The 72,089-nt window shown below is 30.7% G+C and overlaps 1 protein-coding gene and 1 pseudogene across 1 annotated transcript; both read left to right on the plus strand.

Moving 5' to 3' along the window:
- Positions 1 to 22,207: 22,207 nt before the first annotated feature.
- On the plus strand, positions 22,208 to 38,619 carry LOC113367216 (histone acetyltransferase KAT2B-like). Its single transcript, XM_026608846.1, has 4 exons — positions 22,208 to 22,219; positions 22,323 to 22,400; positions 22,473 to 22,710; positions 38,364 to 38,619. Exons 1-4 carry the CDS (start codon positions 22,208 to 22,210, stop codon positions 38,555 to 38,557), a joined length of 522 nt encoding a protein of 173 aa, XP_026464631.1. The 3' UTR covers positions 38,558 to 38,619.
- A 19,039-nt stretch (positions 38,620 to 57,658) lies between these two features.
- Positions 57,659 to 58,451, plus strand: LOC113367217 (annotated as a pseudogene).
- Positions 58,452 to 72,089: the final 13,638 nt, after the last annotated feature.

Consider the following 72,089-nt stretch of genomic DNA (forward strand, 5'->3'; position numbering starts at 1 on the left):
TTTTCAATATATTGATTGTTTCTTTTCCGAACAGTAAATCCAATAATAAAAACAATTTGTTTTTGAAGATGTTTAATACGCCTTTTTGGAACTAGGTACGTTCCATCATCAGGTTATTTCTGTCAAAACATGTTTTTTTAAATATTGATTAACATTAATTAATGATGGTCAATACAGATTAATTAGAAAAAAAAATTATAAAGGAATGGATTATGTACCGGGGTAAGAGTAATAAGAATTAACTAAAAAAGGTTTTTATATAAAATTGAGAAGCAAAATTATTTACCTGTAATAATTTATATATCCATATCACTAATATTTTTTTTGTTAAAAACACTCGATTTTTTTGAGGATATTTGTAGATGTTACGACTACACAAGACTTAAACACACTGATATGGAGTTCTGTGTCGGCCAGATGTAAAGGACAACGTACGGAATTCCTGGCAAAAATGATTTTTTATGGTTCTTGTATTGGTAATATACGAAAAAAGAGGAAATATTGCTTTAGTAAATGTTGAGAATATATGTATATTATATACATGCACATGCATATGCACACCTACATACTCATACATACATATGCACATATCTATATATTAATGTATCTACAATTATATACATGAACATATATGCAAGTGCATGTATATAGTGTACACACAAAAACATACATATAAGCACATATATGGATGTGCATATATTATAACACATAACAGGATTAATTGTTTTTAATCAGGTTTAAAAAATTTAGATATGAGTCATGAATGATATTGTGATCTGATCTTTTATTAACACTATTTGACGAATTCAAAAAGATTAAACTGCTTTCAGAAAAAAGTCTTTTAAAAGTACAATCCTCTCTATATAAAATATTGGGTTCAAAGGTGAAATTATGTGAGTTTTCGATGGAATGCTGGACAAGAGTGCTTGGAAATTTTGGCTTTTATGATGTGACGCTTAATTCATGTTGTCTCTTCTCTCTATGAATGTATTGTGATGTTTGGCCAATGTATTGTTTTTGACAATTTTGCAAGGGATGGAATAAACTATGTTAGTATTGAATTTAGGAGGGGTGGTGGATTTAATTTTTGAAAACATTTCTTAAAAGAATATAGAGCTGTTCCTGACATAAAAATATTTTCTTCTTTGAGTAATTTGGCAAAATAATCAAATAAGCCTTCAATCTAAGGCATGCTGTGAAAAGTTGGTTTAATATTGTTGTCTTGGAATAACTTGGAGATGGATTGATAATTGTTACTTTTATGATAGGAAAGTCTTTTATTGGTAATGGAATTGATGAGGGTGAGGGGATATCCGTTTTCTAATAAAGTTTTAGTTACTAATGTTGTGTTTTGGGTATGAAAAGAAGAGTGAGACAACATGATTGCGTGGTCTATCAAAGAAATGATTGTATTGACTTTATAATTTTTGGGGTTTAAACGGAGTTCGTCGGGTTTGCTAGTATATATATATATATATATATATATATAATATTAGGGTGGTCCTTAAAATGGTCATTTTCGAATTTTCTTGCTCCCAGGGGCTCAAATGGTTCCAAATTGATAAAAAACAATTCTCTGAAAGTTTTAGCTCTTAATATTAACGTTTAGATAGAGCGCAATTCAATCAAAGTTTTGTATGGAAATAGCATGGAAAAATTTTCAAAACTTTTAAAAATGTTTTTTAAATGTAATTTAGCGAACAAATAAATGAATAAAACTCATTCATTTGTCGCTAAGTTATACCTAAAACATTTTTTTTTAATTTTCAAAATTTTTTCCATGCTCTCTCCATACAAACTTTGATTGAATTGCGCTCTATCTAAACATAATATTAAGAGCTAAAACTTTCAGAGAATTGTTTTTTATCAATTTGGAACCATTTGAGCCCTGGGAGCAAGGAATTCGAAAATGACCATTTTAAGGACCACCCTAATATATATATATATATATATATATATATTATATATATATATATACAGGGTGGCTGATATGTAATGCAACAAAGTAAAGCGCTATACCTTTGTCATGTTCATTTTAAATTTCATTGTTCAAAAGCAAAAATGTCGGAAATAACGTCAAATTTTAGAATCAGTTTAGATTTGTTCTAATTGGCCACCTTTGGCACAAATTATGGCCTTCAAACTGCAGAAAAACCATAACACGCTGCACGAAAGTCGCCCTGGGGTATTTTGGCCCATTCCCGGCGAGGAGCCTTCTTGGGATGATCGACACTGTGGTATTTTTTAGTGCGGACCTTACTCTTCAAAATGTCCAAGACACAAAAGTCCAGCAAATTTAGATCCAGAGATTTTGGTGGCTATTGTGCGATGGAAATGAAGCAAAAAACCTCTTTTTTAAGCCATTTTTGGTAGACGCGTGCTGAGTTTGATGGTGCTGAGTCCTGTTGGAACGTCCATGGTCTGCGGCCGAAATTTTTGTCTACCCAAGACTTTAATACTGCCTTTAAGATATTGTCCCGATAATTTTGGCAATTAATTTGATCCCACGGTCGATGAATAAGAGCGGAATGTCACCATCGACCGTTACGATGCGGTTCACATTACCGTCGGCGGCGCTTGAGTTCTGGTGGCCAATCAAAGGTGTAAATTTTTAGCTGACCTTTTTGGCAAGTAAACCTTATCATTTTGTTTGTTCACAAACTTCTCGATTTGGAATCACTTCCCATCTGAGAAAACCAAATTCGGTAACTAGCCACTTTCGTGCAAGCGAAGCAACCCCTTGGCTCCTCCCCGTTTAACTTTTTTTTGTGCATTTATAAGCTCTTGCACTTTTTGGAACTTCAATGGCTTTAGTTCAAGCTCATTTTTCAGTATGTGTTGCATCCGTTTTTGCGATATGTTCAGCTCACGGGCTATGTTTTTTACCACTGCGACACGAATTTCGATCGATTTTTGCCTATACTTTTTGGGTCATTTCTGGGGTTGTAAGTGTTTTTTTTCGTCCACTTTTTGGACGCGGTGCAACACTGAGTGTATCACGGTTACTAGATATGGTACGAGAAACAAAATATTTGTTCGCATTTAAATGCTGGAGGGCTCTAAAGATAGCCACTTAAGGTTTTTCAGCCAAGTATGAAGCAATCGCACTATGACGCTTGACTTCCATCACGAATAACTTTTTTTCTGAATGCAATAGATCAAAATGCTTCTGTACGCTTGTAAACAATTAAATGAACAATCACTGGAATAAATCTGTCATCTGTCTGATGAGCGGTTTAAAAATGATCCCGGTCTGAAATTGGTTGCAATACATATCAGCCACCCTGTATATATATATATATATATATATATATATATATATATATATATACTAGATGACTCTACAGACGTTGTCCTGCACCCACATCTACATTTCTTTTAATATCCTATACTAATATTAACCGCTCAGTTAAAAATAATAAATATTGTTTTTCGAATTACTATTTACACCAATATATGAGTGATGTTAAATGTAGAATTGCTTGAAATAAAATGATGGTTCTCTATTCATACAGTTAACTCTTTAATTATCTCTTTAATAAATATTAAAATATGTTCAATACAATTGTATATTAAAAATTATACACTGCAATTTATAGAACAGATGTGGGTATATAAATGAATGATTTTTTGTTTATTCACGACTAAAAGATTGATTTTCCAAATTTATCACACAAAAAATCATCGTCTGCCTTTATGTTCATAGCATAAGATACACGTATTGAAAATTGAAGTTTTTTAAAAGGTATAACAAATTCAGAAAGACTTTTTATGTAGCATTCGCAGTAAAGGTACAATATCACCTTGGATTTTTCTACCTAAAATAATTGCTTCAATAATGTTGCATATAATTTTTATAATTTCGTACCATATTTTAACTGGCTTTTAGTAACTTTAATATCTCAATTACATTTTTTTCACTAATAATTCAATATTCATCATTACTTAAGTTCATATTTGAAGTGAATTAATTTGTCAAATCTTGTTTACATGTGCTCTATTCAACCTACGATCAACAAATTAGTGCAGAAAATGGAGAGGAAAAAAACGTGTGCCCTGCGAATTTTTTTACTGTGCTCCAATTTGTTTGATATTCTGGAAATACGCTAATCTTAATCTTAAGTTCAGAAGTGAAAACAATTTGCACTCCTTCACCACCCCCCACATTAATTAGATTATAACTCTTTTAATTCTGATTTTATCAGAACTTGTAATATACTATTTTAAAGGTAATTAAATGAAATACAACTTTCTCTATCATAAATGTTACCGTAACTTCTCTTATTTTGAAACGGCGAAGTGTTAAAGGGCTCGAGAGACACTCTGGTTGGACAGCCGCGCACTCTTTAAACAATCATAACTCTATCAATATTTGTGTAACAGAAAAATAATAAAAAGCAATAATTAGTCAGAAAAAGACCTTGAATTTTATACGTATTTTTTATTCTTTCAGAGATATAATAATGAGAAATTGGTTGTTTTTTTTAATGGATTTTTTCCCATGGAATCATGAGTTTTCTGAAAATCGTTTGTACTAAAGTTGTGGTATTTTCTAGAATTCATCAAGATCTCTTAAACGAAGTTAATGGAATAGAATTATTTTTAATTTTGGTGGAAATGGCACTCATAAACTATTTGATTTAAATGAAAAAAAAGCATTGTATGCGTCTTTTATTTGCATGATAGCTCACTAGGGAAATTTATGTCAGCGACTATGGGTCTAAAAGGAATGTCTTGTTTATGAATTTTAGGGATGTAATTTTTTTTACAGAAGATTATAGGGATGTAATTTTTTTTACAGAGGATGCAAGGTCTTTCAAAATTCGTTAATTGGCCACTAGATTGTTAATTAGTTTGTGAAGAGAACGGTCAATGCGTTCAGTCGGATCGGAAATAATTGTAATATAAGAATTAGGATCAGATACTAGATTTGAAACTTTTTTCAGATATGTGTGTCTATCTACAATAACTGTGGCGTTACCTTTATCGGCTCTCGTTACTAGCAAATCAGGATTATTTTTTTAGAAAGGCTTTGCATTCTCTAATATCTATCAGGATGTCATTGTACTCTATATTTTTCTTGGAATTAAAAGATTTGATAAAGCAAATGAAGTTTCTGCAAAAGTTAGCCCTTGCTTTCATTTTTGAGTCTGCGTTTTTAATGTTATAGTGGCCTGATTCTAAACGACTGAGAATTTTGATAAAGTTAATGTTGTAGCAAGTATTGGTAAAAGCAAACTCAAGGTACTACATGAAAACCAATTTTAATCCATGGTATGAGTATGTGCACATTGATAAGATATATATTTTTTGACATCACAAATGGTAAAACACACTAATAACCATGATAATTTAACAAGTTGTCGAAACTACTCTGTATTTACTCTTCGGAGTTTAAGATAGAAATGTCATTAAGTTATCATGGTTATTAGTGTGTTTTACCATTTGTGATGTCAAAAAATATATATCTTATCAATGTGCACATATTCATACCATGGATTAATAATGGTTTCATATGCTATATTAGGATACAAAATTTTAATTTGATTACCACTGAATGATGACTAAGATGCTAGCCGAAACGTATGGATTTTAAATAAATAAACTTTTAAAAAAACTCTCATACTATTTTTATCGATGTTACGCCCGAATATTAAACTCAAATTAAATATATATATCAATATCAAATTCAAGACTATTCATATATATATATATATATATATATATATATATAACAAATGTATTCTGAGTCGCTAATTGGTAGTAATTTGGAAATATGAACAAACAACACTCTTTTTTGCACTAATTTAGTAAATAATAATTTTCACAAACGTTTCGAGACTAGGTTTGTCTCATCATCAGTGTGTTATAATTTAAAATTTAAAATATGGTAACCTAAATTAGCATTATGTGTTATCCGTTACAAGTCGTTCGATATACTGTCTTCTGCCACACCAACGATCGTCGGTGTCCGAATTCTCTAACTACTTGAAAACCACTTGAAATTGAATAGTCACGCAATATCAGATAGGAAAGGAAGCATTAGCGTTCAGTTGAAAAATAGATGTCGTTAGGAAAAAAAATATACACATACCCATATGTACACTCATACACTACATATACATGTATATATACACATAAAATCATGCTAAAATTAATCGGTTTTTAATTAGATTTAAAAAATTTAAATACGAGTCATGAATGATATTATGATATGATCTTTTATTAACGGTACAACTTGCCAAATTCAAGAAGATTAAACTATTTTCTGAAAAAAGTCTTTTAAAAGAGCAATTCTCTCTATATAAAATATTGGGCTAAAAAAACAAAGGAATGAGAATTTTCAACGGAATGTTGGACTAAGGTGCTTTGGAAACTTCGATTTTGATCGTGAATAACACTCAATTGATGTTGTCTTATTCTCTTATGAATATAGATGTATTAGATGTATTAGATGTATTAGATATACAAATTTACAATTAAATAACAAAACAACCAAATATAAAATACAAGTAAAGGAGTGCTAAACTAATTCAATTTTGTGTCTTGATTTTATGAAACTTGATATTACATCTTCGTTTAAAGCATCTTTAAAAGTTGAGGTCTTGTTTATCCATTAATTTGCAGTAATTAATAAAAAGTTTAGAAGCTTTTCTGAAAAAAAAAGAGCAGTATCAGAGACGAAGAAAAATATTTCACAGCTAAGTAATACTCAGTTACAGCCAAAAATTACTGTATTTGTAAGATATCACATATAATTAGTAACAATAGATATTTATAATATGAAGGGGATGGTACCACTGTATTTTTTGAAGTCAAAATTAATATATTCAGAAATGTCATAAAAATTGTTGGCTTTTAGTAAATTAATCAAAACGTTGTGGAATTTATGATTGCTTAGTTGACGTATTTGTAAAGGTAATAAATTGAACAGTTGAATACCAAAACCATCAATTGAATTAAAAGTACTATTAAGCTTAAAAGTCGATCCTTTGATAGTTCTATTTCTTGTGACATAGTGGGAATCAGACATGGAATCAGATAAATTAAAGTACTGGAGATTATTTTTTATAAAAAGAAGTGTAATAAGTAGGAATATGTTAGGAACGGTAAGAATGTTATACTTCTGAAAAATATTTCTACAACTTGTCATCGAGTTAATAGAGAACGTGATTCTTAACGCTCTTTTCTGAAGTTTGAAAACATGTTTTAAGGATGTTGAAAAACCCCAAAATTGAATGCCGTAGACCAAATGCGAGTAGAAGTTGGAGTAATAGATAGAAAGAAGACAATTTAAACTAATTTTAGATTTAAGCACTCTTAACATGAAACAAGTTCTGGAAAGTTTAGGTATTAATAACGAATAAATATGATCATCCCAATTTAAATTTTTTTGAAATTGAATTCCTAGGAATTTGGAAACGGCAGAAAAATTGAAGAGGACATCGTTAATAATTAGGGAATTGATTTCGTTATTAATCCTATTGACTGTTCAAACCGACATTATTCTAGTTTTATCGTTATTAAGTAAAAGGTTATTATAGTTGAACCAATTAGAAACTGCAATCATTGATTGATTCAGTTTAAAACTGACTTCCTCAAAAGATTTTCCTTTAATAATTAAACTTGTATCGTCGGCAAAAAGAATAAATTTGCAAAGATCGGTACAATTTGGCAATAAATTAAGAATAATAAGGGACCAAGAATAGAGCCCTGTGGGACTCCGAGTTTTATATTTAACTTATTAGATATTACTGTGGTGTCTTGATCATCAAGATAAACTGATTGTGTTCTGCCAGATAGATAAGATGTGAATAGTTGAAGTGGTAAACCACGCACACCATATTTTTCTAATTTATTAATAAGGAGTTCATGGGAAATACTATCGAAAGCCTTAGAAAGATCACAAAATACTGTCACGCAATAAGAACCTTCTTCAAAAGAGTTTATAATATTATGAACCAATGTGTATAATGAATGAAAAGTTGAGCGGTTTTGACGAAAACCGTGCTGATTTTTAAAAAGAATGTTATTTGCAGACAGGAAGTTATTAAGTCTGGTATACAATATTTTTTCAAAAACTTTATTAAAAGTGTTTAACAAAGAAATGGGCCTATAATTATTAATAATATCAGTGGGACCTTTTTTATGAAGAGGTCTAATTTTTGAATGCTTGAAATGATTAGGATATGAACCTTCACTGATAGCATTGTTGAAACATAATAAAAGTTTATCAATAAAAAATGGAAAAAATGATTTAAGAATATCCGATGGAATTCCATCAGGACCAGAAGAGTAGGTATTTTTGAGAGATAAGATAACGTTAGAGAGTTCTGTGTTAGAAATAGGGTAAAGATATAATGATTTGGAATTTACGGCGATTTTTGAAAAAAAAGCGTTGGAAATAACTGGGTCGACTACAATGTTTGATGTCATATTGAATGCTTCATTAACAAAAAAATTACTCAAAGAGTTTGCAATTTTTTGTTTATTTCGAATTTTGACGTTATTTATAGTTAGAAAATCTATTTCAGAGGAACACAATTTTAAATTTACTTCAGATTTAATGAGAGACCACATTGCTTTTTGTTTGTTGCTAGATTTCGTAATAATATTGTCATTATACATAATATTAGCAATTTTACATAAGTTATTAAATATTTCTCTATATTTCAAAAAGTAAATCATGAAATTTAAGTCGTTATTGTTTTTGGATATTCTTTCTAATTGCAGTAACTTATTATAAGAGATATTTAACCCTTTGGTGGACCAAGTGCGCAGATCTTTGCTTAAAGAACTCTTAGATTTTTATATTAGAAATACGAGATTAAATTTAGACAAAAAAGAAGTAATAAATACCTCAAACGTAATATTTTGATGCAATGCTAATAATGATTCTTGCTCTAAAAGAGTTCTAAATTTTAATTTATTTGTATCGGTAAATTTGCGTTTGTATTTAAAGATAGCTTTTGATGATTCTATATTGTTTGGGATATTAAGAATAATGCCGTAATGGTCAGAGAGTCTAGTGTTTATAACGAAAGATTCAACGTTAGATAAATTTGTGAAAAAATTGTCAATACAAGATGCGGAAGAGTTTGTAATTCTAGTTGGTTTTTTAATCATGGGACATATCAAAGGATTTCATACTTTGTAGAAAATTTTCACATGGCTTAGAAGCTTTATCGAAATGTATATTAAAATCTCCACACACGGTAATTGAGTCATATTTATTAAAAAGGTTTTCTATTAAATCATAAAGAAGACTTGTAATATTATTCACATTTTGATCGGGCACTCAATAGACGCAAACAACGCAATAAACCCGTTTAGACATAATTGCTTCAATTGCACAAAATTCAAATACCTTTTCTATTTGTGAAATACCGGTAATAATATTTTTACATTTAATTTTGTTTGAGGAAAATATGCAAACACCCCCGTGTTTAAAGTTGCTACGAGAGAAAGAAGAACATAAGGAATAATTTTTAATTTTAATTAAATTTAATTCAGTATCTGTTAGCCAATGCTCTGCTAAACATACTAAATATGGTTTGTACTTATTCAGAGCTAATTCGATTTTATTTATTTTATTTGGTAAGTTCTGAATATTTTGAAAAAATACGAGAGTTTTAGACTCTGGGCTGAAAGGAACTAGATTTACTAGAAATTGAAATCAGCGGAGAAAAAACTTCCCTTACAAGGTACCGACAAAGTTTCAACTTTGTCTTAAGCAAAAAATGAAGACCATGACGAGTGTAGTCAAGTCTATTAACATATCTGTTGATATCAAAGACATGGACGTTACTATATTTACCATTATCGTAATCGCGGAAGATGCAACGATTAATGCTGAGAATTCTGGGGTTTAGGTAATGATAGTCATAACGATAAGGGATTGTGACAAAACAAAGATTTGTTCTACTACAAGAACGACGAGCATCTTGAATAGCATAATCGGAACTTGAGTCGTTCGTCCCAGCCATAATGACCACATGATCCCGTTTACCAAAATCAACAACGGCATCTGCAATTCCAGAAACAACATTGGATATCTTTGCTCCCGGCATTACCTTGCCAAAAACACTAACGTTGAGGCCCATCAAATCAACTAAGTACTCGGACCATGTTCTGTCATGACTATCAGTTAAAAGTAAAACCTTTGATTTAGAAGTAACTATAGAAGCAGTAGTTGAGTCTTTGCGAGAAATAACATCAACTTTAGGAGAAATTACTGTGATGTGATGTGATTACTGTGATTATTGTGATGTTTGTCCAATGTATTGTTTATCACAAATTTTGCAAATAATAGAATAAACTAAGTTAGTACTAAATTTTGGAAGGGTGGTGGACTTAATTTTTGAAAACATTTCTTTAAGGGAACATAAAGATGTTCCTGATATAAAAATATTTTGATCTTTGAATAATTAGGCAAAATAATCAAAAAAGCCTTCAAGGTATGGCATACTATGATATATGGGTTTGATATTGTTGTCATTAGACAACTTAGTGATAGACTGACAATTATTAGATATATGATAGGCAACTCTTTTATTGGTAATGAAGTTGATAAGGTTGAGGGGATATTCATTTTCTAAAAGAGTTTTCGTTACTAATGTTAAGTTCTGACCAAGAAAAGACGAATTAGACCAAATGATCGCCCTTAATAATTAATGCAATTGAAAAACGCTGGCCCTCTATTTGTAACTAGACAGACTTTTCTATAAACACCTTCAAACACATTATTAATACTGTTCTGAATTGTTCTTTTTTTAATTGTTTCAATAGCTTTTATTTACAAATTAAAGGTACTGTTATGGGATGCCCATTATCCTCTGGCATTATAGATCTAGTATGACAAACTCTTGAAATTTCTGTTTTCTCCACATTAAACTTCCAAAATATATCTTTATGTTAGATATTTTGATGATACCTTTTTTATAATAGGAAAAGAACAAACAGATGTTATTCTCGATACCTTCAACAGTTACAATAAGACACTGTTGATACAAGTTGATTTGTATTTCAGTTTACACATGAAATACAAATCAACAACAAACTGAACTTTTTAGACATCACAGTACAAAAAATCAACAACGCTATTTGCACGAATTGGTACAGAAAACCTACCTGGTTTGGAAGGTACCTCCACTACGCGTCATACTGCCATAAAAATAACAAAGTTAATACAATTATTTCTTTAATAGTTCAGTTCACTATTTCTTTAATAGTCCCAGGGGTTTATTCCTTGGGACCTCCCCTGAGCGATTTTTCAACATCAACCCTTATTTTTGGGTCAACGCACGGTACATCAGAATTCATTTCAGAGGTATGGTTTCTTCAGCAAAGTATCTTATTTTGATCCCTAGTATCCGAAAATTAGTGCTAACTAGTGCCTAAGTGGCGTTTAAATCGACTCGCCTTAATATAAATATATATATCTTCTATATATATAAAAATAAGTCGGGTTTTCCTTCCTGACGAAATAACTCCAGAACGCACGAACTGATATTGACAATTTAGCATTTGTTGGTAAGGTCTCGGGCTCCGCAAGGTTTATAGCTAAGAAAATTAGTGGTGCATGGCATCGTGCCCTAATGCAAATGTCTGGAACTTCACGCACCATAATTAAAAATATGAGTAATAAAAATAATCAACAATTGATTTAAATAATTTCAAATAGATTATCTTCTATATATATATATATATATATATATATATATATATATATATATATCTTATATATAAAAATAGAGCTCTCTTTCAAATGTCCGAATAAAACTCGGAAACGGCTGAATCGATTTGGCCAGTCTTAGTCTTGAAAAATTCGTGCCAATCCAGAGAATGTCCAAAAGGTGAGAAATTATTTCAAATCCGCGTAGAAACTTTACATTTATAATTTGAAAATTTTTGTAGAAGCGTAATTTAAATAGAACAATGGACGGTGGCAATTTCGTGAAATGTCAAACGCTTTTGACAGATGATGTTAAATTACGTTTAATAGGATGTTTTACGCGAATATTATTTATTTGTGATAAATTTGTAGTAAGTAGTTTTGTTTGTAGTTTTATTTATATACAAAAACGTTAGTAAACGGGCCCCAAGTGTTACTAGAGTCTCAAAATATAAACTTTTTATGCTCTGAAAGATCTTATTTGTATAATTATATGCTCATTGGTATTTATAAAACATTTTCTAGGTTATATTATTTTTTATTTATGTTATTTAAATTCAGAACCTAAATTTGGTATCGATCAAATGGACCTTTTGTCGAATAACATTTTTCCAGTTATAATTTCCCAGAATTTATCGCAGAATAGATAGTAATATATGAAGGTCCGGGGTTAAAAAGGCCAACCACCGATTTGTCAAAAATCAGTAAAGTTAAGCATTGTTTAACAACAATATTTGAAAGTAGAGGAGAAAAGATGTATAGCCAGCTACCAGCTTGATTTGAAAACGGTAATCTTTGAAATGGGGGAGATAAACGGTAATCTTTGAGAATCCATAATAAAAGTCTTTTCTTCCTTTGGTAGTTTTTAAGCATTAGTTAAAAATGTAATTATTTTGTAAAATACCTTTAAAACTATAATAAGGCTTTAAATCTTTTTGCCACCTGCCAGTTTCAAGTTACCCCGCCTACAGGGTAAAAAGTTCTAGATAACAAATTTTTGAAAGACGGCAAAAAAGCACATTTCTACAATGATGAAGCAGAAGGCAGTTTATTGAACTCAGATAATTGTTCGTTTGATATGTGTTATTTGCTGTGATATAATTATTATGGTTTTCACAATATAGTTTACATTTGCTCAAAGTCAAATTGGACCTTTGTGCCTCGCCCTGCTCTACATATATACTTTATATTAAATTTACTTTTTTTCACCGAAAATTTACTTTTTTTTACCTGCTTTTTGAAACTTTTCAAAAAGCAGGTAAAAAAAGAAATACTTTTTTGAATTTTAAATATTTATTTTCTATCTCTCCTCGCAAAAATTTGAAAATTTTGTGTAAACTCAGTAGTATTATTTACAATTATACACAAAATCCAGAATCCAAAAACAATATGAAAAATTTGAAACGTAATCAATTAGTCGAAAGACCAAAAAAGACTTGGATGGTTTATACTATTTCCTATAGAAAGTGTATAAATCTTCCAGTTTGATTGTATTGACAAAATATAGATAAACCAATGGGGTTTATTGTTTTTATAATACTCCATTGTATATAGCATTCAAACAACACATCCTTATACACTTAAAGTATTAATATTTTTGATTCTCTAGAAATCGTCTAGAATATACCTTATTTAGCAAAACAACGTTTGCCGGGTCAGCTAGTATATATATATTTATTAGGTCTGTTCAAAAAGTACCCGGAATTTTCGTTTTTTCAAAAAAATATTTATTTATTCGTCTACAATGTGGTCCCCTGGTCCCCCCTGGCGGTCCCCCCCAGATATAATACACTTATGCCAGCGTTTTTTCCAATTTTCGAAGCACCCTTGATATTCACTTTTTGATATGTCCTTGAGCACTCTCAGCGATTTTCCTCAATCGAGGAAAACCGCCGTCCTTTCATGGGTCTCTTCAACTTTGGGAATAGGAAAAAGTCACACGGAGCCATATCTGGTGAATTTTTGCACTTTGCAACACTTTATTTCATTTTTTACGCAAAATTTAATACAAATTCTTTGACTTTTCAATTCTTCCATTGTAAAAATCGCCGAGCTCAGAAAAACACGTCGAAACCTTAGCGACTACCACAGACAAAGTAAACAGTGAATATAGCTGAAAATTTCATCATACTTTAGGGGCATGTATACCAACACAATAAAAAAAAAATTTTGACAATCAGACACTCCAGACCCGCGAAATTTAATTATTAGTAATTCCGGGTACTTTTTGAACACACCTCGTATATATATATATATATATATATATATATATATATATATATATATATACACGTAACACATTTTCCAAACTGACATCATGTTCGTTTGGAATAAGCTAAAATATATAATTTATTATAATAAAATATATCATTTATTTTAATTTTACAATTTTTTTTAATTTTCATAACTCGACGTTTTATAATTTTTTTATTTCATATTTATTTTTTTTTGTGCAATTTTGTGTGTTTTTGTGTTATTTTTCAAAGTTTATTTGTATGCACTGAAGATGGGTCAAATCAAGACCCGAAACGTATGTTCTCTAAATAAAAACATTTTTCATTAAAACTGTTTTTTAATTATTGGATGGATGCCCAAGAAACAATTTTATTATATTATTTCACCATCTGAAGAAAAACCTCTCGCTTTATATATATATATATATATATATATATATATATCTTCTATATATATAAAAATAAGTCGGGTTTTCCTTCCTGACGAAATAACTCCAGACCGCACGAACCGATTTCGACAATTTTGCATTCGTTGGAAAGGTCTCAAGCTCCGCAAGGTTTATAGTTGGTTAAGTCAACGAACAATTCTTGCCGCAAAGTATAATAATGTACACGCACTGAATTTCACCATTCAATCAAAAATTGCTGGCATTTTTGTTTGACTTCAAACGATTGCAATTTCCAGTTCGCCTTGAGTTCGCAATAACAAGTCGCAAGGCCAATCGCTTAGTGTTTGCGGGATAAATTTCAAATAGATTATTTAGAAAATCATTGTTTTCACATAGGCAGTTATACGTTGCCTGTTCACGAGTTGGAAAACCATCCGCTTTGTTTGTGTTAACGTCAGACCAAAAAATAAAAAATGTGGTTTACCAAAGATCACTTCCATGAAACGGATTATTTGGGGATTCACTTTCATTTACTTAGAGAAGTTCAACTAAAAAACACTTCATTTTTGTAATCGAAATAAATTCATTACTGTTGTGCAATAAAATCAAATTTTTCCTTTTCAAATATAAAACAAACAAACAAATTCTTCATCTTTCTCACGAAACCATCTAGTGGAGAAACGGAGTTCGTCGGGTTTGCTAGTATATATATATATATATATATATATATATATATATATATATATACTGTAGAGTTTTGAACAAGAATCCAAAGAGTAATAAAAAAACAAAAAAAAAGTTTTTTAAATAAACTATTTTTTTATTTATTTATTTATTTACTGTCGACGTTTCGGAACTGGGTACGTTCCATCTTCAGGACATCTGTCAAGAGACATGATCTTGATGAGATTTAAGCAAACAATATGTTTAAGAAAAGAAAATGTTCTTTTTTAAATTAATAAATTAGTTTAAAAAATAATGTACAGAAATATGATAATATAATCAAAATGAAAATGATGAAAATAAATGAGTGGATTATATAACAGGATATTAAAAATGATAAAAAAAAATTTTGAAAGTTATGGAAAATTTTTAAGAAAAGGTTAATGACAAAATTGAATTAATTAGCTGTATGTTTGAATATCCGTAAGCACTTTTTCACTAAACAAGTTTTTAACAAAAATTAAACTTATGAGTTTTTTTTCAGCTGAATAGGTAAATTTTGTAAATCAAAATTACTATAAGTTTTGTCTTTTTTTAAAATTATTATTTTAAAAAGAAAAGATATTGTTTACAAAATAAACTGCTTGAACTGCGATTCACCTTATATTGGTCAAACATGTCGAAATTTAGAAAAAAGATTAAGACAACATGAATTACATAGTAAAAATACAACAAACAACAAAAAAGTACACTGGTAGACCACGCTATCTCTAAAAACGATGGTTTCGATTTCAATAATCCGCACATATTATATTATGAAAAAGATTTATTTAAAAGAAGCATTGCAGAATCGATGTTAATAGCTCACACAAATAATACAGTAAATTTACGGACAGATACCAATATTCTTTATTAATATAGTTAGTCTATATAAAAATGTTTTTGACAGAAGAAACATAATGATTGAACGTATCTAGTTCCGAAACGTCGTAATTGAATATCTACAAAAAATAAATTGTTTTTTATTTATTGGATTTATTGTTCGGAAAAGAAACATATATCAATATATATATATATATATATATATATATATATATATATAATTTGGAAATATGAACAAACAACACTCTTTTTTGCATTAATTTGGTTAAATAATAATTTTCACAAACGTTTCGCGACTAGGTTTGTCTCATCATCAGTGTGTTATAATTTAAAATTTAAAACATGGAAATCTAAATTAGCATTTTGTGTTAACCATTACAAGTCGCTCGATACACTCGAGTTAACAAATGTTAAAAAATGTTCAAAAAAATTGTATATTAAAAATTATACACTGCAAATTTATTTCCAATAGCTCAATTTATTTTAATGCCAAGGGTTATACAATTTTTCAGTCATACCTGTAGATGTGGATGTATAACTAGATGATTTTTTGTTTATTCACAACTAAAACATTGATTTTACAAATTTATCACATAAAAAATTATCGTCTGCCTTTGTGATTTATGGTCATAGCATAAGACACACGTGTTGAAAATTGAAGTCTTTTAAAAGGTATAACAAATTCGGAAAGAATTAATATATAGCATTCGCGATAGAGGTACAATATCACCATGGATTTTTCTACCCAAAATAATTGCTTCAATAATGTTGCCTATAATTTTTATAATTACGTACCATATTTTAACTGGCTTTTAGTAATTTACGATCTAAATTAATTTTTTTTCACTAATAATTCAATATACATTATTACTTAAGTTTATACTTGAAGTGAATTATTTTATCAAATCTTGATACTAAGTATCGATACTTTGACGTCGATACTGAGTATTTTTGGAATCGATACTTGGGGCCGATTCTTTTGGCGGTATCGATACTTTGTGCCGATTCTACTCAAAAAGTATCGGCTATATTTTTTGACCCCATCAAAAGTTCGACCGCATTTTATTAACACCACTCATTTTCGTTTGTCGCGGCGGCACCGCTCTTCATAGATAACAAACGAAAAAAGCGATAAGTCGAGTGCGATAATGTTTTTGTTAAAGAAAATGTTTATGAATGCTCAAAGTTCGAAAGCACAATATGATTAACGATAAATACATAAAAGAATTAGAGTTTAAGATTACGTATGTCGATAACATAATTTCTGTTACCCCCGAGAACATATGTTTATCAACGATAAGTTTTGTATGTTGTATGCAAACATCTTGTTCTCTGCGAAATTATCACGGAACCAACTTTGGTTCTATAATTTATTAAGACATTCGATTTCCGATTCTGATTTTTAAAGCCGATACTTGTTTTTCTAAAATAAATACTACTTTATAATTGCTAAGTATTTCTATTAAAAGTATTATATTTCTGTTTCTCATTTCTAAAGCCATTTTCGTCACAAAACTATACTATTTTATAATTAATGAGTATTTTTCTTTTTGATGTAAATTAGCCGATACTAAATTCATAAATGAATACTTTCGCCACAAAACTATGCTATTTTTCATTTTATGAGTATTTTTCTTTTTGATGTAAATTTGCCGACACTAAATTCATAAATGAATACTTTTGTCGTAAAACTATACTATTTTATAATTAATGAATATTTTTCTTTTTGATGTAAATTAGCCGATACTAAATTCATAAATGAATACTATCGTCACAAAACGATGCTATTTCATATTTAATGAGTATATTTCTCTTTGATGTAAATTTGCCGATACTATATTCATAAATGAATACTTTCGCCACAAAACTATACTGTTTTATAATTAATGAGTATTCTTCTTTTTGATATAAATTAGCCGATACTAAATTCATAAATGAATTCTTTCGTCACAAAACTATGCTATTTTTCATTTTATGAGTATTTTTCTTTTTGATGTAAATTTTCCGACACTAAATTCATAAATGAATACTTTCGTCACAAAACTATACTATTTCATAATTAATGAGTATATTTCTTTTGATGTAAATTTGCCGATACTAAATTCATAAATGAATACTTTCGTCACAAAACGATACTATTTCATATTTAATGAGTATATTTCTTTTTGATGTAAATTTGCCGATACTAAATTCATAAATGAATACTTTCGCTATAAAACTATACTATTTTATAATTAATGAGTATTTTTCTTTTTGATGTAAATTAGCCGATACTAAATTCATAAATGAATACTTTCGTCATAAATCTATGCTATTTTTCATTTTATGAGTATTTTTCTTTTTGATGTAAATTTTCCGACACTAAATTCATAAATGAATACTTTCGTCACAAAACGATACTATTTCATAATTAATGAGTATATTTCTTTTTGATGTAAATTTGCCGATACTAAATTCATAAATGAATACTTTCGTCACAAAACGATACTATTTTATAATTATTGAGTAATTTTCTTTTTATGTGAATCGAATTTGAAATTAGTATCAAAAAATTATTGTTTTAAACTTCTCAAAATATTTAAAATGATGCTAATTTAACAGCAATAAATACAGGCGATAGAATTTATCATAATATTGTAATTCGATCTGTAGAGGTTTTTCTTGCACGTATGTTTGATTTTGATGAAAAGTACTCAATATTCGATACTTTTGCCACGACACTTTTTTGGTATCGATATTTTGCCTCGATTCTTTTTTCAGTACTCGGTATCGATACTTTGCCTCGATACTTCTAACACTATTCACATGTGCTTTATTCAACTTACGATCAACAAAATTATTGCAGTAAATGGAGAGGAAAAAAGCGTGTGTCGGAAATAGGCTAATCTTTATCTTAAGTTCAGAAGTGAAAAAAATTTGCACTTCGTCACCACCCACCGAATTAATTGAATTATAACTCTTTTAATTCTGATTTTATCAGTACTTGCAATACACTATTTTAAAGGTAATTAAATGAGCTACAACTTTCTCTATCATAAATTTTACCGTAACTTCTCTTATTTTGAAATGGCAACGGATTGAAGGATCGAATGACACTCTGGTTGGACATTATCAATATTTGTGTAACAGAAAAATAATAAAAAGCAATAATTGGTCAGTAAAAGACCTTGAATTTTCATTTATATATCTTTAAACGTATCTTTTATTTTTTTAAATAGTTTTTTTTTATGAAATCATGAGTTTTTTGGAAATCGTTTGCACTAAAGTTATGGTATTTTCTAGAATCCGTCAAGATCTCTTAAACCAAGTTGATTCTAGAGGGAATACGATTATTTTTAATTTTGGTGGAAATGGCACTCAAAAACTATTTGCTTCAAATGAAAAAAATATTGTAATTACTTCTTTTATCGATATCCGACGTTAATTTGAAAGACATACAATTGCACCACTGAAAAGGGATGTCATCCCCCCGGGAAGTGGCAAATGATTCTAAATTATTTTTACTTTTAAACTTGAGAGTAAGATGAACATAATTCCAAAAGTTCATGCAAATTGGAGCACATTAAATATATTCAGACTCAAAATGCTCAATTGTCTTGAATAATTATTTCGTATCCAATGCCAAACATATGAATTTTTGACACAATGAAACTTCTAAATAATTGTATGAATAAGTAAATTATTTTTGTATCGTGATTTAGTAAAATAAGGCAAAACACGACTGCATTTAAAAGTTAAAAAATAATAATCAGTCAAAGTGAATTATAGGTTAAGTTTGATGTGCGGTCACTGACAGACGCATGCGCAGGCTGCATCACCTATCAGATGTTGACTGTAAATCTTATATTATTTTAATTTTTTGGCACGTCTCAGCTGCTTTTTGGCAATAATAATGTAGTCATTACATTTTTCTTATTCATAATCATAAATATGTTATATTTTAATATTGTCTTTGTTTTCATTTGTTTTAATGTCAAACCATGCCTTAAATATTTTCAAGGGCAAACAATTATAAGCGGTTTTTTGTAATTTTTTCCATTTATTTCTGCAATCTAACTATATTTTTATGAATCTAAAAATTATAGAAAATTTCCCGAACAAACTTCAGGAAGATTCATGAAAATCCGAATTATAGTTTAGGAGGATTAACCATTCATACATAGTTACAGAAAAAATATATATATATATATATATATATATATATATATATATATATTGTCTAATATCGGGCATGATATCAATAAAAAACATAAATTTCTTTTAAAAATTTATGTGACTACCATACGTTCCGGCGTCATTCAGTGGAAACTAAAAATAAAATTTCAAAACTAAAATGATTGAATTGGGAAAAATTATAAAGTGTGTAAAGTTCTTATAATTAGTTAATCTTATTATTAGTGTTAAAACAGAAAATTCAATTATCTATGGTAGCAGGATATGGTAATGCACTACACTATGTAATATAAATATTATACTTGTAATTAAATAAAAAAATCACAAATAGATAGTGTGTAATATATGGGTTGTTGTCATCGATCGGAAATCGAAATTAAAAAATTTTACATTTCTTCAGGTTTTGAAAGTTTTTGAACATTTTGGCATACTTCAAAATAATAGATATGTTAGTGTGTGTGTATGTATGTATGGATACAAATTTTGTCCACGTTTTCAGGCGCACGGATCAACCAATTTGAATGGTTCAAAAAACATTCGATTCTATTCATAGGGAGATGTGCTGATTAGTTTTTGCCGTTTCAGAGATACGGGGCAAAGAGTGCATAAAATAGAAATCAAGAGAACGAGCATCCGATTTGAATGATCTAAAAACATTCAATTCGTAATGACGGGGAGAAGTGGTGATTAGATTTTAGCAAAGGCAGGTCCAGCAGTTTCGGTAATACCGAGCTAAAAATAGCAGTTTTTGAGAGGACTAAGCATCTGATTTGAATGATTAAAAAAACTTCCTGCTTGTTTTAAAAAGTAATTGCTTTTGGAAAAAAAACAATTTTTTTGTTGTATATCGGAAATAATTTCGATTTTAATTCTAATTCTGGCTAAAGTTCTAAAGCTCACTTATACTCTTTAAATGAATAATTTTAACTTTGCAATTCAGTTTATATAACTCTTATAAATATTAGACAATGTTAAGTATTTATAATAATCTATATGAAAACATTTAATATTTCTCGAACATATTTTGTTACGGTACGGGAAGTTCCAGCAACTTGCCTTAAGGTTCGATGCCATACACAAATAGTTTTGTGTTATTTTTGTGAATATTTTTACTAAGATTCTACACATGTATAGAACTAATTGCAAATCCTTTGGCACATTTTTATTGTTTTGTGAAAAGTTTGTAAATACTATGTCAATAAAACAGATTTGAGTAGCCCAGGCTGCCCAGCATGTTTAGTTCATTGCGTTTATTTATTGTTTTAACGTTAAAACTAGTTAAAAATGATTCTTCGATAATTTTTCTTTTAAGAATGTGTTCTTCGAATTGTAGTACAGTAATTTTTAAATAATTTGCATAGAGCTGAATATTGATATGGGCATTAAATAAGCCATTAAATAAGTGTCAAAGACCGATTCGACTTCCAAAACTTGTTCTAAAAGTACAAGATTCTGGTTTTCTCCATATTCCACTGAAACTATAAAGTTTTGTAAAAAAAATGTTTTTAGAATTATTTTTTCGTTAGAACCGTCGATCGTGAGATATTGTAATCATTGTTCGTGAGATTGATATTGAAAAGTTGAAAAATTCATACACTTTATAATATACACCCTTTATACGTCATCGAACGTGTAATTTATATAAATATTTATCAGTTGGTTTCTGTTTAGCAAAAATTTAATGAGTCTTTGAAGTATCAAGCTATAGTGCCTCTAATAACCTTCTTTTCCTTGAGCAACACCTACCAGCAAGTTTGTACATTTATATTGAATAATGTGCTGAACATTATTACATTATTGTATTAAGCACATAAACTAATATCTGTTTCTGTATGGAACGGTTTGATCCAAAATGTGGAATAAATCTCAATTGCATTTTCTGTAGAGAATTTTATAGTTTACAGATATTTCAAACAAGTTTGTCTGACATTAAATATAGTTTTAAAGGAAAATAAGGTAAAGAAGAATTTTGATCCTGTGACCTTGAGTAAAAATAATCGCGGAGGTAAAGCCGATGAGGACTTTTAACATTGTATTTTTATTGGCTGTACTTATTTTTAATAGTTCAAAAAAAATATATTCTCGTGTAAAATCTCCCTTATATTAAAGACGTGCGCTTATAGTATATATATATATAAAGTATTCTAAAAACATTAGACACTTTGCTGAAATTTGGGCTGCAGTAAATAAAAATGCGTATAGTGGTAATAATTTATTATTAATTAGCATTAATAATTGCCAGGTTTATGATTTATATCAGTAGGTGTATACATAAATGTACTAAGACATAATTGCCATATTTTTCAGATTGTAAAGGAACTAGTTGCTGATAGACAAAAGGATGTTCTAAAAATCTTACCTGGATTGACATGTTTCATAGAAGGCGTAAGAGTTTTAATGTTTCAAGTAATTATGGATTTTTTCATGTTCATTTTATTTAGTACTTTGACATTTTAGGTAAAAGGCATTTCTGTGGAGTCTATACCTGGTTTAAATGAAACTGGTTGGAGGCCACTTATGAGAACCCCTAGAACAGGGCGAATTCAAGAAGAAAATACCGATCCCGATAAATTGGCAGTGGCATTGAAGCAGGTTCTTGTTGCTGTTAAAAAACAGGACTGGGCGTGGCCTTTCTTAGAGCCAGTTGATATTCAATTAGCATCAGATTATTATGATAAAATTAAATATCCAATGGGTGAGATTAATTTTTTATTCATTTAATATAATTATATTATAATAAACATTTTATTATAAAATTTGACGGCAATGATTTATTATCTAAATATTTCACAGATAATCAATTAACTGGTTTAATTAATAATAATAAAATTATTATAACTTTTTGATTTGTAAAATTTAATTCTTTATTATTACATTACTTACCAGGATATAACCATTATCGAAAAGTATCCGCTGTATCTCACGGTAAATCCAAGAGTTATAGCGTTTTTTCCAAAAATTTTCTATCCTAACATGATATTGGAAACAAATACAGTTTGTTAAATGTAATTAAAATGCTTGACATATGTACTTGTTATATAAGTTATATGTACCAAAACTTGTGACTTTTAGAAAAAGTATGAAAGTGAATAAAATAAAACTGCTTTATTCCGTAGATTACACTTGTAAGATTATAACAGATCAAAATTTTTAACAGTAGAATTTCATTTATATAAATAATCATTTTTTATCATAATTCCTTGATAAATGTACATAAATAGATTACAAAAAGTTTGATTATTTGAATAATTATACTTTAACTTAAATTATTAATTACATTTATTCATTTGTATGATATTTTTTTCGAAGTTGAAAACTTTCAAAACAAACAAAAAATAAAAGCTATTATTAGTAAAAGTCATTATCATATACTAATAGTTTTTTTATCAAAAAATAAATATAAATATAAATAATAACAAAAAATATAAAACATTAAAAAGGTTAATTTCAAGTTTAAAATTATCAATGGTATTATAACTTAAATATTCGAAATTATCAATCAACAGATAAAGTACCCTCATGAATTTCTTTTAAGTCTTCTCTGTGGTTGCGGGTATATATTTATGTGGAGTCCTTGCTCTTTGAAAAACTAACAGAAAAACGGTTTAAATTCATACGTAGCTCTAATATTTACTGATGTTGATATTGATTGTGATTTTCATAACTTATCATAATAGTAGAAAGCTACGGTATTATATACGGTAGGAGAAAGTTTTTTTTTATTTTTTTTAGTTACTATATGTGTTACAACCGCTAAATAATTAACATCTAGTAACAGTAATGAACAATTATATAAATTTAATAAAAAGAGCACAAAATAAAGGATAGAATTTTCAATAAAATGATATCCGTAGTATGTTGATTTAATATAAAATAAAAGCAAATAATAATAATTATAAAATTAATGAGTAAAATAAGTAAAATTTTTGAATAATAAAAATAATACTAGAAAAACAATAAAGTAGAATAAAAACAATAAGTGAAAGATAATAACAAATATAACAAAATAACAATATCAGAAATAATAAGATAATAATAATAATAATAATATAATAATAATAATAATATAATAATAATAATAATAATAACATAATAGGTGCATCGGTAACATTTCATTCGAGACACTTTAAATGTTATTAATTTAATAACCAATTATATATCTAATCTATTATATTAATAATGTTTTATTAATATACAGGTAATCCCCGTATAATGCTCATTAAAAGTACCGCGTTATTTTGAGCTACCGTGTGATATCGGGTTTACTCGTATTTCTATAAGATTTTATATCACAGAAATATTTATCATAGATAAAAACAAAGAAACAAATGATTTTCTTATTTCTGCAATGTGCTAGCAGTAGTAATAAAAGTTAAGATATAAAAATAACCTAGAAAACGAACGCCAAAGAAGAATCTTATAAGTGTATTTTTATGAAATGTTATAATAACATATGCGAGAAATTAGATTTTATAGTTATATAGATTTATAGTTTTAGATAATATAGATTTTATAGTTTTCTAGCCTGACTACAGCAAATCCTTGGCATTTTAACACTTTTTAGAGCCATTTTATATGAAAAGAGCAACATAACATAGCGTTGCTATAACATTGGTCTATTTTATGGCAGAATTGGCCCATTAATCATATATATATATATATATATATATATATATATAATATAATTACTAGCTGACCCGGCAAACGTTTTGCTAAGTAAGGTATTTTATAAACAATTTCTAGAGAATCAAAAAAAAAAAAACTTTGTGTAAGGATGTGTTGTTTGAATGCTATAATATACTAATATATTATACAATGAGGTATTATAGAAACAATAAACCCCATTAGTTTGTCTATATTTTATTAATACAACCAAACTGAAAGTTTTATACACTTTCTATAGAAAACATGGCATAATCCATTCCAAGTTTTTTTTTGGTCTTTCGACTTATATAGTCATTACAAATTCCATTTAATCGATTATTGATTGCGTTTCAAATTTTTCAAAATTTTTTTTTGGATTCTGGAAAATTTAATAAAAAGTATATATGTAGAACAGGGCAAGGCACAAAGGTCCAATTTGACTTTAAGCAAATATAAATTTTATTATGAAAATCAAACCAATTATATCACAACAAATGACACATTTCAAACGAACAATTATCTGACTACGTTCAGTAAAACTACCAGCTACTTCATAATTTTGTTTTTTTTGCTGTCTTTCAAAAAATTTTTATCTAGATTTTTACCCTATAAGGGGGTAACTTGGAATGGCCAGATGGCAAACAGGTCTAATGTCATATTTTAATTTCAAAGGTATTTTACAAATTAATTACATTTTTAACTAATTGCTAAAAAACTACCAACGGAAGAAAATACTTTTATTATGGATTTTTAAAGATTACCATTTATCTCCCAATACCAAAGTCATAAGAATCAAGGTTATAGCTGGTTATACATCTTTTTCCCTTTACTTTCAAAAAGTGTTGTTAAACAATGCTTAGATTTACTGGTTTTTGACACTTCGGTCGTGGATCTTTATATATTACTATCCATTCTTCGATAAATTCGGGACATTATAACTGGCAATAAGTTATTCGACAAAATGTACCTTTGACCGATTCAAAATTTAGGTTCCGAATTTAAATAACAAAAATAAATAAATAATATAATCTAGAAAATGTTTTATAAATACCAATGAGTATATAATTATACAAATGAGTTCTTTCAGAGCATCGTGGTTTGAGAAAAATATGATTTGTCAACCATACTGAGTTTTATAGTTTGCTTCACTGTTTATACGAATGGGCAATGGGACTATCATAATATTATAATTGTTAATTATTTATTTAAAATAAATAATTTTATTATTGATACCCTACAAATATCAAATTGTCATCCATACGTGATTACATAGCTGTCATTTGCGTTTTGATATTCCAAGTTGAACGGGAAAAAAAGTATCCTATGTCCTTCTCCTGGCTCTGAACTACCAACTTTTACCAACTTTACCAAAGCCAATTTTCAGTTAAATCGGTTCAGCCTTCTTGAGTTATAAGTGAAGTAATTAATACGACTTATATATATATGTACAGTCGGTCAAGTAAGAGCGTGGCCGGGTTAATTTATAAAAATAATTATTTTATGTAACTTTAATGTTTATATATGCATTGTATACGTTAAAAGCAAGGATGCAATTTTGGTCAATATGTGTCCAGTCACCACCGGAGTCGACAATTGCCTGGCATCTCCGACGCCTGCTTTTTACTAATTTAACGGATTATTTTAGTCTAACGGCTCGTATTTTAATTTAACGGCTCGATGAGGGCAGTACGTGCTCATATAGAACTTTCATCAGTGAAAATGACATTTTCAAAATCTCTAACAATATTTTCATGTGCTCAAGCGGAAAAGAAGCACATGTTTTTCAGTCGTCAGAGGCTTCCCCGTTGTGTTGCGCCATTTCAGATCATGAATACGAAGAAAGGTTCAGATAGTTTTGTAGATATTTTTGTAGATATTTCTAAACATTTTGCCATTAATTTTGCTCGTCCTTGCTGCAGTGTTAAAGCAGGATTCCGCAAATACCCATTCACTGTTTTTTTTCTTTTTTTTTATTTGAACCACGTTCTGATAAATCATCGACTTTTTTAGCAACTTTATATAGGTGTATCGAATTCTGTACAAATGCCTTCAACTTTCTCGTATGTTTAGCAGCAGCTGATTGCTACATTTGGGTACCTTTTAGGTGCATGCAAAAGGGCAAAGCCTCGTAGCGCGACCCGTAACTTAGCACTCATGGCGTTTAACGTAATTTTTTCTCAAAAGATTAACTGCAACTAAACCTTTTTTGACAATGCATCAAGGACAATGCATCACTTTATCGGCTCACGAAAGAACTAGACCGAAATCTTTCATTAACTGTCGTTAAAGTCGGCCACGCTCTTACTTGACCGACTGTATATATATATATATATATATATATATATATATATATATATATATATATGTATATATTATATATAAAAATAAGTTGGGTTTTTCTTTCTGGCGATATAACTCCAGAATGCACAAACCGAATTCGACGATTTTGCATTCGTTGGAAAGGTCTGGGGCTCCGTAAGGTTTATAGCTGGGTTATAATATATGAAAACGAAGAACTAATACTCTATCACTATATTTAACATAAGGTAGCCAAGTAATTTCAGCCTTTTATTGTCCAATCAAAGCACATTTGCTGATAATATATATGCCAATTTGTTGTAAGCACCTGAAACATTTTATAAGATATGTATAAAGAAATTATGAATTAACAACAATTAATATATAACTATTTACATGTTTATTACAAATTTTGAGGCTATGTTAAGAAACTATATTTCAAAATTTTTTTTTTATTAATTTGTTGATGATTATACTTATTGCTGATATATGGAATATAAACACCTCAAATACTCTATTTAAATACGTATAAACAAATATACATAAATACCTAAGTATATAAATAATTACATTCCCATTTTCAAGAAATAAATTTCCCCATCGTCCATCTAGCATCGCTTGCTATTATTAACTTCCCGTAGGGCAAGTTATAGTAATCGCAAAAAAATCGAAAATGAAAATTTTTATATATCTTTATATTTCAGAGGTTTCTGAACATTTTGGCATACCTTAGAAAAAATGGATGTATGTGTGTGTGTGTGCCGAAAATGCTAACTCAGTTTTTAAGCGAACGGAGTGTCCGATTTGAATAATTAAAAAAACATTTTACTTGTATTGACAAGATGAAGAATTGGTCAAATTTTCATGAAGGCAGGTCTAACGGTTTCGGAGATCTAATAAAAAAAGTAAAAAAAATGCCATTTGGGGGTCAAAAATGATCATTAGACATATGCACATCAAATTATCAGATATTTTATAGAGATTTTAACAATAAGTATGTTTACGCGTTAGACGGCGACGCGGCGCTTACGCGCTTTGATATTTTGTCTTTATGCAGTTAAAGCAGTACGATTGCTTTGAAAAAAAGTTTAGATCTTCCAAAATATGTCAAAATAAAGAAAAAAAATTTTTTTAAAAAAAAAAGAAATTAAAAAAAAAATTTTTTTTTTTAATACAATTTTTTTTTAAAAAAAAGTAATTTTTTGTCCAATTTATAGTTTCTCAAACATCTTCTTTTTTCGAAGTAAAATTTTTTCAAAAATGTTAATCGTTTTTAAAAAAAAAATATTTTTGGTACGGGAAGTTCCAGCAATTTGCCTTAAGGCACGATGCCTTAATTGCCTTAAGACAGAATTCCACTTACAGCTAGTTAAGAATTAATATATTTGCCACTTCGTATTAATTTTTCGTCGTGATTAAAAAAATTATATTATTCACGTAATAATTTTCAAATAGTGGTGATTAAAAAATGCATGTTAATTCATAATAATAATAAATGCATATTTGTATCAAAACAGAAACACCGAATGACAGTTGACAATCGAATGTAAATGTCATGGATGAAATCATTGATAGTATCATAGATTGAATAAACTACATGGACAGTTTATAAACAATTAATTTTGAATTAGAATGAAAAACGGGATAAAAAGTATTTCATATGTTTCTCCTGGCTCTAAACTACCTCCCTGCCAATTTTCATCTAAATCGGTTCAGCCGTTCGTGAGTTATAAGTGTTACCATATAAAGCGATCCTCTTTTATATATATATAGATTTTATTTAAGTTATATTTAATTTATAAAACTAATACACCAACTTTCTCTTAGAATGCTTGACACAGTACTAAATGTGTGAAAATATACAAAAATATTTAAAAGCTAATCTTAAGTGTCGAGGATGAAGGGACAAGGGTGGATATTATTATAATGTAAACAAAAGAAGTACGCGTATGCAAAATATTTGTGTCGAATTTACGCTACTGTTGGTCCGAACTATCAACATTGATTCTGCCATGCTCCGTTTAAATAAATCTTTTTCGTGGAATAAGATTTGGGGATTATCGAAATCAAGCTCATGGTTGTTGATATTAGCATGATCCACAAGCTTATTTTACATTTTTTGTCATCTATTTTTCCGCATTGTAATTCATGATGTCTGAGTCTTTTATTTAAGTTCTGACAAGTCTGGCCAATATAAGAACAATTACGATCCAAACTTATACAGAGTATATTATAGGACATGTCAAAAGAAAGAATTACACAAACAAAAAAAGAGTGCGCGTAAGGTTCACACGCGATTGAAATAAAACTTATTTGCTACTGTACAAGATGGCATTTAAGCAAAAATAAATACATCATATAACAATTTTGAATAATGTTTATTAGTAATATGGTAACAATCGTGATGCATATATATTTATTATACACATTTATATAATGATAAATTATAAATTATATATTTATAATAGCATTAAAAATTTGTATACAATTTAAAAACAATAATGTAATTAAAGTCATACTCCAAATATGACATGATCCGTTTGTCATTGTAATTACCATTTAGAAATGAACTTTTATTAGAGAAATGAAGTAATATCTGATTAATAACTTCTATAATATTTGTTCACACAGTGGATTACGTTAAACAACGCCTAAACAAATATTGTTTTTGCAACTTCACTCGTCATGTAATAGTTGTGTTTGAAGAACTTCATGTAATTAAAATTAACATACATTCGTTGACTGATGGTATGTTTTTACTTTTCGCTGGCGATATAATCTCATTCTTTGAACTGCTGTAATATCTGTTTTGGCTAAAAAATATTTTCCATAATATAGAATAACATAGAAATTAGTTCAATGACCTTATATTTTATACACGGTACAAATGCTGCATTTGTTTTATTATTTTTATTATAATTATTTACGGGGGACAGTGTAAAATATTCTTCTGATACAGGCATTAAGGTAAATGTACACTATTCCGGGATCGTACATTATTCATTTTGATCGCAAAATGAGAAAACGGCCGGTAAATAATAATTTTATACATTAGCACATCAATTATAGTTTGAATCCTAACAAAATAGCAGGATTTTCGAATTTAATTTAATCAGTTTTTAAAGCCGTAAAAAGCTTTTGAATGCATCGGTCGTGACCCGATCGCCATTTCGTACTGGCTTGTTAGCTAGTTGGGTTAATGTGACGGTTCCATTGCTTAAGGGGTTACACCACTGTAGATTTTTCTAAAATGGAAAAAAAAATTAGGCTTGAAATATACTGTGAACATGCGGGTGTACTGGCTCTGGTTTGTTCAATGTTTCACAAATTTGATTTGAACAATATTTGCAGACTAAAAAAAAACAATAGGCTTTCGAATAACGCTAATAAGTAATTAAACAAGCTTTTTAGCTAATAATAAATAATAATAATAATAAAAATAATAATAAACAATTATTTGACATCAATTGTTCTACATTAAGTGGTCTAAGCCAATGTGAGTAGAATCACGTAATTTGTTTTTCGATATCTTGTATGGTTACGCCAACAAGTGAGTTTGAAAAAGCGGCCACTTTGGCATATTTTCAATGATATATCGGCTATAAGGTGAGATACAAAGTTGGAGTTTGGTATTTCGGATATTTTCAAAGTGGCGTATAAATTATTTAAATACAAGGATGTAGCCGATTATGTATGGCAATGCGCAGACGCCCTTGTGCGTCGTGACTATTATGTACTCTTCTGGCAGACCTTTGCACCCGTCAGAATGGGCTGGCTGTTTACATATACTTTCTGAACAGTTAAAAGAATACATTTACAAAATTTGAGCCTTGTGGGAGCAGGTTATGAACAATTTTTTTTACATTTTCAAAAATTGAAGGGATGATGACGCAATCGCGGAATGACTGCCAGACTTTCTTAATAAACCGATAATAAAATATCATTAAAAAAGTTACTAGCTTTGAGAAAACAGGTTCGTCAAATAGTTCACTGGCACTTAGACTATTAGGGTTGACTATATTGCGGCTGATATTGCTGGGGATAATTTTAACGATGGTCTAAGCAATATTTTATATATAATAATAGTTTTGGAGATTAATATTGGCATCTAAACATGTTATATTTGTCTTAAAGTCGATTATAAACGGCTTAAGCATGCCGAACGGTCTTTGACGGATGCGCCAAAAATAGGACGCTCTAATATAAAATCATCAAAGGAAGAAAATAAGTAAAAAATTATAAAATTAAAAAGGCATATGTATGTTGCTAAGATATCAGAATAATAATAAAAAAATTAATCTGACATTTTTTTCATTTTTTCTTATCTATAATTTATTTCTAAACTTTAAAGGCGTTTTTCTCGAAACACGATTTTACAACGCGGCACGCAAAATAACTACAATAATTTGAATTTTTTACAGTGTATTTAAAATTATATTTCAAGTGTCCATTATAACGGATTTTCTATATGTTAATTTATTCATTAATTATTAACAAATCACTATTCGTTTTTTTAGTTGAAATTCAACTATTTTGAATAATGTGCTCGCCAACCAAACAAAAACCGATATTTTTTAAATCCGCTATGATGGACACTTTAAAATGTTATTTTAAATATAGTATTAAAAACTAAAATGAAAAAAATTGAAATGGTTGCAGTTATTTTGCATGCCGCAGAGTGTCTCCAATTTGACGTGGCTCGCCGAAATGAATGTGGACGCCGTGGTACCTTCGTTTTTAATTTTTTTTACCATTATATTTAATTTTGTTACTTCAGAGTACAATAAATAACTATTTTTAATATCATGATTTTATTACTTTTTCTTTTGCCCGAAAAAATTGCAAAAACATTAGTTTTTTTTGGCTAATATATTGGTGTAACCCCTTAAGTTTTTCAGCTTTTCGGCAAGCTTAATCGATTCAAATTTGTGAAATTATTGATCAGTATTAATAAGAGATTGGTTCTATAGTTAAGGAGCACAACAAGTGTAAACGCATAAAAAAGGTGATTTTTGGGAATTTATATTAAAAAAACTACTCTATCAATCATTTCAAAATTTTAGGAATATATTTATACATGTTTTAAGAATACATAGTAACATTTTTGAAGAAAAAAATTAATTAGTTTTTAAGTTATCGTCGATCTCCAACGGCGCGACAAAAAAAGGCACTTCACTGCTGCAGTGATCAAAAAAAGCACTCCACAGCTTCTACGTGGATGAAATTTAAAAAAAAAATTGTTAAACTAGATAATATTGTCTGTAAAATGAACTACGATAAAGAAAAAAAAAATTGACAAAATGACGGCGTTTTTTGAAAAAAAGTCGAATTTTACCCAAAATTTTGGTCGTTTTTGGACTGTCAAAAATCGATTTGCGATTCCATCAAAAAATCGATAGTTCATTTTACGGAGAACTATATATAGAACATGTAAAAAAAATTTGATAGTGATCGGATTATTTGTTTGTGAGTAATCGCTGCAGCAAATTCGGAAAATGCTGTTTCGAGAAAAACGCGTTTAAAGATTAAATGATCGTTATACTATATACTATATATATATACTCTTTAAATGGCTGTGACTCAAAAACTATTTGAGATATCGATTATCGAAAATTTTGGTATATTATTTTTAAAGGTATAAGCTATCGAAATATGGAAAAATTAAAAATTCGATTTTTTGAAAATTTCACACTAGTTGTGCCCCTTAAATCGAGCATATATTTGTCAAGAAATTGTCCATTTCATGACTCCCGTAATTAGGTTCACACAACCGAGCCAGTGAACGTAATTCGAAAAGTAGACTTGAAATATTTTTGTCTTTTATTTTTAATAGTGCTTAAATTTAGCGGTGCTTCTGATGTTAATAATGACTACAGAATACTGTAACGTAATTACGGTATATGTTTTTTGTAATATTTAACCCTTATAATTTGTTTTGAAATGATTACTCTTTTGTAAGAAAATACACGATTTTTTTTCACTTATTTGCAATATTCCAATATACCTAGAATATCGTGGTAATGAGAGAATCATTTGTTTCAACCTTTTTATATATGATCAATTATTTCTGTTCTGTTATATAAATTGAATAAAACAACAGGTAAACCCCGTATAGCGCACGGATTCACTAGGCAGCTGGTATGAATGTATGTATGTATGTATGCAGAGATCTAGGATTATTCCTATAAACACGGTAATTTTGATTCGAATAAGGTAGTGATCTTTTGGAATATAACCATTATGCAACCTGCATTAAAACGGAGCTTACATCATAAGTTATTAAATTAATATGAATTGCAATTACTCGAAAATATGTTGCCGATGCTACTCTTGAGTGCAGTAGCTTACTAATAGTATAGGACAGTTTATTAAAAACTATAAAAATTAACTGTTTTTTTAAAGCTTCTAAAACATACAAAATACGTAATCAAACCTGATTTGAAGCTTGTTGGCATTGTTAATTTGAAATACTATAAAGATTATTGACATTTGTTGATAGAATTGTAACTTTTATTTCAAGTTTAAATATTTTATTTGGAGTTTATATTTTATATTTATTTAAAGTTTATATTTTTGTTTAATCGCCGTTAAAAATGATTTCTTCATAGCTTCATATTTTTTATTTGATTTATTTATTTACCGAAACTTTCAGTATTGATTGTTACTATAATACAATCTTTTATTTTTGTTCTGAAAGTTTTTTAACTTCTTATATTTTAATGATTTTTTATAAAACTAAATTAAATAAATTAAATAAAAAAGGGCTCAGTTATTGATGTCTTCGATGATGGTAAATTGACCATCTTTCTTCTACTAAGACTAAGAGAGGCAGAGTTCCTGAAATGACGCACACTCTCTATTGGTTTTCTACTCGTGATAGGAACAGCTTCACTTTTTTGTTGAGCTAATTGGAGGTTCATTATTTTCGTGCAGCGATTAATTTTTAACTTCCCGAAGGAGAAGTTTATGTTTTCTCGACGAAAAAATCCGAATGGCTAATTTTATGTTTTCTCGACGTTTCAAGCCATTCTGAATCGAATGAGACCAAATTTGGAAAAAGTATGTGTGTGTGTGTGTGTGTGTGTGTGTGTGTGTGAACAGATTTTTTGCCGTAAATCGACGTTTTCTCCAAAACGGCTGGAGCGATTTCAAAAATTTAACAGCCATTTGATGTATCTCGATGAGGACTATCGTCTTTGAGTTTTGTGCGGCGATCGGCCGGGCCGTTTCTTTGTAAATTGCAGAAAAGTGAAAATTTTTTCGCCCACGTTTTAACCCGGAATTCTGAATCGATTCTGAAAATTCAAAAACCATTCGATAGATATTGGTTGGGAATCGTGCTGATTAGTTTTTCGTAAAGATTGGCCGGGCCGTTTTCTTATAATAACGTTTTTAAAAAAAAAAATTCGACGATTTTTATGATTTTTTTTTTGACGGTAGATACCATAGTTTTCTAGGTCATACTAAAATATTACGGCCCTACGACAACTCGTTTAGCTTTAAAAATTCGTCAAAGTTTGCAAACATTGGTGTAGTTTTTTTGACATTTGTCAAAATTAGACTTTTGATCGACGTTTTCTCAAAAGCGCCTGAACCGATTTCAGAAATTTAATTGCCATTTGATGTATTTCGGGGAAGACTATCGTTTGTCAGTTTTGTGCGACGATCAGCCAAGCCGTTTCTTTGTAATTTGAAAAAAAGTGTTAAACTTTTCGTCCACGTTTAAGCTCATCCTACCGAACCAATTTTAAAAAATCAAAAAGTGTTCGAAAGATATTAATTGGGAATGATACTGATCAGTTTTAGGTGAAAATCTACCGAGCCGTTTTCTTGTAATTAACCGTTGAAAAAAAAAAAAATTTAAGCCGATTTTTATGGATTTTTTTACCATGGTCTTATAGAACTTACTGAAATATTACGGCCTTAAGACAAATAGTTTGATTTTAAAAATTCATCAAAGTTTGAGAAAATGAGTAGCTCTTTTGACATTTGTTAAAATTAAAATTAGACTATTTACTTGGTATAATGATAGAGTACTTGGTCTTGAACATAATAAATCATTAAAGTCCTGAAAACTGGTTCAATTATAAAAATTATTGATTTTTTACGGCCTTAAGACAAATAGTTTGATTTTAAAAATTCATCAAAGTTTGAGAAAATGAGTACTCTTTTGACATTTGTTAAATTAAAATTAGACTATTTACTTGGTATAATGAGAGAGTACTTGGTCTTGAACAAATAAATCATTAAAGTCCTGAAAACTGGTTCAATTATAAAATTATGATTTTTGAAAATTTGCTTTTAGAAATACTCCGAGTTCGTTCGTTTTCAATTATGTGTAATAAATCCACTCGGAATACTTTTAATGACTCATAAATTAATTTATTTTTTATTAATTAAGTCTATTATTTAAATATATCGGGAAGTTCATGTAACTTGCCTCAAGGCTAAATACCAAACCAACTAGTTTTAAAAGTTATGTCAAATAGACTTACGATCTCATCAATTTGTTTGGAGACAACTACTACGGCTACATCGTTTGCATATGCTACTAGGCCGTCATACATAATATTCCACGGCAAAGGCTCTAGAACAGAGCCCTGCGACACACCTCCTGTTATATTATATTATTCTGTACCATCGCGTGAATCGTACATTAGAATTCTGTTCGTAAAGTAGCTTGCGACTATATTGCAGAGGCATACTGGCACATTCTTGTCACGGAGTGCATACATAATGCAATCCCAGTTTGCAGAATTGAAAGCATTTTTGATATCCAATGTAGCTACGAGACAGTACTTTTTTTTGGTAAATTATTCTTTCAAAAATTTTTCCCGCCGTATCCAGCACGCATTCGGACGGCAAGATGATGGTTCATCTGGTGTTTTTTTTCCTTTGAGAAGAAGCACTAGTCCTTGTTGTTTCCATTTTCCAAAAACCCCTTCTCTTAGACATGTATTATAGGCTTAAGAAACATTGTCGGAGATGTCATAATTGATGTTTTTAAGACGATATTAGGAATTCCATCTAATCCCGGTGCCTTACTATTTCCAACCCGATGACGAGCTTCCATCAGGTCTTGCAGTGTTATAGGTGGAATATTATTCAGGTCTACATGTGTTACTTGGTAGTTTAAATTAGGTTATCGTGGGAACAAAGTAGTTACTTTGTTCTATTTTGCTTTTGAGGCGAGAAATTACAGTCCTATAAGGCCTTTCCTATGGGTTTTCCTCGACTTCATCCAGAATCTCTTTCGAGCACCTAACTTTACTATTTTTGATAGCTTTATTTAGTAGCCGACGTGCCAGTTTGTATTCAACTACCAGTTGTGCAGAATTTGTGAGGCTAGAACCTGAGAGATCCTTCTTTTCTTATGGCACTTTTACGAAGAGACCTGATTTCTTTCATTCCACCAGTGCACAGATTGCCTTTGATTTGATGCTATTATGGTTTGGTTATTCTTCCATCAGCTCTTTAGTATGTTCATCAGCGTATTCTAAAATAATAGGTTTGCAATAAATCAAAAGATTTATCACACAATGGCTTTAGATATCTTCACATGTCTTCTAATGTTTCTATTTATAGATATTTGCCAGATGATTACATTGCCATTACTAGCAGTATAGATTTCTAATACCTCCCAATTGCAATTTTCTCTGATGAGGCTATTGCTAACAAAAGTAAGTGTGTGTGTGTGTGCGGATAAAAATCGTCGACGATTTCCGGAACACCCATCAACCGATTTGAATAATTCAAAATATATTCGATTCGGTATTGAAGGCAGGCCTAGCCGTTCCAAAGATCCGGGCAAAAAGTGCCAAAAACAGTAACTCAGTTTTTAATAGAACGGAGCGTCCTATTTTAATAATTCAAAAAACATTTTACTAGTATTAACAAAATGAAGAACTGATTAAATTTTAGGGAATCTCAATAAAAATAAGTCAAAAAATGCCATTTGGTGGTCAAAAATGTTCACTGGACATATGTACATTAAATTATCAGATATTTTATAGAGATTTTAATCATTTTTTTTATTTCACTTTATTTTAGCAATTAGAAATGCAAAAATAATTTCTATAAGCTAACTAAACTATACATTCAAATAAGTATGATATTATATAAGATAATCCAGTGATATATCTTACTTAAGTTTACATAAAATCGAATGGTCATATCCTTTTCAGTCTTCTATTGTAATGCGGTATTAAGATGTCTGCAACTATTGGGTTTGGGTGGGTCTCTAATTTATTTCTATTGATTAAGGCACGCTCTTGTATTGTTTGCTGGACTGTTAACCTTTTCAGATCATTGTGTATTGTAAAGTTTGTCACGTACCACAGTGCGTTTAGAATGATTTTTAGAATTTTATATTGCATTCTTTCTATTATTGCAATACTTGATTTTGAAGCAGTGCCTCATTAGTCTACGCTATACATTTAATTTCAATCATGTGTACACATTTTGTGTAATTTTTTTGGGTTTCGTACCATGATTTTTAATTTTAAAATTCGGGTATATGGTTCAAACAAATGTCCTCGACATTTTCGATGGTATGGAATAATCGACTTGAATAATTTAAAAAACATTCGATTCGTATTGATAAGGTGACGTGCTGATTAGTTTTTAGGTATAGACAGGTCTAGCCGTTTTGAAGATATAAGGCAAAAAGAGAAAAAAATGGTAATTCAGTTTTTGAGAGAACGAAGCGTTCGATGTGAATAATTCAAAAAACATTTTATTTGTATTGACTAAACGAAGAATTGTTCAAATTTTTGGAAAGGCAGGTTCAGTGGTTATGGAGTTCCAATAAAAAAAAATTAAAAATTCCATTTGGCGGTCAAAAATGATCATTAGACATATGCACATCAATTTATCATATGTTTTATAGAGATTTTAATAATGTATTCGCATTTTGTGTCATTTTTTTGGGTTTCGTACCAAAATTTTTAATTTTAAAAATCACGAATATGGTTCAAACAAGTGTCCTCGACATTTTCGACAGTATGAAATAACCGATTTGTATGATTGAAAAATCATTCGGTTCGTACTCGAACGAGGCATTTTTGCAAAAGGCAATTTTGCCGTTTCGGAAAAATGGAGCGCGAATGGAGGGTGTAACAATGGTCATTGGCATAGTTGCATTGCATCCGTGACGGATTATTATGAGTGGGATGAATCAGATTTAAAGAAAAGATAAATATTTCAAAAGTTTTAAATAAAGTCTTACTTATATTAGTACAATTGGCATTTTTTGAATCTATAATGCGTTCAAATATATGCATCTATAAATATATTATATACTTATATAAACATGTTTATTTATATTATCTTTATGTACTATGTATTTGTTCATATATTTTGGTTATGTTTATTTTTGTGTATTAAGCTATATTCCTATTATTGCAGATTTGCAAACTATCACTACCCGAATGTCCAATGGTTATTATGTAACTAGGAGACTCTTCATAGCGGATATGTCACGTATAGTTTCCAATTGTAAGCAATACAATTTACCTGAAACTGAGTATTATAAATGTGCTGTTTTGTTTGAAAAATATTTTCAAGCACGTATGAGAGAAAGCGGATTATGGGATAAATAATTATAATAATCGCGTTTTTTGATCATGAAACCTAAATATAATATTATTTATTATATATAATATAAGGAAGATACATTAATGAATCTAATACATTTTATTTTTTGTTTGTCCACCTGAATAAAAATATGTGTACTTTGCTAATTAGTAGTCAATAATTACTTACGAGTTTTTTGTATTTTTGATTTAATACATTTTTAAAGCTTAGGTTTTTAATTTTTATGCACTATTAAACATGGAAAATTGAGATTTTGAACCACAATATACAAGTGCCATAGAATTATAATTCTTCTGTAATTAGCTTGACTGTGTTTTATCTGACTGACAATGTTAATGCTTGTAAAATATATTTTACATTTTTTTATTGTGAGTAGAGGAATCTGCCTGAAAGAACTTACCTATATTCATTTTATTTATAAACTTCATAGTTTTAAGTTTAGAATAATAAGATGACATTATTTGATTTATTTACAATTTATTTGATTTTAAGTAACTGGTTTTTGTTACTCTAACTATATTGTACATCATGAATCTTTTTCATTGATCGAGTATTATACTATTTATCTATTTTAATTTATTGTTATTGCTATAAGTCATTTTAACCCATTCACTTCGCCAATTTAATGTCAGTAGCTAATTTTATGTGGCTGGACCTGAAATTTTATAACTGCACTAGATATAATGTTTTTTTTATAACAACTTAAAGCAAACAACAGCGATGGAGAAGATTGTCTTTGATTTCCTATTTAGCATGTATTATGAGTGGAGAGGGTCCGTTTTGTAACCGCAAAAAATCGAGAACTGATTGTATATATCTTTTAGTATCAAAAGATTGTGTACATTTTGACATACTTTGAAAAATAATCGATTCTCATTGATAGGTAGACGTTTGGGTTAGTTTTTGGGATAGTCAGATCCAGCGGTTTCGAAGATACGGGACAAAAAGTTAAAAAAATGGGTATTCAGTTTTTGTGAGAACAAAACATGCATTTACAATGATTCAAAAAACATTTTACTAATATTGACTGAATGAATAAATGATTACATTTATGCGGAACCAGCTTCAGCGGAGTATGGCACTTTAAGGCAAATTGTTGGTGCTACCCGTACCGCAATATTATAAATACTGTAACATTCATCATTCATATTTTGTAGATAAAATATAAAGGATTATAAATTTGACGACGATGTTTATACATCTTTACAAGAAAAGTACATGAACAAAAATTAATTTAGCGGAGTTAGAATGAACAGCCTTATATAATATTTTTGAAAGTTATATTTTGAATTGCAAAGTTAAAATTATTTATCTCAAGAATATAAGCGATCTTTATAATTTTAGCTCAAATTAAAAATTAAAAACCAAATTATTCTCGATATTTGATTTTTTTTTTTGAAAATAAACCCCAAACCCAAAATATAACTTAATAAGTATTATACATGTTGATTTGTGTGTTTTGTTGTAATGCCAAAATATATAAATTTTACAATAGTGCACATCTGAATACCATGGTGTAATAGTGTTTAATTAATTAAGGATACCAAATTGTGTTTTAGATTAGTTTATTATTACTATTATTATTATTTTTTAAACTATCAAAAGTTATTTAAATAGTTTAATCATTGTAATTGACAGAATATTACACTGAATTTCACTGAAGGCTAGGATGTTAGCCGAAACTTATGGATTTTAAATAAATTTCTAAAAACTTTCATACTATTTTTATTGATGCAACGCCATCTTCAACCTCAAATAAAATATATTATATCAAAATTCAAGACTATGCAAATATATATATATATATATATATATATATATATATCTTGAGGATTTTTTGTTCGACGTTGAAACATATTGAAATGAATAAAACAGCCAATGCGTCGAATGTAAAGAATTTATTTTATTTTTTATACGTTTCGAGACTAGATGTGTCTCATCATTCAGCTAAAAGAAATTTACATTATAAAGAAAAAGTTTTAAAAAATGAACTTATATTGGAAAAATTAATTGAAAACAACAATTATACACACTATATTAGCACAATTTACAACACCACAATCACATATTACTACTGTAGGAAAGCAAAAATAATTTAAGAAAAGACCAAAAAAGGTAAAAGTAAAATTGTATGAAACACATATTTTGTTTTTAACCGATAGCATAGCAACACGGTTTGACTTATTTGCGTCGGCGACGAGTAGTACGCTATGCTGCCAGAACGCGAGCATGGAAAAGTGGGGATATCAGGGGCGTAGTAGAGAGTCAGATTTACAGAAATTGATTATATTTTGATAACTTTCTGAGAGTAAGCAAGAAGAACTGCGTTTGTTCACACAATTTGAATTTAAATAGATAAAACATGATTCAGAAAATCTTCTAAGGTCTACATTTTTTTCTTTATATAAAATTATAGGATGGTCAGTATTAAAAGAGTGTTTGAAATTAATAATGTGCTCAGAAAACATTGTTAAAATTGTCTAGGGTTTTTTGAATTATAAATATGTTGATTCGTTCTTTTGCTAATGTATTGAGAACTTTCACCGATGTAACAACTGTCACAATCTAAACAATTTATTTTATAAACGGCATCGCTGATTCTGTCAGAGGGAGATTTTGATTTTAAAGCAGAAAACAAGGCACTGAGTGTGTTATAAAAAGTAAAAACTAAAAGAAAACCTTCAACCGAAAAAAGTTTTTTTAAAAAATAAGAAAAGCTCCCTAAATAAGGTAAACAAATAATGCCTTTATATTTGCTAAATAAAGAAGAAGAATTTGAATCAGCGGTAAAATATTTTTGAACAACGGATGTGACATTATTATTATCAATATTGGTAACATTTAAATATTTTAACCTATTTTTAATTATATAATTGATTAAATGTAAAGGATAAGAGTTATTTGTGAGAATAGAGCGGACTAAATCCAAGTTTTTATTCCAGAAAGTTTTATTGCTTAAAAGAATAGCTCTATCAATGAGAGAAATGATGATGGAAATTTTTACAGAACGAGAATGAAACGATAAGTAATTAATGTATCTACCAGAAGAAGTGGGTTTCTGAAACCAATCAGTTAAAATATAATTGTTTTGGTTTCTAATAAGTTTAATGTCTAAAAAACTAATGGAATTGTCATCTTCAAACTCACAAGTAAACTTTAAATGATTGTTAAAAGAATTAAAGGCATCAAGAGTGGAGGAGATGGAATTATTTTCTAAACACAAGAGAACGTCATCAACATATCTAAAGTAAAAGAAAGGTTGTACAGGAAGTTTGGGTAGAACAAAATTTTCAAGTAGGTGTAAAGTTAAATCTGCCAAAAGGGGACTAATGCTAGAACCCATAGGCATACCAAAAATCTGAGCAAAAAATTTATTGTCAAAACAAAAATATGTATTATTAAATATGAAATTTAAAATGTATTTAAACCAAAATAAATTGATAGTTGTATGTGGTTTGATGTCATTCCAACGATCCGAAATGGCATCCAACGCAAGATCCCATGGAACGTTAGTAAACAACGAAACGACATCAAAGCTAACCAAAGAAAAGTCAGACGGTATACTTAAGTTGTTGAGAAATTTTGCCTAAATGAAAGAGTTAGAGACATTAGATTTTGATAAAATGGTGACCTTAGAGAGAATAGTACTTAAATATTTAGTTAAATTACTTAATGGTGAGTTTATGTCAGCAACTATAGGTCTTAACGGTAAATCTGCTTTATGGATTTTTGGAAGGCAATATAATTTAGGAAAGTCTGGATGAAAAACCTTAAGGGAAGAACCTAAAGATTTGGATATTTGTTTTTTTTTTGGATTAAATTTGTGATAAGTTTATGAGTTTTTCTGTTTATGTAATCGGTAGGGTCATTAGTTAAAGGTTTGTATGTAAGTGTGTCATTTAAAAGTGCTTCGGTTTTTGAGAGATAATCAGACTTATTCATAATCACAGTAAGGTTTCCCTTATCAGCTCTGGTAACTATAATGTCAGGATTTTCTCTCAAGAACTTTTTGCATAATTTTAAATCTCTGGCAATTTCTAACTGTAAAGGATTGGAATGGGTATTTAATTTTTTTTAAATAAAAGATAAAAAATTATTGCAACAAGTTAATCTTAATTTTGATTCCTTTTCTGGATCTTTTAATTTACAAATACCCAACTCTAGATTGCTAAGGATCTTTATGAAATTGAACTGTTTTTTGGAAGGGGGGAGAGAGAATTTTGGACCGAGGGCAAAAATATATTTTAAATGTTGGGGAATGGTTTTATTAGAAACGTTCTTAAGCCATTTGTCTATCAAATCGTCTTTAATTAGAGGGACAGAACGTTTATTATGTGAAATTAAAAGTTTTTCAAATTTATTTTTGTGGGACTGTTTGAGTATATATATATATATATATATATATATATATATATATATATATATACATAGCTGGGCCCGTTAATCAAATAGTTAACTTCGCAAATCGTTAATCCGCTACAAAAAAAGTTAGCTTCGTTAAACGTTAAAGCGTTACATTTCGGAAGAATTAACGCAAGTTAACGTTTATCGTTAATCCGTTAATATATGTAAAATTACATTTTTATATCATTGCGTTAGTGAACTTAAAAAACTTATTGGTTTAGGTTCTGGAAGTTAACAGGTTATGAATAAAACAAAATACTTGTATAATTCAAATGTGTAATTCAACCCCTCGCGCGTTTTATGCACACTTTCGTGTGTATAAGGAAAATAGCGCGACGCGCTTTATGCACACACCGTGATAATAACGCTATTGGTCAACTTTCCGTTTTTATGATTGCATATTGTTTTTACAAGAATTTTTAACTTCCCAAAGGAGGATTTTATGTTTTCATCAAAAAAAATGATTTTATGTTTTCTCGACGTTTCAAGCCATTCTGAATCGAATGAGGCCAAATTTGGAAAAAGTATGTGTGTGTGCGTGTATGTGAACAGATTTTTTGCCGTAAATCGACGTTCTCTCAAAACCTGTTCGACCGATTTCAAAAATTTAAAAGCCAATCGATGTATATCGATGAGGATTATCGTTTGTCGGTTTTGTGCGACGATCTGCCGAGCCGTTTCTTTGTAAACAGCAGAAAAGTGAAAAATTTTTCGTCCACGTTTTAGCCCGCAATTCTGAATCGATTCTGAAAATTCAAAAACCGTTCGAAAGATATTGGTTGGGAATCGTGCTGATTAGTTTTTGGTAAAGATCGGCCGGGCCGTTTTCTTGTAATGAAGTTTAAAAAAAAAATCCGACGATTTTTATGATTTTGTTTTGACGGTAGATATCATAGTCTTCTAGATCATACTAAAATATTACCGCCCTACGACAATTCGTTTAGCTTTAAATATTCGTCAAAGTTTGCAAAAATTGGTATCGTTTTTTTGGCATTTGTCAAAATTAGACCTTTCATCGACGTTTGCTCAAAAATGCCTGAACCGTTTTTAGAAATTTAAAAGCCATTCGATGTATCTCAATGAGCATTATATTTTGTCAGTTTTGTAAGACGATCTGCCGAGCCGTTTCTTTGTAATTTAAAAAAGAGTGTTAAAATTTTTGTCCACATTTATTCTCATTCTACCGAATCGATTTTAAGAAATAAAAAACTGTTTGCAAGATATTAGTTGGGAATAATACTGATTAGTTTTAGGCGAAAATCTACCGAGCCGTTTCCTTGTAATTAACTGTTGAAAAAAAAATTTAAGCCGATTGTTATAAAACTTTCTTTGACGATGTATATCATGGTCTTATAGAACTTACTAAAATATTACGGCCTTACTACAAGTAGTTTAATTTTAAAAAATCATCAAAGTTTGAGAAAATGAGTAGTTTTGTTGACGTTTGTTAAAATTAAAATTAGATGATTTACTTTGTATAACGATAGATTATTTGGTCTTAATGAACGTACTAAACCATTAACGTCCTACGAAAACTGGTTTAATTATAAAAATTATTGATTAGTGAAAATTTGCTTTTAGAAAATACTCCGAGTTAACTTGTTCGTTCGTTTTCAATTATGTGTAATAAATCCTCTCGGAATACTTCTAATCACTCATAAATTAATTTGTTTATTAAGTCGATTATTTACACATATCGGAAAGTTCATGTAACTTGCCTCAAGGCTAAATACCAATACCAACTAATTTTCTAAATAAAGAGAAAGAGTTTTTTTTGCGAAAAATAGGAAACGCGTCGGGCATAAGGTGCATATTCCCCTTCATGAACATTAACATGTTGAAGTTCTCGTCTGAAAGCGAGGCTCGTTTTGATGTCAAAATGTCTTTACCGGTGGAAAACAAACGTTCAACTGCAGCGCTTGAGGGTACAGCAGTATTGTATTTAATAAATAGATTTATGAATATCTGTTCCCCGAGGAATGCACCATCGTTGAACGAGTCTTTTGATTTTATATCCAGCCACATTCTAACGAGACTTTGCGCTATATTCTCTAAAGAGTTGGAGTTCTTTGGTTTTTCTATAGACTGAGTGACAGAATTGAAAAAGTCTTCCTCCTCGTCATCATCGTTGTTACTCGCATTGCTCCCTCCGCCACTTAAACTATCTCTGTCCTTCGAATTTTCCGCTGCTTCTTGCCGTAAGGCATCTTCTACCTTTTTTTCCATGCATTTTCTTACTGCATCCACTCTACTGCTGTCATACGGTTCCAGCCATATCAACCGGAACTTTGGGTGAAATGCCGCGGCATTCAGGAGTGGACCAAATTTTGCGGTGCCGTGCGGTAAATAGTAGGCATTGGATTAACGATTAACGGACTTCTGGCATTTTAACGGGTTAACGTGTATATATATATATATATGGGCTTATCATATCCGAAGCCGGATCGGTTAGAATTTGACTCCGCTTCAGGGAGCAGTTATAGCCGCTTAATAACTCCACGACTCCTACAAATTTGAAACCGAAATACTCGGCACAAATGTGTTCTATAGTGCGTTGTTTATGTATCTAAGGATTTGTCAAATCCCATTAATTGCTTGAAATTCTTTTATAAACAGTTCAAACATATTTGAATATTTGAATTTGAATTTGAATTTATTATTGATATCACTGATAAATTTTGCACTCTAAAGTATTGTTATTAATTTTGCACTCTAAAGTATTGTATTTTCTGGATAATGCATTAATTTGACTCGTACACCTTCCGCGACTACTTTCTTCCCAAAGCAAAAAATCCAAAAACAGTAAATGTCTGCATGAGTTAACAGTATATATATATATATATATATATATATATATATATATAAATAAATATAATAAAAGATTTAATAAATTTTTAACACTTCTAATTTAGAATATATTTTTGCTCTTGGTTCCAAATTTTTCTTTTCTCCTGTGTTTCTACCAATACCACGTTTTCCCTCTTTAAATTTTGTATCCATGATGCATTCTCTTCTTTAGCAGCTTAATAACCTAAATACCAATTTTCATCTTTCTTTCATTCCATGCAAAGCTGGTCATTGAATTACTCCTTCTCAACACCCTCTTTCTTATTGTACTGCTCGTCATGGTACTCATGCTCCACGCACTCTTGTTAAACTCGCACTTCGTCATCTCGCTCTTCTTCAACTCGCTCTTTGTCAGCTCGCTCTTCGACAACACGCTCTTTGTCAACACTCTCCTCGTTACTTCAATAAAAGTTTCTGCTTCCGCACTTTTCTCAACTACCTTTTAGACTGATACATTCTCCATTAATGGATTTTCTTTCAATGCGCACTCCTCAGACGTATCCTCAGCTGATTCACTCACCACTGATGCATCCTCCTCTGATTCATTCATGACATCGTTTACCTCAAGTTTCAAATGTTCTTTACGTTTCTTTTTCTTCTTCCGTTTTTCTTCACAATTTTGCGCTAACCCAGTGATTCCCAACCTTTTCATTAATTCATCATAAGTAAAATTTCGGAATAAGCCAAAAAAACGGAAATTTCAAACTAATTTTATAACTATGTCTTCGAAATTTATTGCGATACTTAAGCTTGAAGGCTGTACAAAGATTTTATATTAGGTTTTAACTTACTGAGCTTTTACTAATCTCAAGTCTCCACACGTTGTGTTATTTTAAGTCTATTTCTTTTTTATCAAAATTATAGCAAATATTTGTTCATATGGTCGGGTTGGCAACTAAGTAAGTGCGCATTTTTGTTAGAAATTTTTAGTTATCAAATTGGCAACGAAGTAAGTGCGCATTTTTGTTATAAAATCAAAGATAATTTTTGCGTGGAATTAAATAACTTTTTTTTGTAATGTATTGACCATTTTGATCAATGACCCAGAATTATTCTCCCACGTTTATAAAACTTCTAGTTTTTACTAGCAAAAACTGAATTAGGGACAATTTGTCATCATCATTTTTTTAAATCAAGGGTTTTAATCAAATGGTTCATGATCAGGACTATTTGGTGGATGTGGAGAAACATTCGAACCAACCAAGCCCTTATAATTTTAATTAGTTGTCCACATCTTAACTAGACAATCAGAGCAGCACTACTCACGGTGACAAAAATCATCAGAATGACATTTTCCAAACCAATTTTGACATTTATTAAGGCTTCGACACTATAAATAGCACCTATTTTTTGGGATGATCATTTTTCCTTTTGCAGAAATACAAATGCAAAATATGATAAAAATGTTTGTTCTGATTTTCCATCTTTCAACTGGAAGGCTAAACGAAAACTACGCAACCGGTCAAAAAAGTATTTTCTACCAATTAACAGCTAAATTTCATACTATACAGCTAAACGAAAACTACGCAACCTGTCAAAAAAGTATTTTCTACCAATTAACAGCTGAATTTCATACTATACGATAAAAAACATGTAGAATACCTGAGCAAACCTAAAGGTTTATTTGAAGCAATCTAAGAATAAAAACTGCACTATTTGAGGATACAATAAATAAATAAAATCAGTTTGTTTTAAATTAATTCCATCTTTAGCTATAGTTACTAACAGTTCACGTCGTATTTTTTGTTTACGTTTATTCGTCAGCTACCGAGCAGGTAAGGCCTCCCGGTAAATGTTGTCAAGTATTCAAATTAATTATTCATTCAGCTCTCAACACAGACATCACGGAAACTAGTAGTACTCCTGATAATCAATCAAGGGAACAAGATGTACCTGCATGACAAACACCTTCATATACAAAAAAACGAAGAATCAACGGTACCCTTAAACATACCTATACTGCAATCAACACACATAACAGGTTTGAACCGCTAACAAACAATCCCACCCCTTCTACATCTCAACCACGCTCCTCAAAACCACCACCTATTTTTGTCTATGACGTCAATAACTTTAAAATAATGAAACAAGAAATAAACTCAGTTTTTCAACAAGATCAGTATTACACTAAGTGCCTGTCTGACGAGACCGTGAAAATCCAATGTCAGGATTCGGACACCTTTAGATTAATGGCCAAATTACTCACAGCAGCTAAAGCTGAATACCACACTTATCAGTTGCAAAGGATAGGGCGTTACGAGTGGTAATAAGATTCCTGCATCATTCAACCACTACCGAAGAAATTTCTACAGCACTCGCTAAACTCGTACACAAGGTTAGAAACATATTGAACCCGCGTAATAGAATTACAAACAAACCGCGCAACTTATTCTTTGTTGATCTGGAACCACAAGCTAATAACAAAGAAATATACAAAATAAACAAGCTTTTCAACTGCATAATTAAAATCGAACCGGCCAACGAGCGAAAACGTATAGTCCAGTGTGGACGTTGCCAATTGCTTGGCCATACTCGCAGTTTTTGCAACCGGCCATTTATCTACCGCCGCTGCGCCTCAAACCACGCCACAAAAGATTTCCCTATTGAGAAGAACGCAGTACCTACTTGTGCCTTATGCTACAAGCAAAGTCATACATCCAACTACAAAGGCTGCGAGCGTTATCAAGATTTTTACGCCCGCAAATACGGAACCGATAATAACATTAATTCATCTATGCCAAACAGTGAATCAAATCATTCACCTAGATTTTTACAACCTGGCTTATCAATCAATTCAAGCAAAGTTACCTTGGACCGCAGCTACAGTGACGTAATCAAAAACAATGTAAACAAACCGGTTTATGCGGCACACTTAAGTTCTTCGCAGGTAGCTAAACAACAAGCGTCATCGGCCATTAACAGTGATGGCCAAATCGAAAATATTTTGATACAATTTCTAGCAGAATTTAAAAACTTGTTCCAGCAACTTATGAACCAAAATAGCATGATTCTGAACATGCTATCTTCTCTTACTAACATCCGTAAATAATGGCTAAGTTTCTAAGGATCGCGTTATGGAACGCCAATGGGCTTATTTCACATAAAAATGAGCTAACTCTTTTACTGTCTCTTAACAAAATTGACATTCTGCTAGTAGGCGAGACTCATCTAACCAAATTCAGTCACTTTTCAGTACCATTTTACAGCGTTTATCACTCGCCACATCCGAATGGAACGGCTCATGAAGGAACGGCTATTATCGTCAAATCAAGCATTTCGCATTATGAGATGAACCACTTCAACACAAATTATATTCAATCTGCATCGGTCAAAGTAAAAGCTTTTCCCTACGACCTCACATTCACAGCCGTCTACTGTCCGCCAAGACACACCATAAAGAGAGAACACTTTCAAGAATTTTTCGATACGTTAGGTACAAGATTCCTAGCAGGTGGTGACTTCAACAGCAAGCATCCCAACAGGGGATCACGACTTGTTAATCCGAAAGGAAAAGAGCTGAATTATGTTATTCAACAAAATAACTACGCCTCGCACTCCACAGGTACACCAACATATTGGCCCTCAGACCCGGCTAAGATTCCGGACCTACTTGACTTCTTTATTTCTAGTGGAATTGACTACAAATGCATAGAAGTTCAACCTAATTATGATTTGACATCTGACCATTCAACTATCATTGCTTCCCTAAGTTCCTCGGTTATGCCCATCTCCTCAAATCCAGAGCTTCATAATTCTAGGACCAATTGGGACAGATATAGAGACACAATCAAATACCAAATTAATTTGAAAATTCCCCTTAAATGTACAAATGATGTTGACAGCGCGTTGGAAAACTTTAAACAACTCCTGCTAAACACAGTTAGAATCTGCACTCCACAGAATCCTAGTGTCAGCAAAAGTCCAACCATAACGTTAGAAATAAAGAAGCTAATAGCCAGAAAACGCAAGATTAGGAAAATATGGCAGAGAACTCACGCACCACAAGATAAATCAGCTTTGAACCAAATCAGTAATTCTCTTAGAATCGAAATTAAAGAAATGTTAAACAACAATTTCAATAACTATGTATTGAGCCTAAACAGATTTGATAACTCCTTGTGGAAACCTATACGCAACAAAAACGTCCTCCAAGAAAAAACCCTCCCATTCGGTCTGAGACTGAGATGATAACTGGGCTAGAACGGATGCTGAGAAAGGTAACCTTCTTGCCAATCACTTATCCACAGTTTTTACACCAAATGTCATGGATTCTAATCACGACAATTTGTCTCCTGAGAGCTCAGTAGTAAGAAAGCCTAGCTACTTTCGCTTTTTCACAGTGAAACGAATCCACAAGGAGATCCATCGACTGAAAAATAACAAATCCGTCGGAATCGACTTAATATCAACTACAAGGCTGAAACAACTTCCGAGAGCTGGATATGTTTTCATTACTCATGTATTCAATGCAATACTGAGACTAAATTACTGGCCAACTTCTTTCAAATTGGCTTCCATTATAATGGTACCAAAAGTTGAAAAAGACCCTAACATTGTTAGTTCATACAGGCCAATATACATATGGAAACAATTGTAAAATGAAAGAGTTCAAAAGGTTTGCACCATCTGCTGCGTAAACAATATAATAATCTGCTGACCGTGATCAATATACTACATTTCAAATATACAATACCAACGATGATCGAGTATGTATTAAATATATTACAGGTAAAATATGCATACATATTATAGGTTGTCAATATTTAAATATTACTGAAAATTCTGCAGACATTATAACATTTTTGCACAACTATTTGTAGAACATTAGGATGTAGTAATTATTTTTAACTAAATAATTTTAAAGTTACTGAATGAACCTAAGTATTATAGATGATACGCATATTGAAACATTACTAAAATCAAAGAAAATTCAAATATTAAGAATAGAACAATAACTATTCAAACTATAATTGAATGGTAACAATTCACTGAAACACTAGAATACTATCAATAATTTCAAAAGTATTTGAAAAGTTACTACTATAAAACATTGCCAAAGAGTCAAATATAGTTCCGGATCATCAATTTGGCTTCTGTAAACAACACTCCACTATACAGCAGTGTCATCGTATAGTTGATACTGTCAACAAAGCTTTCGAAGCCAAGAAGTACTGTTCCACCCGTATTCCTTGATGTAAGCCAGGCGTTTGACAAAGTCTGGCACTTTGGTCTTCTACATAAAATCAGAAATCTTTAACTATCATACACAAAATTCTTCGAATCTTACTTATGCTCAAGAAAGTTTCAAGTAAAAATCGGCCAAGAATCAACTGAGCCCAAACTGGTGAACGCAGGTGTTCCTCAAGGCAGAGTCTTAGGTCAATTTCTTTATCTATTATACACAAGTGATTTTCCAGAATACGGTGATTCTACTTGTTGTACTTTTGCCGATGATATTGCAATCTTAACCATTGATCTCGATCCCAAAGTTGCCTCACAGAAACTGCAATGCCATCTTAACAAAATCGAGACCTGGTCCAAAAAATGGAAAATAAAAATCAACGAGGCCAAATCGAAGCATATTACCTTTTCGCTGAGAAAAGATATCTGCCCTCAAGTTTTCCTTAACCAATGTACAATACCACAAACCGATGTAGTCAAATACCTGGGCATGCACTTGGATTCTAGACTAACCTGGAAGCAACACATCAAAGCCAAAATTCAACAAATCAAGTTCAAAGCAAAAGAAATCAATTGGCTTTTAGGAAGAAACTCGAAGCTCTCGCTGTATAATAAAGTACTGCTATACAAATGCATCATAAAACCCGTTTGGACTTACGGTATCGAGTTATGGGGCTGCGCAAGCAAATCCAATATAGTAATGATGCAAAGATGTCAAAACAAAATACTAAGAAATACAGTCAACGCACCGTGGTACATAACTAACCATGCTATTCATAAAGATTTAGATATTGCATACGTCACAGATGTCATCAAGGACAGAAGCTCGACCTACCTCTCAAAAATTGAGTGTCACTACAACCAGCTCATTGCTTCTTTAATCGGCTCTTCATCACTAAGAAGATTGAAAGGATGTTGGCCAAGCGACCTTAAATGAAACCCTAGGCTTCACTCAATGGAGTGAAATCTAGTTAATTATTATTATTATTATTATTATTATTATTTCTTTTTCTTTAATATAAATATTATTTTTATTTTTTTATTTACTTATTTATTTATTCATTATTATTATTATTACTATTATTTTTATTATATATATATTTTTTTCTTTCTCCTTTGTGTCACAATAGCTTATAAGATAAATTGCATCTTGATTGCTATAAATAAATAAATAAATAAATAATAAATATTCTGCTTTTAAAGCCTTGTATAAAATTATGTTCGCGTTAAACTTCGCAATTAACTTTCGTGAAAAATGACACTTTACTTGTGCATGAATCATTAAGGAACTTGTGCCAAGCAGTCAAAAACCAAGTTTACTTAATTTCTTGGCAATTTTCGTAAATTTGAAAAAGAAAGTTTAAAATTATTAGTAAAGGGCTATTTGGATTTGTAGAATTTTTGCATTTCGCACATTCACTTCATACTGTTTAATATTATATAGGCAGTTTATCGCATATTTCGCTTTCAGATTATGACGGTTAATTATAATTTTACTATAAAGTAATGATGAAAAGTCAAATTCAAGCTAAACTTTTTAAAAAGTCAGGTCAACTCGGGACAAAAAATATAACTCCGACACCAGGAAAGCAACATTAAAAACTAGGAATGTCCCGACCAAACTGGGACACCTTTTTTGTTAAATATTTTACCGATACTATATCACATTACATTCAAATCACCAAAATTTTCAAATTGCCCCCCTGAATTTACAAATTGCCCCCCGATGGGGCGTGCGCCCCACGTTGGGAATCACTGCGCTAACCTAATCTGCTTCAATCTAGCACCTTCCTCTTCTTCTCCCTTACGGATGCATTCTTCCAATTGTCTTCGTAAGATTTTTTCATCATCTTTCATTTTCTTGCGTTGCTGCAAATGTCCGTTTCTCTGTTTCTTTCGTATCTTCTGCCTCCTTATTCGATTCATCATCATATCATCAACCAAGACCGCTGACTATTAACATCTTTATTTTGTTTCATCTGCCCTTGTGGCTCCGCATGCTGTTCTGCCTTTAAATATTCCTCACACCTTGATTTCTGTACTTGCACTCGATCACTACGGTCTACACTTTATGAGTTTGCTTGTGCAATGCTTCCAATACTTGAGCTTTAGTGCATAGAAATCCATACCGGAAAGCTCTACATATCATATTCTTCAAGTAATCATACTATAATCTTACATTATCTGGATCAGCTTTGTACCATTTCCTGGCTTGTCCACCCAAGCGCGGCACCAAGAATACGGCTAATTTTCTTTGTGACACTTTATAGGTCACATCAATTACATTTATCGCTCCATATCACGATTTCACGTCCATCTTGTCATCCATATTTTATATTCATATTTATTTATATAACACAATTATACAATTTTTTATATATATTATTGGTACATAACTTAAATTAATAGATAATAATACATACTATATTAAATGAAATATAATTTAAAAAAATAAATGTTCACTAAAATCTTATTCTAAGTTTCACAGAATAATTTATTGACAGTTATAACTCAAATACTCATCAATAGAGTGAAAAACTTGCCCTTTAATGAATGTGTTGAGTAATTTATAAAATTTTCTATTTCCAACTTCTCTAATACTTAGTGGCAGCTTATTGTAAAGCATTATGCCCAGACCATCTAAGGTGTTTCCCAAAGTGGGCGCCAACGCCCCCTTGGGGGCGCTGCGGCAATCCAGGGGGGCGGTGATGGGCTTTGGAGCATTTAGGGGGCGATGCAGAGTTGTAGGGAGCGTTTACAGCACAAAATTAAAAAAAAAATATTAATCATATATATGAATGAATGATTAACATTGACACTGAAATATATAAAGATAATATTTTGGTCAAAATTATCGAAACATATATGATATAAAAATAACAGACTAATGCATTATAAATTTTATAATGCATTAGTTAACAATACTACAAAACCCATTTTAGTAAAAAAAAATATTTTAAATTCTTTAGATGCCGACTTTGTCACAGAATCATAATTTAATGCTGACTTCAATCAAAATTGAAAATCTATCATTATTCTTAGTGATAACACAATTAGCAAGCTAATTAAATTATACTTTATTTAACAGCAATAAGAATTTACAAAATTCTATGAGCTATTATGCTTATGTTTAAACTCACTCACACAGCAAACATACTCACACACATAATAAATTGGCTGAATTTTAAAGATTTCAATAGCTGCCACTCCATTGAGTGGTCAACTAATCGGGCTGAGGTAAATCAATGGCTAAGTCTGGTCTTTATTGATCAATCTTCAAATCAATTGGAACTTTTCTTTTGAGCCTCCTAGATCGGGGTTCTTGAAGAAGATGTTTAACTATCTCATTGGGATGGAATTCCAACTTCTCAAAATGGCGATGACTGGTACTGGTAATTACATCTTTCACAAATGGTATGTTCAAGTCGTCATAAATAGTTTTATTACTGACATACCATGGAGCGTTTACGATCTGCCTCAGAATTTTTGATTGAGCTCGTTGAATTGAATCAATGTGAGATTTTCTTGCACATCCCCATAATTCCACACCATAGGTCCATATCGGCTTTATTATTGTTTTATATATTAGTAGTTTGCTTTCAATAGGCAATTTGGATTTGTTACCTATGAGCCAGTAGAGTTCCTTAGCTCTATTTTTTACTAGAGCTATTTTTGAAAGTATATGTTGCTTCCAGGTTAGTTTGCTATCTTATATCATCCCGAGATATTTTGTTGAGTGTTTAACTGGAATTGTCTTATCATGAAATTGAACTGCTGGGCATGAAGATTTGTTGAGTGTGAATATTACATGAGTTGATTTATTATCATTAATTTTTATACGCCATTTGCTAGTCCATTTTTCAATGACTCTTAGATGTCTCTGAAGCCTTCTCGATGCAACAACTGGATCAGGATCTGAAGATAGAATAGCAATATCATCGGCAAATGTTGCAGTTGTTAAATTTGCATCTGTAGGAAAATCGCTAGTATAGAGCAGGTATAGATATGGACCCAGTACACTTCCTTGAGGGACTCCTGCTTCAACCAAGCAAGCTGATGAAGTTTCCATATTCACTTTAACTTTAAACCGTCTATTTTGAAGATACGATTCCAACAATTTATGATACTCAATTGAGAGAGATGATTTTATCTTATACATTAATCCTTTGTGCCATACTTTATCAAAAGCTTGATTTCATCAAGGAAAACTGATGAACAGAATTGTTTTGTTTCTAGGATATTGTGGATGATGTCCACAATTCTATGGCATTGTTGAATCGTCGAGTGTTGTCTTCGAAAGCCAAACTGATGGTCTGGAATTACATTAGTATTGTTTTGTATATGTTTAAGCAAAAGTTTTTCAAATACTTTTGATGTCACTGGTAGGAGACTAATAGGTCCGTAGGATGATACATTATATGAGTCTTTACCGCTTTTGTGGATCATTTTAACTATTGAAGTTTTATAATGTATTGGCCAATAATTTAGCCTAATTATAGAGTTGAATAGATATGTTAGTAGGATAAATCCCTTTTTTGGCATTTCCTTCAACAGTTTCGGTGTAATTGAGTCAAAACCAGTGGATTTATTAGTTTTTAGTTTAGCTATTTCTTTGAATACCATATTCAATGAAAAGAATTTAAGACAGCTGCTGCTCCTATTCACTGGTGCGAACAGGATTTGGTTTAAAAACTGAAGATAGATGTTGGGCGAATAGTTCCGCTTTTTCTCCATTGCTCCTTGCCCATGATAGATCATCACCTACTGCTCCTGTTATATCGTTACGGCGTAAAGGCGGATTTCTGAGAGCCGGTTTTAGCCTGTTCCCAATCGGTTTCCAGAGTTAACATATCGGTTTAAGCTTCGTACATAATTATTAAAATTTTCCTCATTTAGTTCTTTAAGCCGAGATTTAAGCTTATTAGTCAAGTTGTTAAGAATGTTTTTGTCAGACGGTAAATGTGTATGTTGCCATTTGCGCCTAGCTTTACGTTCTTCACTTAAAAGTTTTTTTATTTCAAGTCGAATAGAATGTTTTTGATTTTGTTGAGCTATAGGTGTAGCAGCCTTAACAGCTTCCAGCAGAGTTTTGTTGAATGTTGCAATACCATCTTCTATTTCTCGACATGTTTTGAGTTTCATTTTTGAATTAGTATTTTTCTCAGTCATTTGGCGATATAGTTCCCAATTAGTTTTAGCAGAATGAGGTTTTGGAGTTCTTTGCAGGTTTACAGCCCTAGAGAATATGGTTGCTATCACGGGGAATGGTCTGATGAGAGGTCGTAACTAGGTTGTATTTCAACACATTTGAAACTTAGACCATTGGCGACGAAGAAGTCTAACAGATCGGGTTTCTTCTTAGGATCGGCTGGCCAGTAGGTGGGTGTGCATGTTGAAAAGGTGGAGAAACCATGTCGAAGGATCATCTCATACAGTTGTTTACCTTTTGGATTTGATATCCTTGGGCCCCAGAGAGAATGCTTACTGTGAAAGTCACCGCCAGCTATGTACTTTGATCCAAGCATTGAGAAATATTCGTAGAATTGGGAACTGTTAATAATATGTTGATGTGGGCTGTATACGGCAGAAATTACTAATTCGTAATTCATCAGTTTTGTTTTGACTGAAGATGCTTGAATTTGTTCTTTACAAAAATTTTGCAGCTCATAGTGAACAATATCAGATTTTATTAGAATCGCCGTGCCCCCGTGGGCTGTTCCATCCGGATGAGGTGTGTGGTACAATTTATAGTTCGGGACGTGCATATTTGAGTAATGAGTAAAATGTGATTCACTAACAAGGAGTATATCTATTTTATTCTCGAAAAGAAAAAACTGAATCTCATGTTTATGCTTCAAGAGCCCATTTGCATTCCATAACGCAATCCTTATAAACCTCGCCATGGTGTTTACTTTGATTTATTTATGAGAGCTGATAACATGTTTATGATCATGTTGTTTTGATTCATCAATTGTTGAAACATGTTTTTGAATTTATTCAAGAAAATTGTTAAATTTCCAGCAGAGTTTTCACTGGTTGCATTAGCATGTTGATGAAATTGTTGTGATCTCATAACTTGTGCATATGTCATATGATGAGAATTTGCATGCCTTATTTGGTCCATGTTTTTAGAAGTTGTTGGCCCATATTGATTTTCAATGCGGTTACCGTATGGTCTGTACATTTGTTCTTCTTTTCTTACAATAAGTTTCTGATATACTGAACACCCTTTAAAGTTAGCAGTATGTTCATTCAAACAGTTAGCACAAGTAGCTGAAGTTTCTTTAGTCTTAGTACATGACTTGAGAGATGCTCGTCTCCACATTTAACGCACAAGTGTGGCTTATTGCAAAATGTTTTGCTGTGATCATAGTCTTGGCATCTTTTACACTGGATAATTTGTGGAGATCGTATCGATGGTTCAAAGTGTACTATTTTATTTAAAATTTTATTCACAGTAAAAATTTCATGGTTATTCTTGTTCGGTTCTAAGTCTACATAGAACATATTAAGCGGTTCTCTTGATCTATAGTGTATGACGTTAACTATATTACGCACTTTAGGTCCATTTTTTTCAATCTCTTGCTTTATTTATTCAATATTAGTGGTTGAGTGAATATAAAAGGTTGTCAAATATCTCTCTTCCGCCTTTTTGTCTTTTGAATTTCGCGGCTATGTACAAAGCGCTACAGAGCTCGTATCTGGCAATACTATACATAATTTGAAAGGTCTTGACATAACCTACAAAACGACGCTATGCATGATTAGTTTGGATATTGCGTTCAACAGTTATAGACGTGTAAACATGGAGTAAACACTAACACCAAAATTCGCGCTATTTTAAAGTTTTCCTTCGTTAAAGGCAAATCCGCTAGAGAAACGTTCCGTGAGATTAATGGTGTTTTGGGGGATGGTACTCTATCACTTCGAACCGCGGAGGAATGGTTTCGACGATTCAGAGCCGGTGAAAACGACACTATGGATAAGCCAGCCGGCGGAAGACCTGTGACGACAAATACCGATCAAATCATGGAATACATCGAGTTAGACCGGCATGTGGCATCTTGTGACATCGCCCAGGAGATGGGAGTTAGTCACCAAACCATTTTAAACCATCTGCAGAAGGCTGGATACAAAAACAAGCTTGATGTTTGGGTGCCGCATGATTTGACGCAAAAAAACCTTCTGGACCGAATCAACGCCTGCGATATGCTGCTGAAACGGAACGAACTCGACCCATTCTTGAAGCGAATGGTGACTGGTGACGAAAAATGGATCACATACGACAATATCAAGCGAAAACGGTCGTGGTCGAAGACCGGTGAATCGTCCCAAACAGTGGCCAAGCCGGGATTGACGGCCAGGAAGGTTTTGCTGTGTGTTTGGTGGGATTGGAAGGGAATCATCCACTATGAGCTGCTTCCATATGGCCAGACGCTTAATTCTACCATCTACTGCGAACAACTGGACCGCTTGAAGCAGGCGATCGACCAGAAGCGTCCAGAATTGGCCAACAGGAAGGGTGTAGTGTTCCACCAGGACAATGCCAGACCACACACTTCGTTGATGACTCGTCAGAAGCTACGGGAGCTCGAATGGGAGGTTTTATCGCATCCACCATATAGCCCGGACATAGCGCCAAGTGATTACCACCTGTTCCTGTCCATGGCGAATGCCCTTGGTGGTGTAAAGTTGAACTCAAAAGAGGCTTGTGAAAAGTGGCTGTCCGAGTTCTTCGCAAATAAAGAGGGGGGCTTCTACGAGGGACGTATTATGAAGTTTCCGTCTAGATGGAAACAGATTATCGAACAAAACGGCGCATATTTGAACTAAATCCGATCACTGTAACACTTTTTATAAAGCATTGAATAAAGAGCAAAAAGCGGAAGGGAGATATTTGACAACCTTATATTTCAAAACAACTCTGTACGCTCTTTCACTTTTTGCCTGATAAGTATGATGAGCAACATTGCGTTGTTTCAGAAGTTTAACAAAGTTTCTATAGTCTGCTATTGTTGAAACGTTAAATTTGATAACATTGTCAGCCAAGGTTTTTGTTGTGTAACTGTTATCGGGCAAAACCGGTATTAGAACGTTAATCATATCGGGAAAATTTGTTACTCCGTGAATGTACACCGGCGGTGGTAACTCCTTTTTTGGCTAAGAATTTGCTTTAGTATTTGCTGATGATGACGATGGTTGATCATTAATTATTGATTTTTCATTATTGGCGAGAACGTTGAATCTGTTAGTCAACTTTATAGTTTCGGTCGGCCTATTAATCCGTCTTCTTTTTGCACTCGTCACAGTTTGCCAAGAGTTTCCATGGCGGCTGAGGAATTCAACATTTTTTGAGAGGTTTGAATTAATTTTAATCGCAGTTGTTCGGTAACAAAATATGAGCAAGTTTGTGAATCATCATTTAGAACATTATTTACTTCCGTTAGTGGTACGTTCAAAGAGGTGCTCATTGAGTTCCCCGAGGGGAGACTCATGAGTTAAGCAAATAATTTCACTAATCACTAATAATCACTATTTATTAACACAAAAACTATCACAAGAATTATTTAATTTAAGTAGTATATATTACAACTGAACACTGTTTATACTGCAATAACACGGGTATAAATCGCAGGTAGATATTTCATCTGTATTTAGATCCGACTGGGTCGGCTGCTCGTGACGAACTGTGCAAAATAGTGTTGTCAAAAGTTAAATATTTAAATGTGTACGTGCAAGAAATGGTGCGTACCATAATTACAGGAAGTTGATTTGAAATATTTTTAATTTTTTATCAGAATTTTCTGAAACCTTGGTTCATGATTTCTCTGTGACTCGACAAATTGTGTAACTTTTCAACCCGTGTAACTTTACCAAATTCTGTAAGAGTTTCTGTGACGGATATATGATTATTACTTGCCTTGCTATTAATTATATTTGTTTGATATTTACCCGTAACCGAGTTTCGTAAAATAGGTTTATCGCGACCTAGAATAATTCTTTCGTTACGTAAAGTTTCAAAAAACGTGTCAACACCTACCGACATATCTACTTCGTGCGGGATATTGAAGTGTGGATCCGAAAATGTTAATCCATTAGGAAGATTTAGTTCAGTAACTTTAACAAAAAAAAGAAACCGATTACTAATAGTCGATTGTGGTGATTTAAGATTTTGACGAAGATAGAACCGAAAATTGCTAAATTTTCGTGGGTAGCAGCACACCAGATTCATGTGAATATAGTTTTATAATTTCAATCTTTGATGTTATTTTACAACCTTCTTTTGAAAGAGTAAAAGATTAATTTTGACAACGTCCAATGTTTTAATATATAAATCATCAAATGTTTTGCAAAATCTTTCCGCCAGCAGTGATGTACCAATTGCAATTGCATTTCATTACAAATATATCCGTAATATATCTGAAAAATTCATTACAGTGACCTGAGGGCCTAGAAAATTTGAAATATACTGATGGTGCAATTTTTTTCCGAATGTTTTATGATTTATTAAAATAGCGTACTCTATCAAAAATGGTTTATTATTCGTCAATTTATCTTGCTATTGAAATAAAAAAATTATGGGGGCGCTGAGTAATATTTTTTTTGGAAAGGGGGCGGTAGATGAAATAAGTTTGGGAATCGCCTTAGATTCTAAGGTATTAAATGAGGAGCGAGTTTCAATGTGGGACCTTTTACAAGTTTATGTCTAGTGTCATAATAAATACAATTGGGATTTGGGCTTAAATTAAATAAGTTAGCATTATCTTCTATATATATATAAAAATAAGTCGGGTTTTCCTTCCTGACGAAATAACTCCAGAACGCACGACCCGATTTCGACAATTTTGCATTCGTTGCAAAGGTCTCAGGCTCCGCAAGGTTTATACATAAGAAAATTAGTGGTGCATGGCATCGTGCCTTAATGCAAATTGCTGGAACTTCACGCACCTAATTAAAAATTCGAGTAATAAAAATAATCAATAACTGTTTTAAATAATTTCAAATAGATTATCTTCTATATATATAAAAATAAGTCAGGTTTTCCTTCCTGACGAAATAACTCCAGAACGCACGAACCGAAGTTTTTTATAAAACAGAGGGTGATTAGGAGAAAAATGCATGGAACGGGTATAATCTTGTGCTCATGGAAAAAAGGTTGACAAGATGTAGTGGACGAAAGGGAAAACAAAACTCTGATTTCTTTTTTTCTGTAATTGAAAAATTGATGTTAGTAACGGTGAAAACCCCCAAAATTGAATGCCGTATATTACATTTGAATAAAAATATGAGTAATAAATAGTGAAAAGGCTCTCTTTGCTTACTTTCATTTTTAAATTACGAAGCATAAAGCAGGTTTTTGATAATTTAAGATTCAAAGTGTTAATAATGTGATGATCCCATTTTAATATTTATACCAAGAAATTTTGTATTATTCAAAAACTCATGAGTGTTATTATTGAAGATGTACGGGGAAATATCTCGACAAATTTCATTATTATTATTAAAAGAAATTAATTTTGTTATGATATTATTCAATACCAGACTATTATTGTGAAACCAATTTGAAACTGAGAGCATGACATTGAGTTTTGTTAATAGTTGTTCGAGAGTTTTTGCTTTAATGACTAAACATGTATCATCTGCGAATAAGATGAAGTCACACAGATTAGTACACTGAGGCAGGTCATTTATGTAAATAAGGAAAATAAGTAGTCCTAGCACAGACCCTTGTGGAACCCCCATCTTTAAATTCATATTGTTAGAAACAAATGTTACCCCGTTTCGATTTAAATGAACACATTGTGATCTGCCATTAAGATACGACTTGACCAAGCAATGCGCCGGTTAGAGTACGGGCTGTCTGGCAGCTGGAAGTGGTTGCGTTAATTAGTGCGCAGCCAACTTGTACAGCGCGATTTCAAAATTTTGAAAGCATTTTAGTCAGTCCAATTTTCATTTTTTTGATTTCGAATAGGTTCACAAGACTCACATTTTTTGTTGCCAGACATTTTGGGCGCTGCTAAATATGTGCCAGACGCCTATTTATTTATTAATTTTTCTTAAAATTCAAATCATTTTAGTCCGTCTGTAATTTTAATATTATGTTCATCAATGGTCAAGAAACATAAAATTAATTTACCAGACGTCTGGCAGAAACGTACGTTTCTGCGGTTGTTAACTATGTCTGGCAATCAAAAATGTCGGCAATATGATACTAGTTTATAGTATTTTAGTCAGTCCAATTTTCATTTTTTGACTTTGAATAGGTTATCCAGACTCACATTTTTATTGCCAGACATTTTGGGCTCTGCCAAATATGTGCCAAACGCCAATTTATTCATTAATTTTTTTAAAAATTCAAATCATTTTAACACTGCAAAATATTTATATTTAATCATAATAATGATTAGTCATTTGCGGTATATAGGCTGTCTTCAATGCAAATTCTGTTCATGTATTGTGATAATTGATTTATCATGTAATAATTGAAATTTCCAACGCACCAGTCAGAAACATAACCTCAATTCAGTGATATATGAATAAAGAGAAGTAAGGTAAACGTACCATATTACGGGATGTTAAGAAACGTTTGACTTTAAAGACAAATTTTAGAGAAAATAGGAAAGTGGACGAACTAAATCTGTTATATTTTATTAATTAGACCTTTGAGATTATTATAAAACAAGATTTTTCGTCGTAGAACATCATTTATAGAAATAATCGGCATTTTGGTGAACCACGCGTTTGTCTCTAATTCCGTGATAAAATTCGGTTCATGAACTTAATGCCGGGAGTCGTTGTACACTATTCCGTGATAGCGCTCGAAGCATACATTTATGGCGCTAGTGGGCCATATATTATTAATTAATTAATTCTTGAATGAAATCGCAATAATTTTATTTCAACTCGATAATGAGTGTTTATTAATGTCTCAATTGATAAAGATGTTGATATTACATTAAATCAAATCTAAATTTCGATCACGTGAAAACGCTCGTTGGCAAAAAACTCGATACAATATTTTCCGATCGTTTTAAAAAGCGCGACAATAATATTCGATCGTATAAAAACAATCAGATCGTTATAGCTTGCTTGATGCCAGATCCGAATCAACGTAGCCCAATATAATTTAGTTTTGTCATCAATTGACGTTATTCAACTGACATCTGTCATATGGTGTTCATTCCGCCATTGTCATCAATTGACGACATTCAACTGTCATATGGTGTTCATTCCGCCATATAACTATGGCGCTAGTGGGCCATATATTATTAATTAATTAATTCTTGAATGAAATCGCAATAATTTTATTTCAACTCGATAATGAGTGTTTATTAATGTCTCAATTGATAAAGATGTTGATATTACATTAAATCAAATCTAAATTTCGATCACGAGAAAACGCTCGTTGGCAAAAAACTCGATACAATATTTTCGATCGTTTTTAAAAAGCGCGACAATAATATTCGATCGTATAAAAACAATCAGATCGTTATAGCTTGCTTGATGCCAGATCCGAATCAACGTAGCCCAATATAATTTAGTTTTGTCATCAATTGACGTTATTCAACTGTGATCTGTCATATGGTGTTCATTCTGCCATTGTCATCAATTGACGTCATTCAACTGTCATATGGTGTTCATTCCGCCATACATTTACACCGTAAATACATACAACTACCGTATTTACGAATATGTCCCTAATTCGCTGCATACATACACACATACCCGCACACTAGTGATTCGTGCTCTATAAATATCGTGCGTCATTGATAGAAAACAAGTGCACTACGGGTTTTGCCCTATTTCTATAAGCTTTGACATTACACAAATGATTTATCGTAGATGAAATAAAAGAAACATCTGATTCTCTCATTACTACCATATTTTATGTATATGGGAATAATGGAAATAAGTAAAAAAATCATATATTTTCTTGCTAAAGAGTAGTAATTTCAAACTCAATTATTAGGGTTAAAAATAAAAAAAACATATACCGTAATTAGGTCACAATATTCTGTGGTCATTACCAAACTTAGTAACACCAAAAACACCACTAAATTTAAGCATAATTGAGAATAAAAGACTAAAATAATTCAGGTCTACTTTTCCTAATTGCGTGACACTCACGGAATTACGTTCAATGCCTCAATTGTGTGAACTTAATTACGGGAGTCACAAAATTGACACTTTCTTAAAACATATTTGCTCGATTTAACTATAAAACTTATCACTTATTAATTCTTAACAATAATATCACAAATTTATATTGAATAAGTTTACCAGTGTCACATAAAAATCTTAAGCAATTGTAGCGTCACATTAACCTAACTAACAACAGGACTGTACGTAATGGCGATCGGGTTATGACTGATGCGTTCAGAAGCTCTATATGGTTTTAAAAACTAATATTTAAAATGGAAAATCGTGCTTATTTGATGAGATTCGAATTATAGTTTATGTGGTATTGTTTAAAATTATTATTCACCGACTGTTTTCTTATTTTGCGATCAAAATGAAAAACTCTCGTAATAATGTACTATCCCGGAATAGTGTACGTTTACTTTAAGTTATATAGTTTTATACATATTCTTTTTTTATAGTTTCATTAGTATCAGAACTATTTAGCTAAGCACAAACTGATATAAGTTGGTTTTCAATTGTAGAAAAAATTACAGTGCTGATAACCCCTACGAAAATGGATTTCAAACTAGGGAAATTTGCTCCAATAAAGAAGATAAATACAAAGTTAGATAAAATATTAGAAATTATTCATCCTTTGTCACTAAAAAAACAAGAAAGGCTTGAAAACATGCAAGATGCAAATAAAGAACACATATCGATAAATAAGAACACATAACGATTAAGTGTTGAAAAGAAAATGAATTGCTGAGTATTTCTTAAGTGATGATCTTGTATTACAGAATAGGTATATTAATGTTTTACACAAAGAGAATTTTAACTAATATGATTTAGTACTAATTTGTAATGTTTTACTTTTAGGAAATCCACGTTTTTAATACAAAACCGGCAAAGGTGAGTATAATTGTACTGATTTTTTTTTAATTTACAAACTATTATATTAATGATTAATTAGTTATTTTCAGTATATAGGTCGTGTTCAATGCAAATTCTGTTTATGTATTGTGATAATTGATTTATCACATAATTATTGAAATTTTCTGACAGTCTAGTCAAAAATCACATAACCTCAATTCAGTGATATGATATGAATATTATAGGTAGATAAGTGTAATATATATGGTGTTTTACATATTTTTTATAATTCCATTAATATCAGAACTATTCAGTTAAGCAAAAACTGATATAATTGCTTTTCAATTGTAGAGAAAGAGTGCTCATAAACTCTATGGGTTATGTCAAAACGGATTTTCAAACTATGGAAATTTGCTTTAATCAAGAAGAGAAATTGTCACCAAAGAAACAAGCAAGGCTTAAAAACATGCAAGAAGGAAAACTTTGGGTTTGGGGCAACTTATACCAGGAAGGCCAGCCGACCAGGCTCAAAAGGAAAATACCTCGAGATTTATTATAGTTTATTTTTATATTTATATTTTTTTTTCTCTATATTTGTCTTTAGTTTTTTCTTTTTTATATATTAACTATAGTAGATACACCACTGGGCGTATGTGCTAATTTGTAAACAACCAATTGTAAACACTTGTCAGCATTCTCTGCTAAATATAATTATTTTTATAGATTGCAGAATAAAAATAAAAAAAAAAAAAGAAGGAAAACAAAGAATACACCGGATATCACACATTATATGGATTAAGGTAAACGTACCATATTACGGCATGTTAAGGAACGTTTGACTTTAAAGACGAATTTTAGAGAAAATAGGAAAGTGGACGAACTAAATCTGTTATATTTTATCAATTAGACTTTTAAGATTATTATAAAACAAGATTTTTTGTTATAGAACGTCATTTATAGAAATAATCGGCAATTTGCTAAACCATGCGTTTGTCCCTAATTCCGTGATAAAAATCGGCTCGTGAATATGATGCCGGGAGTCGTTGTACGTTATTCCGTGATAGCGCTCGAAGCATACATTTTTGATCGTATTCCCTTGATCAATACAGTTGAATAGGTTATAAAAAGTACGGTTAATTGTGAAATAATACTTTGATATGATTTTAAACATTTATTTAGTTTTATAAAAGTCATAAAATTATAAGAAGTTGAAAAACTTCTAAAATAAAAATAAAATAAAAGCTGGTATTATTATAGTAATAGCAGTATAATAATCATTATCAATACTGTTTCGGTAAATCAAATAAATGAAACAATAAAGGAATAATTTTTAACGGCAATTAAGCAAAAATATAAACTTAAAATAAATATAAAATTTAAACTCAAAATAAAAAAATTAAACTAGAAATAAAAGTTACAATTCTGTCAACAAACCTAAATCTTTAAAGACTTTAAAATAATCTTTAAAGACTTTCAAGTTAACAATAACTACTAGCTTAAATTAGGTTTGATTGGGAATTTTGTATGTTTTGGAAGCTTTAAAATACATTTAATATAATATGGCAAATTTCTTTTAGAGCCTTTTTCAGGGTTTTGTGTGAATATTTAATTCGAGCCATCGTTCTTTGAAAAACTGAAAGACCGATTTAAAATCATACCCAAATAAATTTACTGATATTGAATATAATTTTAATAATATTTAATAAATTGTATTAGACTATTAGAAAGTTACTGCATTGAAGAGTAGCCTCGGCAACTTATTTTCGAGTAATTGCAATTCATATTAATTTAATAACTTACGATGTATGTTCGTTTTAATAATATGCATGTTATATAATGGTTATATTCCAAAAGCTTAATCGGATTAAAACTATCGTGTTTACAGGAATGTCCTAGATCTCTGCATACATACATACATACCAGCGCCCTAGTGAATCCGCGCCCTGTAAGTACCGTGCGCTGTACGGGATATACCTGTATTTTTATTCAATTTATATAATAGAAATAATTGATTATAGATGAAAAGGTAGAAATAAATGATTCTCTCATTACTACAATATGCTAGGTATATTGAAACAATGCAAATAAGTGAAAAAATCGTGTACTTTCTTACTAAAGAGTAGTCATTTCAAACTCAATTATTAGGGTTAAAAATTTAAAAAAACATATACCGTAATTACGTTACAGTATTCTGTAGTCATTAACAAACTTAGTAACACCAGAAACACCGCCGAATTTGTTGAAAACTAGCTGTAAGTGGAATTCTGTCTTAAGGCAATTAAGGCATCGTGCCTTAAGGCAAATTGCTGGAACTTCCCGTACCAAAATTTTTTTTTTTCAAAACGATTAACATTTTTGAAAAAAAAAATTACTTTGAAAAAATAAGATTTTTGAGAAACTATAAATTGGACAAAAAATTACTTTTTTTTGAAAAAAAATTTTTTTTTAAAAAAATTTTTTTTTAATTTTTTTTTTGTTTTTTTTTGAAAAAAATTTTTTTTTATTTTGACATATTGTGGAAGATCTGAACTTTCTTTTCAAAGCAATCGTACTGCTGTAACTGCATAGGGACAAAATATAAAGCGCGTAAGCGCCGCGTCGCTGTCTAACGCATAAGCATTGGTACGGAACCCATAGGAATGTTAACAAATTGTATACTTATTGTTAAAATCTCTATAAAATATCTGATAATTTGATGAGCATATGTCTAATGATCATTTTTGACCGCCAAATGGCTCATTTTTTTACTTTTTCCTCCATATCTCCGAAACCGCTAGACCTACCTTCATGAAAATTTTATCGATTCTTCATCTTGTCAATACAAGTGAAATGCTTTTGAATTATTCAAATCGGACGCTCCGTTCTCTCAAAAACTGAGTTACCGTTTTCGGCACTTTTTGCCCCGTATCTTCGGAACGGCTAGACCTGCCTCCGCCAAAAACTAATCAGCACGTCTCCTTATCAATACGAATCGAATGTTTTTTGAATTATTCAAATCGGTTGACCCGTGTTCCCGAAATCGTCGACGAAAATTTGTAACCGCACATACATACACACACATACATACATACACACACACACACATACACACACACACACACACATACATCCATTTTTTCTAAGGCATGCCAAAATGTTCAGAAACCTCTGAAACGTAAAGATATATAAAAATTTTCATTTTCGATTTTTTTGCGATTACTATAACTTACCCTACGGGAAGTTAATAAAAGATAAAACTATTTCAAGTCTACTTCTCGTAATTGCGGGATACTCACGGAATAACATTCAATGGTTATGTTGTGTGAACCTAATTGCGGGAGTCATGAAATTGACAATTTCTTGACAAATATATGCTCGATTTAACTATAAAACTAATCTCTTATTATTAATGATAAAAAAATTCACACATTTGAATCGATTAAGCTTATCGGAATCTAATAAAAACCTTAAGCAATGGGACCGTCACATAACCTAACTCGCTAACAAGCCAGTACGAAATGGCGATCGGCTTACGACCAATGCTTTCAAAAGCTTTTTACGGCTTTAAAAACTAATATTTAAATTCGAAAATCGTACTATTTTATTAGGATTCAAATTATAATAAATGTGCTATTGAATGAAATTATTATTTATTGACCGTTTTCTTATTTTGCGATCAAAATGAAAAACTCCCGTAATAATGTACCATCCCGGAATAGTGTACGTTTAAGTGTTGAAGAGAACATGAATTGTTAAGTATTTCGAGTCTGATGATCTTGTGTTACAAAATTGGTATATTAAGGTTCTACATAAAGAGAATTTTAACTAATATGATTTGTAATGTTTTACTTTTAGGAAATTCACATCTTGAAAATTAAGAGGATAAAATCAACGCAAGTTCATGGAATAATTATCTCTGTCATATGATCGTAAGAACTACGTAGTCATTAACTTTAAATAATGAGAATGTTTAGAGGTAATGTTCACAAATGACTAACTTGTTCACAATGTTTTCAATTCAAAATTTGTTTACAATGTTTCTAAGATGTTTGGTTCTGTTTGAGATACATTAACAGATGCAAGTGAGTTGAACATATTTCACGCAAGACTTAACTTTGCCAAGTCTGATTTAACTGAGGTTGCCAAGAGAGTTAAACATAATACATATTATGAATAAATAAATAATTATTTTTATTGGTTAACATTTAATGGACTATCAAATTTTAGTTTTCTAATGTTGCAACTATGTAATATGTGAATTTTGTATATTGTAAATGATATTATTTAATAAAATTACTAAACTTCCAAAATTGATTCTTTATTTGCAGGAAATTTAATTAAATAATTATGTAACGTAAAAGACACCTACACGCTTTTTTATTCAACTTAGATACGCAGCAAAAATGCAACCGCGTCGTATTAGTGTGCAACGAAACAGACTTTACGTTCTTGCCCGCGAAATAGATACTTCTGTGTGCCTCCCAGGTTACGTTCCTGCTACGTGCGGACGTGGCAGCGCTACGTAACATTCATGGCTTTATTACGTTTTGTAGTTTACTGGGTATCTAGTATATATATATATACTAGATGACCCAGCAGACGTTGTCCATTGTCCAAAAGTTTCATTTTTTTTAATAACCTATACTGATCTATCTATCATTTAGTTAAAAATTAATGATTTTTAACTTTCCGTAGGGTAAGTTATTGTAATCGTCCAAAAATCGGAATTGAAAATTTTTGCATTTATCGATGTTTAGAAGGTTCCTGAACATTTTGGCATACCTCAGAAAAAATGATTGTATGTGTGTGTGTTTTGTGTGTCCGCATTTTTTCGTTCACGTTTTCGGGCGCATGGATTAACCGATTTGAATGGTTCAAAAAACATTCGATTTCTATTGATAGGAAGATGTGCTGATTAATTTTTGGCAAAGGCAGGTTCATCAGTTACGGAGACAAAGAGCAAAAAGTGCAGAAAAAAGAAATCGAGTTTTTGAGAGAACGGAGCATCCGATTTGAATGATCTAAATAACATTCAATTAGTAATGATTGGGAGAAGTGTTTATTCGTTTTTGGCAAATTCAGGCCCAGTCATTTCGAAGATTCGGTGCTAAATGTGCAAAAAATGGCAGTTTTTGAGGGAACTAAGCGTCCGATTTAAATGAGTCAAAGAACTTACTGCTTGTCTTAACAAAATAATTGATTTTGGAAAAAAAAATTGTTGCAACTTTTTTTTTCAATTTTTTTTTTCAATTTTTTTTTTGTATATCGAAAATAATTCAGATTTTATTTTTAATTTTGATTAAAGTTCTAATACACTTTAAACTTTTTTCAACTTTGCAAATCAGTTTATATAATTCTTATAAATATTAGACAATGTTACAATATTTATAATAATCTATTTGAAAACATTCAATATTCCTCAAACATTTTGTTATGGTACGGAAAGTTGCCTTAACGCAAATTGCTGGAACTTTCCGTACCAAAAATTATTATTTTTTTAAAAACAATTAACATTTTTGAAAAAAATTTACTTCGAAAAAATAAGATTTTTGAGAAACTATAAATGGGACAAAAAATTACTTTTTTTTGAAAAACAAAAATTTATTTATTTTTTTTTTTTAATTTTTTTTTGAAAATTTTTTTTTCTTTATTTTGACATATTTTGGAAGATCTAAACTTTTTTTCAAAGCAATCGTACTGCTTTAACTTCACAAAGACGAACTATCAAAGCGCGTAAGCGCCGCGTCGCCGTCTAACGCGTAAACATTGGTATGGAACCCATAGGAATGTAATGTTATACTTGTTGTTAAAATCTCTAAAAAATATCTGATAATTTGATGTGCATATGTCTAATGATCATTTTTGACCGCGAAATGACATTTTTTTTTACTTTTTTCATTAGATCTCCGAAACCGCTAGACCTGCCTTTATGAAAATTTGATAGGTTCTTCACCTGTTTTTTGAATTATTAAAATCGGACGCTCCGTTTTCTTAAAAACTGAGTTACCGTTTTTGGCCCGTATCTTTGGAACGGCTAGACGTGCCTTCGCCAAAAACTAATCAGCACGTCTCCTTATCAATACGAATCGAATGTTTTTTGAATTATTCAAATCGGTTGATCGGTGTTCCCGAAATCGTCGACAAAAATTTGTATCCGCACATACATACACACACATACACACACACACACATACATCCATTTTTTCTAAGGTATGCCAAAATATTCAGAAACTTTTGAAACGTCGAGAAATGCAAAAATTTTCATTTTCGATTTTTTTGCGATTACTATAACTTGCCCTACGGGAAGTTAAAAATAGTATATTAAAAATATTCACTACAATTCATTGAACAAATTTATTTCCAATAGCTCAATTTATTTTAATGCCAAGGGTTATCCAATATTTTTAGTCTGTAGATGTATAAATAAATATTTTTTTGTTTATTCACCGTTGAAACACCGATTTTCCAAATTTATCACACAAAAATTTATTGTCTGCCTTTGTGATTTATAGCATAAGATATATGTATTGGAAATTGCAGTCTTTTAAACAGAGTAACAAATTTAAAAAAAAAAGTGCGCGTAAGGTTCACACGCGATTGAAGTAAAACTTATTTGCTACTGTAGAAGATGGCATTTAAGTGAAAAAAATACATCATATAACAATTCTGAATAATGTTTATTAGTAATATGGTAACACTCGTGATGTACATATTTATTAATGTCAACCATTATACACATTTATATGATGATAAATTATAAATTATATATTTATAATAGCATTAAAAATATATATTATACATATTTAATTTATATATATACATATTAAAAACTATAATGTAATTAAAGTCATACTTCAAATATTACGTGTTTTGCGAGAGCTCTCGAGTCTATATTTTGTAGTATGTGTATAATCCATAATCAGTAGTTAAAATTTATAAAAAAATAATTATTAACAAGTGGTCGTGTATATGATCTTGTGTGTTCTTTCATACAAAAAATAATAAAAAAAGTTATTGAAAATAGTGCACGGACAAAACATTCGCAAAAGAAAAAAAAATCATTTCCTTCGGGGATATGAATAATGAAGTCCCACTAATAGCGGAGACGATGAATGTGTTACCAGATAC

This window comes from Ctenocephalides felis, unplaced genomic scaffold (assembly GCF_003426905.1).
Source record: "Ctenocephalides felis isolate EL2017-DRISC unplaced genomic scaffold, ASM342690v1 CF-g0.4_SCAFFOLD_01170, whole genome shotgun sequence".
In the NCBI taxonomy this organism is placed as follows: Eukaryota; Metazoa; Arthropoda; class Insecta; order Siphonaptera; family Pulicidae; genus Ctenocephalides; species Ctenocephalides felis.

What these genes read in the sequence shown, in the direction of transcription:
- LOC113367216 (XM_026608846.1), top strand. An exon ending in TGACATGTTTCATAGAAGGC is followed by an intron (nt 22,401 to 22,472) that starts GTAAGAGTTTTA and finishes TTGACATTTTAG; the next exon opens with GTAAAAGGCATTTCTGTGGA. An exon ending in TAAAATTAAATATCCAATGG is followed by an intron (nt 22,711 to 38,363) that starts GTGAGATTAATT and finishes CTATTATTGCAG; the next exon opens with ATTTGCAAACTATCACTACC.